A 72089-nucleotide genomic window follows, 5' to 3' on the forward strand; every position below is an offset into this window, starting at 1 on the left:
AGGAAACCCCAGATGTCAGCACTTTGCTGGGCAAGATTTAAAGTGGCCCACACCATTAACCCTCATCAGGAGCAGTAGCAGTGGGCTAAGTTATAAGCGCACGCCCATCCATTACATTCACCCAGGATACTGTGAGTGAGAATCAAAGGGCAGTCAGACAGAGACCTCTATGCTCAGATTCCACTGCCAAGAAATGGCCTAAGTCAGCTCTTGTTGTTGAAGAAAATAACCCTTTAGGAATCAGACTGAATCCTATTTTAAGTTTTAGAGGAGGAAGGATACTATTTAAACATTGATGAAATGTGCCTCTCTTTTTTTATCAGCATAGAAATTTAGTTGAATTCAAAATAATATGGTTATATTTAGCATAGTGTAATAATTATCTAAAGCACATATCATCGCTGGCTCTGAAACAGTTCTAAAGATGTCATTCTTTTGAAGTAAAAAATGTGCAGTAAAAATGTACAAGGAAGCAAAAATATGAAAAAAACAGTTTGCTGAGTATGGGAAGTTGTTACAAGATGGGCACACCAAGATAATTGTAACAGAGTCCAAATTACATAACATGCAGCAAGGAGTTCTCTTGCTTTAACAACTCCTAGAAAATAAACCAGTAATCTCAATGCAAGAATATCACCACTGGGATAACAGGACACATTTTCTGAGGCACACAGGTAGTAATTCACTATACTTCCCCTTTCTCTAATACCTTTTCTCACACCAATTTCTTTTCTTTCCTCGAGGATAGATTTTATCCTGTTGAAAACAATTTTAGTTTTATTTGTAAAGTGGAGTAAATAATATCCTGAGTGAAGTAGGCAGTGTTTTAGCTGAAGATGCTCAGGAATCAAACTTTTGAAAAAGGCCAATCAGCTAGCTAGCTAGCAGTTACCATCAGTGGCTTGCAGAAAAAAAAAATTACAGATGATATGTTTGTTAAACAGATAAAAAGAATAAGCAGTTTAAAATGGGTGAAAAATCCCAGGATCTATTGTGACCTAGACCAGAGGTCCCTAACCTTTTTGGAACTAGGGACCGGTTTCCTGGAAGCAAACTTTTCCAGGGAGGGGGGGGCGGGGTGTGTGGGGTTCAGGCGGTAATGTGAGCCATAGGGAGCGGCAGATGAAGCTTATAGCTGGCTTGCTTGCGACTCACCTCCTGCTGTGCAGCCCAGTTCCTAAGAGGCTGCGGACTGGTACCCATCCGAGGCCAAGGGGTTGGGGACCCCTGACCTAGACACTCAAAAGCAGACAGTTGACCTTTGATTAAGCCCATTTTCCTGTGGAGTGAGCCATAAGGGGCTCCAAGACACAGTTTGGTTTCAATGTTTCAGTGTTCACAGCCAGAGGACAAACTCAGAATGTCTGCTCCTCTTGCAAAAACTGGACCACGAATGAGAAGTCTTTTTTTGAGTAGCCCTTCACGCACAACATCCCTGCGGATCTGATGGGCTTGACTGCCCAGAAGGATTGGGCTCTTCGTGCTGCTAGCAGAGCCTCATGCTAATCCCAGATCCTTAGCCATGAGTGTTGCTCCAAATCCGCCCTGATAGTAATTAGCCAGGTGAACTCCATCCATCACCCCAGGTACAGGATTGTAAGTGTCACTTGACCAACATCGTCCTAAGCTCGTATTTAGGATTTTAGCCAAGAGTTTTGGGTCAAGCCCTAACCTGAGTCCCAGATTCATAGCTTCAGCAGTTCCAATCCTACTAACAGCTAACAGCAAGTGTTTGCAGATCTTCGAAGCCTGGCCAGTCCCAACAGCTCCACGATGCACCACATGGGAGCCCATGCACCACAGCAGCTCAACCCCTCCCATCCTAAATGTGAGGTTGCCAGACCGAGCCGTTCCCACACCACCAGAAACAGGGGCATCCGAGAAAACTGCTCCCATTTTCTCAACTTCTTTGGCCAATTCTCTCAAAACCATAGGATCAACAGTACTGGAATCTATTAATAGTCTTTCTTCACTGTTTTTTGAATTCCATTTGCTAGAGTATAAGCTTCTAGCGCATTGGTGCACTGTAATAATTCTGTCACCTTTTTTGGCTACATCCCTGCAGAAGACACTACCGGGTTCACTTGCATCTAGAAGCTCTTTGCATGCATCAGGGAACACATCAGCAATAGTGAGTGGCTAGCCATGTTTCAAAAGCTCTTTTGCCATTGGATTCCCCACGTTGCCTACTCCAGTGAATCCAACTGGAGTCTTGGAAGCTACTGACCTAGAACACAGCGCTGCAAGGCTGGCCACCGACGGCTGCTGCAGACGACTCCCTGTACCAGAGGCCGGAGGTGGCTCCATGGAGACGGAAGGAGGCTGACACGTTGCCCGCGCCCCTCCTTCCCACGGTGACCTCCTCGACTCCCGGCTCACCCACTGGCTGCTATAGGGTGCATGGTGCGGAGGGCCGGCTTGGCTGTGGCGATTCTTAATACCTCTTTGTTACTAGGTTACACATACAATTTCACCTAGTGAGCAATTTAACAGAAGGAATTTTTTTCTACGGCATTTTTGTGGCACAGCAGATAGAAGTGAGGTCACTATTTCTTTGAAAAACTGAACTAAAAATTTATAGAAAGTCATGATTCATTCTACAAATATGCTGAGTCAAAGAAATGTGGAAATTGATGCGATGGAGGAAGAGCGCTAGACTTCCCTGATGCTCAACTGGGACCTTTCTTCTGGTGTCAGAACATGGTTGTGTAACTCCTTTAATCCCAGTGGATTTTCCAAAAATTCCAGAATCTTCAGATTTTGGTAGCCCCTGTTTACTGCCTTTGCCCCCCATGCCAAACCCCCACCCCACCCCGCACGCATTTATTTTTTACCAGTTGTCCTCTGGGGTGCTTTTCTTTATATAGCTATTGCAGCAGTTTGTTAGACTACTGACCCCCAGTGCAAATGCCCCTCCCCCCCGTTTTCTCACCCTGTGTAGTTTTGTTCCACCTTGACCTGGGTTTGGTCACATGACTTGCTTTGGCCCAATGGCATATCAAGAGCTGAAGCTTGGAGAGCACTCGTGCTTTAGGGCTCGTCCTCATGGAAACCTGACATGTTAGGAAGCCTGGCTAACCTAGTGGAGAATAGGTCCAGGCCACAGTCAGCACCAATGGCCAGACATGTGAAAGCAACCAGCCCCAGTCCAGCAACCAGATGATGGCAGCCTCAGTAGTCACCTCAGGTGAAAGCAAGATAGATCCACCCAGGGGATCCCAGCCCATTCTGCTGATTCACAAATTGTGAGGAGATAAAGTGCCTGCTGTTTTAAACCACCAAGCTTAGGAGTAGTTCATCACACAGGAAGAGATATAACTATCTTCACTGTTAGATTCTCTTCCCATTTTATACCATGTTTCCCCTCAAACGACTGTTCCTTTTTCCAAGATTCTAGAAAAGAAATAACAACCGATGAGGCTGATAGAGCCTTAACATTTTTAAAAAGCTTTATAAACTTTTAAAATAACTATGTTAATAAAATCAATATTTATTTGATCACAAAATTATTTTCTTCAGTTGCCTTAAGAAGTAATGCAGAATTGTACTAAGTTTATAAATCTGGAGGCTCTAAAAATGTGTTATTCCTTGGATTCAAGTCCTAGTGTACTTTATGTGGGCATTCACGTTTGCAAAATGATTCCAGGAAATTTGCGATTTCATTTTACAACTTTGGCCTAAGGAGTCTTATGATATTTTACCTGAGAAAAATAATATATTAATTCCACTTTCAGCTATTAAACCCATGGCTTCCTGTATTTTCTAAATTCCCTATCAGTAAAGAAGACTACGTATAGCGTACAAGACTGTCATGATTAGGAGGAAGGTAGTACAGAAAGAACCTGTCAAATTAGGCCTTGCCCAGTCATGTCAGTATACTAATGTGGGGAGTCACAGGCAGCTTGAAGCCTGGAAAAAAGACAGATACAATGTAATGATTATCCTAAGGATCTGGATAATGATTCCTATGATTTTGTTTTAAATATTAATGACAGAGGATTCTGGGGAAATGATGGTGGCTACAGAGAAGATTTTTATCCCTGAATATGCCACCCCTCCCCTAAATACTCAAGCCCCCACCCCCACAAGGAAGAAAGAAAAGCATCTAGGATAGCAAGATCAAAAACCCACAGACAACATCTACAACAAGGTGTCCACATTAACTGCAACATACAGCCAGGTAGGAACAAATCAACAAAAGGAAAAAGACCTACATATGTGTATCCCAAGGTGTGTGGGAGGAAGAGGAGGGAAGGACTCTCTCTCTCTTTCAGGAGAGCCAAAGGTTACTATGGTTCACGAACTCACTGAGATTGAAAAACTCACTGAGAACAGCGGCAGAAACCGGGAGTGAACGTTGCAGGCTCCACTTTGCAGCTGAGTGCAAGAACTTTGAAATGTTCTGAGGATGCCAAGTGTTCTGGGGTCTGTGAAACCTTGACACCTATCAAACCAAAGCACCATTCCAGAACAAATCCCCATACTCAACAAGGACAAGAAAGAGGAGCCCTGGGTAAATGGGCAGAGGAGGGCCGAGGAGGAAGATTTTAGAAATTTTAAGGTCATTTTTTAAAATTATGTTGTGAAAATAATAGAAGATAGTGAGCCCTGGAGTTCTGAAGCTAGAAATTATATTCTGATCTATGACTCTCTCCTAAAGTGGAAACTTATTTCATTTAAAAATGAGTGACAGAAGAGTATTCCACTCACATCCTGTAGAAAATCAGTGAGAAAAAAAAAAGAAAAAAGAAGGGTGAAAAGAAAGTTCCAGCAAATCCTGAAAACGTGACAGAAAGACACGTCCACAGAACAAATGAAATTTATTGCCTGATATTGCGGAAAAAGTAAAAGAAATGTTAAAAGGAATAGAAACTGGTTTTAAGAAAAACATAAAAGAAATCAGAAAAATTCAGAAATGAAGTGATTGGAGAATAGCAAGATTTGAAAAGGTGAAAAAATTCAGTAAGTAATTTGTTTTAAAAAAATCATGTCCCGAGAGAAGGTTAAACTAGAAGGAACACAAGTTTGAATAAACACAGTGGATAATGCCTCCTTGGAGAAATAGCTGATTTCAAATCCAGCATAAGAAACAAACAAGATGTTCCTGTTACACCTTGTCATACAAGAGAGCTGGGAAGACTTCAAAGACTACTGTGGTTGTGTGGAAAGGACTCAGGAGCCAACTTGAACAGGATCCATGAACCTAAGAGGGGACAATCTCTGCATCGATATTTATAACCACCTCACTGAAAACAACAACAAAGAAAGAAAATACCTCATTAGTCATCTTCGGAAGCTACTTTGGAGTCAACCTTTCTCTCTCCTGTTTTTTCTTTTTTTGTAAAACTGGTAAATAAAATAAAAGAAACATTTATTCTTCCTTTCCTAATTAAACTGTAACTCAGGGCAACCAAGTAGTTGATGAAATCATCTTCTAGCTAGTAAATGAATAATAATCTAATTAGTAGAATATCACCATTTGGTACCCTTAAGAAATTAATGGATCTAGACATTGATCATTAATGGCTGCAACGTCACAGTAAGACTGACACTTTATAGTTCCTTTTGGAATTCATCAATATTATCTATGAAGTAAACTTGACAAAAAAATCACACCTGAATTATGTCAGTGCTCTAGATCTATCTACCAACTGACAGTAAATACATGGGCCAAAGGAGCATGATAAATATATAAGCATAAAGGGGATGCAATCCACATAATCCAGACAGTTGGGAACCCTACTGGATGAATACTTTGAATTCAATGACAAATACTTGCAAGAAAAATGAGCAAATTGAGTTCTTTTAAACCTATACTTTAAAAGAAATTGTGTTTGGATCAGCAATCAAATAAATAATGGTTATTAAAATGAAAATACATTTATAGGACAATCAAGGAAACATGAACTGACTGGCTATTTGTTGATATTAAGGAATTATTATTATTTGCGGATGTGTGATAATGACATAGTTGAGCTTAAAAAGGGCAGTTCTTGCATTTTAGAAATATGTATACTGACGTTTTCACTGAGAAAAAGAAACCTGGGATTTGCTTTAAAATTGCTGGGGATTATGGTGGTAGTAGATAGAGAGGGGACAGAGAAAATATATTGGCCTGAAATGGACATTTGATGAGAACAATTGAGGAACGTTTCTACTTCTTTCTTTTTACTTCTGTAGATGTTTGAAATTTCCCATACTAAAACATGTTTTATAAATGTAGATGGCTTGCAATTTGCTCTTCTGAGCTCTCAGGAGGCAAAAAGCCATTCTTAAATTAGGAGCTTTCTTCTCTAGCCAAGAATTCTAATGATAATTGTGTCCCAACTGGCCAGTGCACTCAGATTGCTCTGAGATCTGTTGGTGGAAAAAAATAAAGAGGCTCTTTAGTCTTAGAAGAAAACAACAAAGAGTAAAGGCTGCTGCTAGGTCTAGGGCAATAGTGTAGTATAAGACAAAATATTAGTTTCTTCCAAAATCCACTTGTTACTACTGTGTATACTTTTGCAGCAAAATATCTTTTCTACATTGTCAGCATTAAAGTAAGTTTACTATTTAGGTAGCATTTAAATTATCATATACTCAAAGCCTAGAAAGAATCCCCTAGGCTGAAATGACATTAAATCTTATTTTGGCCATTGTAGTGTATTCTCCAGTCCTACCTGCTTTGTCTATAACTGTCCTAAAAAGGTGTGAGGAGATCTGCCAATATTAATGCCAGGATTCAAAATGAGTTCTTTGCAGCTTGCTTCCTTCAGGATCTTCTGCCCTCAGACCCATGTATTTACTTAATGCCTCAGATTATTGTATATGTCACATCTTTCCAACTAGAAGACAAGCTCCTTTAAGGGCAGTGACTAGTCTCATCAACATAGAATTTACTCCAACACCAGTGCTTTCAAAATGTGTGTTGCTTAGTATATGTCTGACCGTAAGAAGTTATAGAGACAATTCTACTCTAACTAAATAATAATGATACTACTACTACTATTTCTACTACTACTGCTAATAAAATGTATGAAATAGAGTATAAATGGGAAAATAAAGATAACAATGGAAATCCCAGACTATAAAATGAATGATCCCAAAGCCACTTGCCAATCCATTGACTGTAAACAGTTACTTGTGAATTGGTCAACATTTAAATGCATAATTGAGAGAAGGGTTAAAACAAATTTTATTACCAAAAAACACAATTTTTATACCTACAATTTTTGAGCTCAACTAACCTGTAGTTTTAACAGAAATAGATGAGATTCCAAGTATTCATTCAGGTTCCTAAATGATCCATTCCCTATCTTTCCTTATGAAACAATCAGTTATAACTCTAATCATTTGTCAAGGATTCACCAATCTCTACTTCCTTTATTTTCCAAGGTTTGGTATCATTACAAAATTAAGTCCTTTGGCGGAATTTAATAGTTTCAAAATCCTTCATCAATATTATTCACGGGGATAAAATCATATGAAAATTTTAAAAACACTGACTATGTGCTGAGAAATGATCCTTCAGTGATTCACTCCAGGTGGAGACTAGCATTCAGGCTGCACCTGAGGTAGAACTTGAATTCCAAAGTGGACCTTTAAACCACAGCTCATCTTCTCTTTTTAAAACCATTAGAAATAAGCCTGTTACCTGACCTTTGAGATTCTGCAAAGAGACCATATTTACATCTTTTGTCTCTTTTAACTTCCCTAGTCCCCTTCTCTACTTTTAGAATAGTGATTCCCAGGTAAGTACAATGAGTTCAAACAGTGTGGTTAAAGGGGTAATTAGTCTGCTCTGCAGCCAAGTTACTCACAGAATAAATAAGTTGGCTTTCACAGTTGTTAGTTTCTTCCTGGGCTTTGTTTAGAGGGGTCTCAGCTCAAGCAAGCAGCCTCTCAGCAGCCTGAAATAACTCTGTGGAAATCTAATGGCATATATGTAAAATATGTCTATGAAACCTTTTATTCAATCTTAGATGCATAATTTTACTACTTCTTTAGGCCTGGAAAAGGATATTCAGCTACAAAAGGACAGAAAAGAAAATGTGTATAATGCCTCATGCCTGCCTCACACCCTAGAACCTTATTTTACCCGTTTCATCAGAAAATGATGTATACTGTAAGAAACATTTTTTAAATTATTTGATCAAATATTTAAGTGCACTAAGTCTCTGTATTTCTTAAAGCAAATATAGTTACCTTTCTGTCCCTTTCTAAAAGAAAGCAAAAGATACAGTTCTTTTTTCTTAAGACTCAGGGTTTATGGATATTAATTATTACACTATATTGACACCCAGACATGTTTATAGGAGGCTTTTGAGACATACAGAGCTATTTATGCCCATACCAAATGGCACTTCTTTTTCCTCTGCCTTCTGCTTGTATTTTTTCTGTTGTGATTATATCCTACTGAGGCTGCTACATGTCTTTGTTTGATTTGAGGTTCTAAAGGTAAGACTGTATAGTCTCCTTTTTACAGAATAATAATGGGTTTTATGACTGTTTGCCTTCAGAAGCCTCCTTTTCCACTCATTCTCATTTCATATCTATGGTGAGGTGTCTAAAACAGATGAGTTAGTTCTGAACTGGTGACATATAAATCAATTATTATTTGATTCATATTCAAAGCAGCTCCTCCTAAAATAGTGGCCTTCCTGTCCGTGGGATGTAGTCTAACCTACTGCCTGGATCTACACCCACCAACATCCATATTTTGTCTACTGTTACCTTGGACACTTGTAGGAACTGAGTGGGTTTCTGTTTCTATAGTGTCCATTGACAGACAAATGAATAAAGAAAATATGGCACATATGTAGAAAGGAATGTTATTCAGCCTTAAAAAATAAGGGAATCTTGCCATTTGCAACAACTTGGATGAACCTTGAGGGCATTATGCTAAGTGAAATACATCAGAGAGAGAAAGACAAACACTGCATAATCTCACTTTTACGTGTAATCTAAAAAAGCTGCTCTCACAGAAACCGAGTAGAATGGTGGCCGTCAAGGGCTGGGGAGTGGAGGAAATGGGGAGTTGTTGGTCAAAGGGTATAACCTTCCAGTTATAAGATGAATAAATCCTGGGAGTCTGATGTACAGCATGGTGACTATAGTTAACAACACTCTATTGCATACTCAAAAGTTTCTGAGACAGTAGATCTTACATGTTCTCATCACACACACACATACACACACACACACACACACACAAAACGTAATTAATTGTGTAAGGCCATGGATGTGTTAACTAACCTTATTGTGGTAATCATTTTGCAATATATACATGTATCAAATTATGATGCTGTACACCTTAAACTTATACAGTGTTATATGTCAATTACATCTCAATAAAACTGGAAAGAAGAAAAAGATTCAAATGGAGAAGGGTGAGGCTGGTAGAAAAAAGCCACTGCCTTGAGCAGTACCGAGGTGGGCGGAAAGCCATGGGGCTCTATTAGCACTGCTGGGGAGGCTCTGTTCCCACGCGTGGGGAGGGGGTAGGACAGCACAGCTGTGATCCTTATTGCAGACCCTAGGCAGCCTCAGGCAACTTTCCAAAGTTAGATGCTGAAAACCAATAAATGAAATTATAAGGAACAATTACATAAATGTCTTTATTCTACTTCTGGTCCTCTTGGCAACTTTTTCCATCTAAAAGCTGCGCCCTGCAGTTCTCAAAGCAGGAACATTAACATGGACCAGAAGTTTCCAAACTTTTCATCATCAACCCCTACACCAAAAGAAAAGTTGAAATTTTATGACCCCTAGTATATGAAGTATCTTGTGTGTTTTTAATATTTATCAAGAGAACATTTAACGGTTAGCTACTATGTGCCAAGAGAAAATAAAAATAAGACACAGACTTTAAATGCAGACTTTGTTCCGGTATTCTTCTTCCTTTTAACTTCAGTATAAGAACTATTGAGCTATTTGCTGTCCCAGTAAGGGGATAAGCAGACGATTACAGAATCCTGTGATCTCTTCCCAAGTTTGCAACTATAGGGTTGGTCCTAGAATTGCTCAATAACTTTGTATTTTGATTTAAGGGGAAACTAAAAGAACTTCCTGTCCCAAAGTAACTCTGCTTTGCGGAGACTGGAGGTGCCGTGAAACTGACTTAAGATACTGTTTATTTGTTTAAACAGTTAAATAAGTAGTTTCTATTTAACAAGTGAGCACAAATTTTCACAACAGTACCTACCCCATGACATAACTCAGACGAAAACTCTGAGGGAAAGGAAAACTAGATGGGCAAAAAGTCCAGGTTCCATCCACTGTACATGGGATATTGATAGGCTTGTAAAACTTACAGAGGTACCTGGGGGTACCCAGGAACCCTGGGTATTTAGTATACAGATCAGCAAAGGATCGTGGAAAATAAGATGACACCAGGTCAGGGGACAAATTAAGCAGGTGAAGCTGGTCCTTTATATTCTTTTCCCTTCTGATACACCACTGCTCGTTCATGTCCAGAATATGTTCTGTATCCTCAGTAGACCTAAAAACACTCACACACAGAGAGAGACACGTGTGTAGCACACAAACATGCACACATACATGCATGTACACATACATGGAGTCCCCAGTCTTCTCAGTTAAAATTCAGCTTGTAGTAACTAAAGAAAACTTATAATGCCCTATATTTCATAGATTTTTAAAATACTTGCATTTAATAGAAAACTTTTAATGTCTGAAAATCCCTTCTGTCGAAGGAAGTTATTTCTGATATTGGAGGTTGACAGTTTCACAGAGAAAACTTCAGGAGCACAGAGACATGCCTGACCCTCTCCCCACGCACCATCTGGGGAGAATTCACCAACACAGAGGCTCAATCCCTCTGCTAAGTCAAAATCAAGTATACCAACATCATTATTTCACAGAGAATACCCTACCTCATGTTAGGCATTCATATGTATTTTATTTGTTGAAGAGAGGAAGAAGATATAAAGGAGGGAATCATCCGAAATTACAGAGTACACCATTTAAGTCAATATAGATATTTAAATTTAAGGTAAAATTAAATGATAATTTGAAATTATATGTGGAGTTTTATTTACTAAAGAATATTTTGCAAAGTTCAACTCCTATTTTAACTTATATTTTCAGAGAAGGTATTTGGTCCAAATGAAGAATACCTTCAATTATTGTTCTTTTATTGCAAGCAAAAAAGGATTTATACTTCTTTTCATAAAATATGGTTGTTTGACAACAGAAGGATAAATATTTTATATTTTTAGAAACAACATTCAGGCTACTGATATTCTTAATTAGTTTTAATAAATCTGAATGCTTCTTATCATCTACTCTTTAGCTTGTACCTGAGGAGTCGAATACCTCCGGGAAGATATGTGCTCCAGACCCGTAAATATGCAGTTCACAGAGCCCACCACCAGAGGGCAATAAAGAAGTCAAATCTTGAAACCATGGAGTGAAAATAGTGGGAGTTTAAATAAAAGCAACATTTCACAGTATGCTTTTCTGACCAACGTTATATCTAATAACTTAATGGATTGTATGTACATGGATTCTGAAAAGTCAGCAGCACACTTCACTGGTCAATTTCTATGATAAGGGGAACGTAATTGGAGTGTAGAAAAACAGTATACTTACATCTTAAAATTCCACCCCTACAGAATCTACTACTCACTATTGAAAAATGGTAAGAAGAAAAGCTTTCTGTGTCTCAGTCACCAGTTAACATTTTCAAGAGTAGAATTTATCTTCCTATGATGCTCAAATACACAGGAAAAATGCATATCTAGGACAATGGATAAACTCTATATGACATGTGAAAATAATTCTTCAAATGGAAAAAGTAAAAGATCTACAAGGAACAGTTTTATATGCATTAGTGTGGATATATACATAAAGAGGCTCTAAGAAACATAAAAATCACTTCCAGGAAGTAATTTTAGGTAGAAGAGAATTAACATGGATGAGGAAGAAAAGAGAGCTGGTTTTAAGATAGTTTCATTTACTTGTTTTTTTGTGTGTGTTTATTTATTTGTTTTATTTATTTGGTCTTTGGAATATAAGGAAACACTGGCTTTCACATCCGTATCCCAGTGGAACAAAGGGACTGAGGTCTATACTGGAGCCCAGCCATTGTTTGACTATCTTGTAATAATACTGGTGAAATACAGCCAAATCATTTGAACTACAAGCATCGTCTCTGACAATAATCTTAAGACATCAACATTATAAATTAAAGAAAGGAGAGAATACTGTTTTCTTTACAGAGAAAATACAGATTCTGGATCAAATCAATAATGTTAGCAAACCTCATGGGTATAAAATATTCTGCTGCCTATCATTTAGATCATGCCTCTAGAAGAGGGAAACTGGGTGATAATTTCCCCAGATTTTATATTTAATTCAAATATTTTAGGTAAGAGGCATCTCTAGTAAAACAATGTATCATTGATTTTTTCCAATAGGATAGCTCACAGGAGTTCCTCTTTCCTTCTCAAATACATATGGGGAAATGGAGGTGGGTGTGGGTTAGAGGAACTATCTAAATAGAGCATAGTAATCAACAGTTTGTTTTTTAAAAATAGAAATTTCTATTTAAATTGTTTCCAGAGACAGGAACACACAGAGACAATTCCATGTGACAACAGTGGAAGAGACCAGAGTGATGCAGCTGCAAATCAAAAAACGCCAACACCAGTGATTGATGGCCACCACCAGAATCTGGTTAAGACAAAGAAGGATCCTCCCCTTGAGGCGTCAGAAAGAACATGGCCCTCTCAACACTCTGAGTTTGATCTTCTGGCCTCTAGAGCTGTGATAAAATACATTTCTGTTCTTTTAAGTTAACAAGTTTGTGGTATCTTGTTATGTATGGTAGCCCTAGAGATAACAGTATTTGATTCCTGAGATGGCAACTGTATTCTGACTATGTAATGACTATTCCAAGATGATCGACAGACACAAAGATAAAGAAAGGCAAAACTGAGACTAAGCCCAGTTCTTTTTATTCCCAGAATAATAAACGATTTTTTAATTAATTTAGATCTCTTTGTCTAACCCCTCTGCTTTTCAAAAGACTATGTGTGACCAATCAAGTATTAATATGTTATACTTTCATTTTAATTCATCTCAAATTATTTCTAATTCCCCTTATGAGTTCTTACTTGACCCATGAATTATTTAGGAATATATTGTTTAATTTCCATTTGTGATTTTCAACAAATTTCTTTCTGTTAACGATTCCTTATTGCATTCTGTTGTCATCTGAGAGCACACTTTGTATTGTTTATATCCTTTAAAATGTACTGAAATTTGTTTTATGGCCTAGCATATAGTATATCCATGTGCATTTGAAAAGAATGTATATTCTGATGCTGTTGGGTGGGATGTTTTATAGATGGCTGTTAGGTCTAGTTGACTGATAATGTTGTGCAAGTTTTTTTATTTTCTTGTTGATTTTCTGTCTGTTCTGCTATTGAAAGAAAGGTATTAAAGTATCCAACTATTATTGTAGAACTGTCTGTTTCTCTTTTCCATTGTGTCGATTTTGCTTCATTGTATTTTGAAGTTCTGTTGTTAGGCGCATATAAGTTTATAATTATTATACATTCTAGATGGTATAATCATTTTATGAGTTTAAAATATCTTTGTCTCTAGTAAAAATTTTCGTCTTAAAATATATTTTTTTCTGATATTTTCTTAGCCACTCCAGTTTTGTTGTTGTTGTCTTGGTTTGTTTTGTTGTTACTGTTATGGTATATCTATTCCAACCCTTTTACACTTCACCTATATATTTTCTTGACTCTAAAGTGGGTCACCTTCTTGTTGATGTTACATACATATGTAACTGTATATTACATTCAAAAATTACATATATAATAACAAATTATGGCATACTTTGAACTGGACCTTTTTTTTTTTCGGTACGCGGGCCTCTCACTGTTGTGGCCTCTCCCGTTGCGGAGCACAGGCTCCAGACGCGCAGGCTCAGCGGCCATGGCTCACGGGCCTAGCTGCTCCGTGGCATGTGGGATCTTCCCAAACCGGGGCACGAACCTGTGTCCTCTGCATCGGCAGGCGGACTCTCAGCCACTGCACCACCAGGGAAGCCCTGAACTTCACCTTTAAATGAGTATCATTTAGACAGTAGAGCTTCCCTACCAAATGCAAATAACTCACTTGAACTCTCTTTTTTGTAAAAGACAGACCAATTCTTCCAAGGGGAATTCTTGAACTCATTAGATACGTGATATTCATTATAATTAGTTGCATTGAACACCACAGAAACGACTTGGTCAAAGGCTATTTTACTCTTTTCTTCCTCACTGGATGATTAGCTAGGTTCATTTTTAAATGGAAGATATACTCTAGATATTTAAATGTAGGGGATCTCTTCCTTTCAAATCTCAGAAAGAAAGGTGTGCTTCAGCTTCCCTGCAGAAAGCTCTAGTATCTTGCCCCCCTTTTGGAAGAGGAACGAATTCTTCTTTCTCTATTCTTCTGTCTTCTTCCCTTCATCAGCAATGAGCCTCTTTATCATTTTTGTCAGCCCAAATACTAATTTTTCTCTTTCCAGGCCATTCAAAAATGGTACACTAAAAAGTAAACGGAAAGAGCTTTATTTATAAAAATAAAACAGCTATGGCATTAGTTCTTAAAGAGTATAAAACTTTGATCCCTCATTCCAACAAAAAGTCTTGTTAGCATTTAGGGTTCAATGAGAGGCAATACACAAAAATGTTTTGGTGACTCATTTGACATCTTTACTCATAGGTTTGAATTCATAATGGTGAATATCAGACATATTTGTGTTAGGCAATTAAAATTAAATTATATCTAGACGTATTTTAAATTACCACATTAACATTAGCAAGTAATCTTAGAACTCATCTTGAAAGTAAAAGGTACTTTTATACTTTATAATGAAAAAATCAATAAAATGTGCCTTTATGCAGAGAAAATGTAATTATAATACCAATTAATGTTAAATGGTCACTTTTTTATTGAAGTATAGTTGACATACAATATTATGTTAGTTTCAAGTGTTCAACATAGTGATCCAACATCTAAATACATTTGAATTGGTCACCATGATAAGTCTAGTAACCATATATCACCATACAAAATTATTACAGTATTATTGACCATATTCCTTATGCGGTAGATTGCATCCCCAAGACATTTATTTTATAACTGGAAATTTGTACCACTTAATCCCCTTCACCTATTTCTCTCAGTCCCCTATCCCCCTTCCCCTCTAGTAATCACCAGTTTGCTCTCTGTATCTACAAGTTTGTTTCTCTTTGGTTTTCTTTGTTTTATTTTTTAGATTTCACATATAAGTGAAATCATACAGTATTTGTTCTTATCTGTCTGACTTATTTCACTTAGCACACCTAGTACTCTAGGTCAATCCATGTTGTTGCAAGTGAAGATATTTCATTCTTTTTTAGGACTAAGTAATATTTCATTATATATATGTGTATATATACACCACATCTTCTTTATCCATTCATCTATTTATGGACACTAGTTTCTTCCATATCTTGGCTATTATAAGTAATGCTCAAATGAACAGAGGGGTGCATACATCCTTTCTTATTAGTGTTTTTGTTTTCTTTGGATAGATACTCAGAAGTTGAATTGTTGGATCATATGGTAATTCTATTTTTAACATTTGGGGGAACCTCTGTACTGTTTTCCATAGTGGCTGCACCAATTTACATTCCCACGAACAGTGCACAAGGGTTCCCTTTTTCATCAAGGCCATTCTGACAGGTGTAAGGTGATATCTCACTGTGGTTTTGATTTGCATTTCCCAGATGATTAGTGATATTGAGCATCTTTTCATGTGTCTTTTGGTCATTTGTATGTATTCCCAAAGCAATGTAACCCCTATCAAAATACCAATGGCATTTTTCACAGAATTAGAACAAATAATCCTAAAATTTGTATAGAATCATCCAAACAAACAAACAAACAACCTCCAATAACCAAAGCTATATTGAGAAAGGAAAACAAAGCTGGTGGTATGACATGCACTGATCTCAGACTATACTACAAAGCTATAGTAATCAAAACGTTATGGTATTAGCATAACAACAGACACATAGGTCAGTGGAATAGAATAGGGAGCCCAGAAATGAACCCACAGTTATGTGATCAATTAATCTACAACAAAGGAGGCAAGTACATACAATGAAATAAAGACAATAAATGGTGTTAGGAAAATTGGACAACTACTTGTAAAAGAGTGAAACTGAATTATTTCCTTATACCATACATAAAAATAAATTTAAAATGGATTAAAGACTCACATTTAAGACCTGAAACCATAAAACCCCTAGGAAAAATATATTGACATCGATCTTAGCAATATTTTTGGGGGGTCTATCTCCTCAGGCATAGCCAACAGAAGTAAAATTAAACAAGTGTCATTATATCAAACTGAAAAGCTTTTGCAGAGAGGAGAAAACCATCACAAAATGAAAAAGTAACTTACTGAATGGAAGATTTTTTCAAATGATATATCTGATAAGGAGTTAATATCCAAATTATCTAAAGAAATCATACAATTTAATATCAAAAACCCCCAGATATTCCAATTTAAAAATGGGCAGAGAACCTGAACTGGTTACTTTTTAAAGTGTTTGATGCAGTACTTAGATGCATTCTTTTTTCATTAGCCTTGAATATCAATACTCTTAACATCTCTGTTTATAAATGAAGAAATTAAGGAATGGAGAGATAAATGACTTGTCTAAGGTACAAAGCTTATTACAAAAAAGATTATACTAAACCAGACCTCTGATTCAGATTCCTATACTTTAATCATTATGGCTTACTGCAGAAGAATAGAGACAGAATTTGACATTGAAAGCTGAGATTCCAGTTTTTAATGAGACTTCTTCACCATGCCTTTATGTCTAAGGGAAAAAATTCTGGTCTGTACTGCCATTAATGGTAATACTGCTTTAGAGAATTGTTCTGGAGGGAAAGGATACTATTCAAATTTATTTTTAAAGTTTTTTTTTGGTTTGACTTTGTTTCTTAATTTTCTCATGCTAGGATGGGAGGGCAAACAAAACCTAAACTAACAATACCAACTATACGTGTGTGTGTGAGTGTGCCTGTACTTGTAAGTATGAAAATACAACTTACAAGAAAAGGCAAGGCCAGAATCTATAAGGCTAAGGATTTTGACTTTATCTTAGATGAAAGAGAAAGCAATTAAATGAAAAGATAGTTGTGTAGATACAAGGCTGTTCAAGTAGAGCAAAGGAGAAATGGTAGTGGCTAAGATGGTGGCAATGAAGATGAAGAGAAACATTACATATGTGATGAGAGAGAGAGAGATGAGATTCCAGAGGACCTAATGATGCAGTCTATGCAGAAAGTGAAGAAAAGGAAGGAATTGAGGACCATTCCCAGGTTTTTGCATTGAGTTACTTTTTTTTTTTTTTTTTTGCTATATGCGGGCCTCTCACTGTTGTGGCCTCTCCCGCTGCAGAGCACAGGCTCCGGATGCGCAGGCCCAGCGGCCATGGCTCACAGGCCCAACCGCTCCGTGGCATGTGGGATCTTCCTGGACCGGGGCACGAACCCGTGTCCCCTGCATCAGCAGGCGGACTCTCAACCACTGCGCCACCAGGGAAGCCCTGAGTTACTTTTTGTGTGAGTCATGGCACCATTCACTGAGGAAGAACAGATTTGCAGGATGGGACAGTTTGGAAGAAGGAATAATTGAAGTTTCATTTTAGACATCTTAGCTGTAGAGATGTCAAGCAGTGTTCCTCATATTTCTCCAATGAAAAGAATCACCTGGGGATCTTAGTGCACATATGGATTATCACCTTTTCTGCTTGAACTTCTGGTTTGGTAGTCTGAGTTGAACACAAAGTACTGGATTTTCTCACACTGCAGAAGAAAAAAAAACACACTGAAGGAGGTGGGAAAGAGCTAACCTAAGTAACTTTGGAAAATAGTATTTTAATATACTGTAATTAACCATGCACAATATATACTGAAAAGCTAAAGACAAAAAGAAATGTACACAAATATTGAACTTGTTAGTAAATTTATTTTTCACACGTGTACAGGTTAATGATTTTTAAATATTTTATGTGTATTCCAGAATTGAGCAAATGAATAAATAGACTGCAAATAATGAGAATCAGGTTTCTAATTGTTAAAGAAAAGAGCTACAAACAAGGAAAGGGTAAGGGAGGCTAGAATAAACCCTGTGGTGTTGGATTGGAATCAAGGTATCAATGTGAATTCATATATCAATTTGAAGTTATATATATATATATGTAGATAGACACATGATAGATAATGTGTGTATATACACACACACCCAGATAGATAATATGAAAATAGAGATACTTGTATATTTTTATGTATTCGTATATATATTTTTAGCTCTCTCTGCTGAAAACACAATGAGGTAGCTTGGATAGCGATAAATCCACCTCATACCAAGATTCTGGTTTCTGAATACCATTATTAATGCAAGAAACAAGAACTCCATGGAGAAATGACTGATTCAAGGCTGAGACAGAGGAAAGTACAAGATGGGTCTGGAGCATTTTATGGTGTCAGAAAGTAAGATATTACTCCAAAAATTGTATGGCCATGTAGGAAAAATATAGGAGACAGCTGGAAGGAGTACCAGTGACCAAATATGGAACACTTAGAGAAACAAAACTATTAATGATAGTAATAAATTTTAACCCGTAGAATAAAATAAATATCCACAAGTTCACACTGATGTATGTATATATATAAACAAATAACCACATAAATACATAAATGAAGAAGAACAGCTCTTTCTTATACTCAAATTATAGTTAATAAATGTAGAGGGAATGATGGGAATAGAAAATGAACAATCATCAAACACCACAGTAATGGGTGGAGTCAAAAATTGACGGATGCTAAAATTAGTATGGGAAAATTAAACAAGAAGCAGAATATTTGAACAATCTCAAATAATTACAAAGGGAAAAATAATGATTTTGCAGCTATCATTATAACTAAGTCATCAACGTTAGCATCCCCAGTAGTGAGACATACAGATTTGTTTGCACCTCTAATATGTACTGAAAATGGCATATCTCTCCTGAAGTGTTCCTGTCAAGAAATACATATCCTCAGTCTAACCATGAGAAAATATCAAACAAACCCTATTTGAGAAAAATTCTACAAAATGACTGGCTAGGATTTTCCATTAGTTCAAGGTCATAACAGACAAAAAAAGACTGAGGAACTATCCTAGATTAGAGAAGAATGGGGAGATATGACAAGCAAATGCAATAAGGGATCCTAGATTTGAATCTGGACCACAAGACAATAGGCAATATCTGAATACGAGTCTATAAATCGTTAGTAGCATTGTGACAATGTAAACTTCCTGCTTTCAATAATTATACTCTAGTAATAGAAAATGTTAACATTTGGGGAAGCTGAGTAAAGGGTATATGGGAACTCATACTGCTATGTTTGAAGTTTTTTGATAAATAAGATTTGATAACACAGTTTTATAAAACCTTAGTTTGGACATTTCTGAACATTTTTTGTTTCCTTATGGAAGAAAGCTGCTTGTTTAGGGTTAATACTAATTCAGTGGGGCTAAGATTTACACAGGACCAACCCTAACAATAATAGTGTGTGGCACAGGAAACAACTTTGAATGGCCATTTCAAGGAACAATATACTTAAGTGTATACAATGAGTAAAATGGATGAACTACACAAATTAATGAGTTGAAAAACCATAGAATCATAGAATTTTCTCACTGTAAAGGCTCTTACTTTCATAACTTTTCAGAACTTTTCCGTTCCTATGGGTAAATACCAAAGAGCAGGATTACTAGATCACTGTATGGTAAAAGTTCGTTTATTTTGTAAGAAACTGCCAAGTATCCCACTAGCCACAAATGAGAATTCCAATTGTTCTGCATCATCACCAACTTCGGTATTTCAGTTTTGGGATTTTAGCCATTTAAATAGGTGTGTAGTGGTATCTCATTATTGTTCTAATTCAAAATTCACTGATGATATGGAATGTGTAGCATCTTTTCATATGCTTATTTGCCATGTGTCTATTTTCTTTGTTTAACCATAGTAGTTTTGTTGGTTTTTTTTTAACCAAGGCCTGATAACTCTTGTCCTGCTGTGTCTATTTATGTTGTCGTTTTTCTTTCTTTCTTCTTTTTTTGAACTTTTGATCATTTAGTCTTTTTCCTGGTTATGTCCAATTATTTTTTATACTAAAATTGGGCTTAACTTATTTTAGGAAACTATAAAGATACCTCCACATTCTGGATGTTGTTATCTTTCTCTTGAAAAGATTTACTTTGGCCCATGGCAGACAGTTACTATAGGGACTGGTAACCTTAGTCCATTCTCAGTTTGAGCTCATTCAAAGCCATTTTTCAGTCTGTGTGAAGGTTGGTCTATTTCTGTCTTGTCCTTCCCTACGGGTGTTGCCCTTTGGGATTACCATGTGAAAGTTTGGATTCTCCCTATTCCCAACTACCCTTGTATTTGTTACGCTTTAAATGTAATGGTTCCCACAGCCCTGTGAGACTAAAGATACACTTAGCTTGTCATTCCATTAGTTGTTGCCTTTAGCTTGAGCTGTTGCCCTTTGGCTTCTGTGGTTAGAGTCTTTTGAACTCCTTGGCTTTTCAGTTCCTAGGCTGTAAGATTTGAATCAGCAAATGTCCAAAGGAGAAAAGCTGCACCAAATGTTAAGCTTGCATTTGTGTTTCCCTTCTCTCCACAACTTGGCCCACATGTCTTGGTGTCTCTCTAACATTCAGATGCCAGTGAACAGATGTTTTCTTACTTTGTCCAGCTTTTCTAAAATTTCTGTAGACTTCACCTGATCTTATGTTATTATTGAACTATCATCTCAATTACCCCTAGGAAGAAAATTTACAATTTTATATTTTTTATTTTCTATATTACCTCAGTTTCTGTAGAGACCTTTTTTACCTCACTGTTCGGTCTAGTTCCTGTGTTAGCAGTAAGATGGAGATAAGGTGGAGGCTAAGAATACTGGGGGGAAATCACTGATTAATGATATGTCTCATTCTTTTTTGTTTTTCCTCTCCTTATTTATTACTCTGGCAGCCTACACCTGCCTTTCTTCATTTGACCCAGCTGCCCAAATAAGAAACCCACTCTGGTAAAGACCTGACTTTACTCTCATAAATGTCTGCATGTTAGGATTAGCTAGATGATGAACACCATGCCAGAGTTCTTTGTGTGAGACTTTTGCAGACTTTTGTTAGCCCTTTAGTTTGCCTCTTGCCAACGCTGCTCAGATTGTTGAGGTTTTCTAAGATTCTGTAGGTCAAACCTCTCTACCTGCATACCAGATGAGCCCTTCTCTCTTTCCTGACCTCACTTGTGGGAGGTTAGCCCTCGGTTCTTCTTTTTCCCCATCCAATCATAATTGTTCATGAATTCCAAAAGGCCCTCAAAGTATCTGTCGTCCCTTTCTCTCTTCTCTTTTCTATCAACACTGGTAAATATTAACCATATATTTGCATACCTCTTTCTTACTTACAGTGGAATATTGGAAGGCTCGATCATTAAGTGTGAGTCCCACCAAACTAGGACTCATACAACACTCTCCTCCAGACCAAAACTTTTCATATCCACTGGGTTTTTCTTATACTATCTTATGTGGAGCTAAATTTGTAATGATTTAGTTAATTCCTGAGTTATGTGACAATAAGAAATCAGTCAAATTAGCACTACAGAAGTGCAGCTTAGACCTAGGGACCAGAAACAAGGACCACAAAAACCTGTTAACCAATGAGTTTCACTTGTACTTCATGTTTAACAACTGCTGAGGGTGAATGGGAAGTGAGGGAAAAAGAGTTTAACTTCATATCACAGAAACTTGCGCTAAAATGAAGAGGAAAATGACCCAGTTCCTGGTTCAAGTCACTGTAATCTGCTTCAATAAATAATAACAGCACACAAGGAAAACAAACACTATATGATAGGAACAATGGATAATTAAATACCAGATCAGGGAGGACAGATTACACTTGCTATGGGATTTCATTAAAGAAGGATTCCAAAAAGTACTGGCTTCTTCTGAGAAGACTTCTCAGAACAGGTAGCATTTAAACTGAGTCTTGAACAAGTATATAGAGGGTAGGGAACAGGCCTTCCGGGCAGGGAACAGGCACAGTGTCAGGAATGGCACAAAGGGCTTATGGAATAGGGGACAAAACTGGCTGAACACAGGAGTGCTACGTGTTGGGGAATATGGAGGAAGGCTGGCTGAGGTTGGTTAAATGAAACATAATTAGACGGAAAAGAAAGTAGGTGGAAAGACACATGGAAGACTGTGGAAAGCCCCTGAAGATGGAGGTCAACATAATAATATGAAGAACTCAGTGGTACTTTGACACTGTATGAATGTCTAGGTTTAAAAAATAAGGAAAACACAATAAAACAATAAACTACTGATATAATGATATGTACCCAGAGGCCAGATACCAAAGAATACACACTGTGTCTTTCCATGTATGTCATATATGGTGATAGAGGTCAGCTTAGGTGTTGCCCTGGGAGAGTATGGAACACAAAGAAGTAACAGAGAACCGTGTAGGGTGTTAGAAATATTTTATAATATCTTGATCTGGTGTTGCATACATGGGTGCATAGAGATGTAAAAATTCAGTTATTAGCAATGAAGTTAAGCTACTAGATTTTTTTTAATGTATGCGTACATTAAAAAAAAATCTAGTAGGTTAATTAGGCTGTCAGTTGTGGGAAGTAAATTTTGGTCAAGGAATAGCCAAGGTAGTAATGCAGTAATAAGTTATAAATGTACTCACTGTGCTCTAGAATGTCACAATTGGAATACAAGAAATATGTGTAAGAAAAAAGACAAATATTCAACATTGATGGTTGGATGAGCTGAATAAGTTAGATCACTCTACTTTCAATTTAAGAACTTGGCCAGTGTTTGGATACCTCTGAACAAAGAAAAAAAAGAAATACAATTTTTATTATGCATATGCTATGTATCAATCCCTGACGTATATTTTGACACATATAAACATGGGAAATATTACACCTTGTAACTGAGACAATGAAGATGAGTGAGGTAGCTGGTTTTGACACTAGAGGCGGAGAAAACCATCAGCTCATAATCGTAAGAAGTCTGAAGCCGGAGGAAAAGAATCAAGAGAAAATAGTGGTAAGTGCCAGGAGCGTCTGGAAACTACAGCAGAGATGAAGACTCCAGGACTGTTGAGCTTTCTAAGAGTCCCAATAACTCAGGTAAAAACAGAGGGCTTAAAACTGAATCCTGGGGATATATGTATGCATATAGCTGATTCACTTTGTTATACAGCAGAAACTAACACAACACTGTAAAGCAATTAAACTCCAATAAAGATGTAAAAAAAAACCTGACTCCTGCAAAGTAACAATTGTTACGACAAACAGTAAAGAATTATAAGAAAAATAATCACATGCCTGTCCCAATAGAGAAATATCCTAAGCTCCATCTCACCATTTCTCCGATTGGCCTTTCACAAAATACAGTCCCATCAGCTGAATATAGGTTTGTCAAGTAACTGTGAGTAAGACTGAATTAAACAAAAATAAATCAATTCCTTCCTCCAAAACTTTTCAGAGTATGTAATGTAACAAAGTGAAACTTGAATTTCATGTCGGGATGTAGAGTACAGCTCTTCCCAAATGCTTCTGTCTTGTAACTACATTAACATCATCTAAAACCAGTGTTCTGCAGGACAGAGATTGTGAAACGCTGCTCTCATCATGTAAGATATCAAGTATTTCTGAAAGTCCATTCTTCCTTCTGCCCTTTCTCGTGTTGTCCCTGTCACCTGGAATGTCTGTCCTAAGCTCCATCTGCCAAAACCCTACCCATTTTTAGGATCCAAGAGATAATAAAAGGCTTACATTACTGAAAGGCAGAGAAAGAAATCCCTTCCTAGGGATCTACATTTCCTTACTAGGGAAAAGAAAAATTGTAAAGTATACCACAGTGACCTTAAGTCTATGAATGTAACTATGTTGTGTTACTTTGAGTTCTGTAAAAGTCAATGTGCTACAATATACATGGATATGAATGTTTGATCTCTTACAAGTAGAACTTGCTGATAACTTTCATCATGAGCAAGGTTAATGATTAAGGGAGCCATTGTATTCGGCTCAGCCCTTATAACTAGGGAATATTAAAATTGGAAAGGTCACTAGATATTAGCAAATCTATCCACCTCATATTCTAAGTAAGGAAACTGAGACCTTCATAGATTGGATATTTATATTAACAAAGGAAAAGGATATAAGATTGGCAGAACTACCTTTTAGATTAAGAATTTTGAGATTTTTATAGACTACTAGGACATAATGTCCACTGATATTGAGACAATGTGTTTCTTAGTCATCATTTCCTATTGCACTGACCAAGCGAGGTGGCAGTCAGTAGTTGTACAAAGGGAAAACGAAAACTTGAGAAACTCCCAATTTATACACACAGGGAAATTTATCATTCATGTTACTTAAGCTAACTGGATGCAGTTTATCAGCTACATTGAGGAATGGTGAAGTGAAGTGTCTATACAATTAACATGTTAGTTTGAGTCATGACCCCCCTGTTGTTCAAGTGAGTTAACGGTTAGCACTCAACTAGGCACTTAAGAGTCCATTATAAATCTGGACTAAACGTTTATTTGTGGCGTTTTTATTCTTCTTTGGTGCCCTTAGGCAGAATTAGCCCTCTTATGTTTTGATAAATTCAAGTATTAAACAGGGCTAAGGTTTCACAAGTTCTTTGGCCTAAACATGGGGGTAAGGGAGACCAATGAGCTGAAGTACTTCTAGATTTAAGAATGGTCAGATTGAGGAAGAAGAGTCTTATGCCAGAGGTGAAAGAAGACTGATTATAATTACCTATTTTTAAAAATTCCAACACTTTTCAATGTTCTAAAGTGACCAAGAAGTACATGGGTATGCTAGGAAGTAACGGAGTCAAGCAAGAATATTCTGTAAGAGTTTGTGGATGGCAAAGAAGAGGAAAGGAAGATAGAGACAATCCTAGAAAAGGTTTTGGTTGGCCATAATAATGAAGTCAGAAGGAGAAGAAGAAGAAGAAGAAGAATGACACATGCAATGGGAAAGAGAAAGCAAGAATAGAGAAGCAAAAGGGAGAGTAGAAAAATGAGACAAATTTGGAGAAAGAAATGAGGAAGAAAACTGGGTGAAAGAAGGAAGCATTGATGGTAGACCACTTGACACTCAAACATTAACACGATGCACATTTAAGATGTGCCATCAATGGCCATGGTCATTACCCTCAAATAGTTTACAGTATGTGTTTCAGAGACATTTATAAATTGAAAATGCCATTAAAATAAGTGCCAGGGTATAAGTATTCATGGAATTGTATGGGAGAATAAAAAGTGCCCCATCAAAGAGCCTTCTGAAACATCAGAATAAAAGGAAAAACCTAAAAAGCATAAGACTCTTCCTATTTTCATTTCCAATGATACATCCCAATCTTGATGATCAATCAGCGATTTAAATATCAACTATAAACCCAGTATTTTATGAGCTGCTATGCAGTACACTATACTAGAGCAATAGAACAGAGAGGACCTCAAACCCTCTGTTCCCTCAAATTGAAAGGCACGCTTCCTGACCTATCCAGACCACTACTGGACACAGGGAACACACACTAATGTTTCAGGACCCCAACCAGCAGTCACCTGCTTTGTGATTACTTCCATGACACACCCCCACTAACACCACTGACTTTCCTGCTCCTACGGGACATGACACATATTTCCTATTTTAACACATACCACAGTGCATTATGATTGCAGGTAGATGTTCTAACAACTTAAAAGAGAACGATGACTTTTTTCTCTTTACATCTTGTTATTTCCCTACTCATAATATTTCTTGAAGAGAAACCATAAAAATATAAACAAACACAAAAAACAGATAATATACAAAACGTGTGCTTTGCACCTTAACACAAACTTAAGTAAAATTAGTTCTGACAGTATCCGGCATGACAAACTTCCATGGTACAAATGAGAATGGACCAAGGTTTGAGCAGGTACAGGAGACAATCCAGGCATGAACACCACCAAGGAAAGGTAGACAGGAAGTAACATGGTGTCTAGGAAATCACGAGACCAGTCTGATGGGAAGAGACTTAAACAAGACTAAAATTCACTTTCTAAACCTCCATCTCCAATTGGACAATTCACAAGACACAGGTGCACCAAAGGGGCCAAATATTCAATCCCTTTAAAGGGGAGGAACAGTTTAAAATTTTATAAATTTAGTTTGCCCAAAAGCAACTGTCAAATGTTGGCAGGACACAATGAAGGCTTACCTTTGTTAACATAGTTAAATCTCTCTCTCTCACAACTAGACCACTTGGCTCCACGTTCCTTAGCGCACCTGATGCACTTACACAGCATTGATGAGCTTTACACAACTGGAAGGTCACATCTTTCTTTCTTATTGCAGGAACACAACATCTGGAAACTTTATTTCTATCAGAAGCTAAAGCAAAATTATTGTAAAATGAGTCATTTAAACCATACATTTTATCACCTTTAAAAAGCATCTGCTCTGTGCTAAGGATTAGAAATGACTCCTGTCCTTAAAGCCTCATTAAGGAGGAAGATCTATAAAGTCAAAATTTCAATCACATGACATAAAGCACAGAAGTGCCTATGGAGGCCAAAAGTTATATCTAAGTGACGGCTTCATGATAACCCTGGAGTACCATCTAGAAAGATGAGGCTATGCAGAGTTGGAGTAGGAGGTCCATTAACTGCACAGGGAGCACCTGTGCAAATACACTCAAGCCTGACACCTGCTGGGCACTGTAAATACTGCAGGTGGGGATGACTAAAGACCAGCGGTCCAAGTGTGAGAAGAGACAGAAATAAAAATAGAGATGTTGGCCCAAGCAAGCCTGGGAGAGAGCATGGCTTGTATCCCACAAGTGATGAGGCCTGGGGCTACCACTGGCTGAGTAAGGGTGCCTCCGCTGATTAGAGAAAGGCGCCCCGCAGCTGAAGGACCAATTAGATAAAGAGAGTGATCACAAAAAGCTCCCCTTCCTCAGGGCCAAAGAGCCCCAGGAGGCTTGGCAAAGCACAGTTCAGACTACAGGCCTCTGTGCAGAGCACACACTGGGCGGCTAGTATGCACTAACTCTGTGTGGGCAAGCCATTAGCAGCATTATTTTAGGCATATCTTGTCATGTTAGAAGATCACTCAATCCGAGTAGGCAGATGAACTCAGAGGAACTGAGACCAGGGGCCGAGAAACCACCCAGGAGTTTCTACCATAGTCAGGGCAAAATGTAATGTGGATGAAGAAGCAAATTTAGGAGGAGGCCAAAATTTACAAGCTAGACCCACTGGATGAAAGTCATAAAGAAAGTTCAGTGAAGGAATTCTGAAGAGAATGGGCTCTGCATTTTTCTTACAATCAATGTAAAATATTAGGCAAAATTAAGTACAGTGGCTTTTAAGGTCCCTTCCAGCTCTAATTTCTTTTGATTTCTAACTTATTACTCTCGTTAAGTAAAGTCCCTTCAGAGGTACAGAACAGTGCCTACCCCTGAATGGGATGCAAAGAATAATCTGACTTCTCTTCACCAGGGAATGAGTTGAACTGTCCTTGCAGAAGAGGTAACACATGGTGAGAACCCCAGATCCTAGAAAAGGGCCAGGCACACGATAAGTATTCAGCTTTTTGAAAACAAATGAACAATCATTTCCTCTCCTAGATCTTCACACCCTTTCTCTGCTGGCTGCTTTCTTTCAGCTTATAAACTTCCTCAGTATACCCACTTAAAAAGCCCTCAGACCTATGATTCTTTGGATCTTCTTGTGGGTAACCTAAGTCTCTCCCATGCCTTCAAACACCTCTCCTCCCCCAAAGCCCAGATCTGAACCTTGGGCCCAGACCTGTCTACCAGGCCCCTCTAAAGCACTGAAGATGAAGTAAGATCCCCTCGCCACCCCCAATACCTTCCTACTGTGCTCTGTATCTCTCAAAAAGATGCAGCTGTAAACTGTCACCCACGCTGGCTGCCCTCCCTTTTCTAACTGGTCACCAGGCCCCACTCATTCTCTCTCAGATCTGCAAAATCCAGTCCAACCTTTTATAACTTAAGTGGAAACCTTAGATTACAATTCACCCTGCACCCAATCAAGTGCCTTGCACATGGAGGTCCAAGTGAGTCTCTAAACCAGAAGTCCATCTCACTGTTCTTTAGGGTTTCCCACAGCCTTCAGGATAAACATCTAAACTTCTGACAGGACAAACAAGGCCCCGTTCTGTTGGGCCCCACTAGGTTTCCAGTATCAACTCTCATTTCTTTCCCAAACCCTGAGTTCTAGTCCTATACCTTAGTTTTGCCATATTTTCTTATATTTCTCAAACTTTGACACACACGGCTCCCTCCTGCCACCCCAGGAGCTTCTACATATCCTTAGAAAGGATGGCACCTCCTCCAAGAAGCCTACCCTGAACTTTCCCTTCCAAGATTCTGTGCTCTGCAAAGGGGAAAGGTGGGGGGGTGGGGTGGGTAGGGATACATTAGGAGTTTGGGATTAACATAGACACACGACTCTGTATAAAACAGATAATCCACAAGGACCTACTGCACAGAACAGGGAACTCTACTCCATAGCCTGGAACAAACTGTACGGGAAAAGGATCTGAAAAGGAATGGATATATGAACAACTAAACCACTTTGCTGTACACCTGAAACTAACACAACATGGTACATCAACTAACCTCCAATATAAAATAATAATTAAATTTTAAAAAGATTCTGTGCTCTGTAGCACCAGAACTCACTTCTTCCAGAGCACTGACTACTGTGCTTGTGTCTACCTGCCGCCCAGTAGAAGGGGAGATTACCTAGGGCGGAAGCATCGTCTCCAGCAGCCCTTGGTTCTGACAACTCATTCAAGTGCCAGGATACTTTACACACATAGCCTGCTTAATTAATTCTAAGAACCCACAGAAAGAGTGGTTTTTAATGTCATTTTACAAGTGTGGGGATTGCAGTTCAAAAGTAACCTGCCCAGGCCACAGACAGCATAAGCCCTGGAATTCAAATCCTAAGCTGCCTTCACACCAGTGCCCTTTCCACTATATGATACGACTACTGAAAAACAGAATTTTTTTTCCTGAGCCCTGTTTTAATGGAAAGGAAATGAAGCTGGGATATACCAATATCCTAATCGCTTTGGCGTGTACCAGGCAAAGTCATTCAACAGACCAGGTAATATCTGTGGAACAATTAACGATGCTCCAAACTGTCCTAAGTGTCCTACATTGTAGGGTCTACAAGCATTAACACAGTGCAACCTTGTAACCTCCAGAGAGAGTGAGTCCTGTTCAGCCCATGCTACAGATGAGAACACTGAGACCTAGAAGCCTTAGAGCACTCGGCCGGGGTCACCGAGCCGGCAGGAGTCCTAGGCCGCACGCCCCATCTAGCACACGTACACCCGGGCACTGGGCACTGGTTCTAGTGCCCAGCCTCCACCTTGCACCATCTAAAACCCCGCTTCGCAGCGCCCACACGAGAGCCCCTGGAAGCGGGAAGTACAAAGCTGTCTCAAACAGATGAACCAGTTTGCAGGGCAGAAGTTGAGACACAGATGTAGAGAACAAACGTATGGACACCAAGGGAGGAAAGCCGCAGCGGGGTGGGGATGGTGGTGTGCTGAACTGGGCGACTCGGATTGACGTGTATACACTGATGTGTATAAAATTGATGACTAATAAGAACATGCTGTATAAAAAAATAAAATAAAATTCAAAAATCAAAAAAAAAAAAAAGAATACTGTCTACTGTCCTCCGCGCCCCCTGGAACACTCACTGTAAATATCCAGGAGGTGCTTGCAGAATGAATGAATCAATGAACAAACAAGCTCACTCATTTCAAACGTGCAGTCACATGCGAAATCTGACCTTCTGAGAAGTTAAGCTTCTGGAAGGAGCCCATTTTCTTAATGTATTCAGCATCGAGTCATCACAAAATATGAACTCTTATAAAGTACTGGCCCCTCACTTCCCATGAGAAAGCAAAATTCCTCAGCAGGGAAATGGGAGGGTAGCAGACATTACCCGCAAAGCTTTAGGAAGGCTGCGGCTCGCTGAGCACGTCACTAGGGCCCCTGACCTCCTGCCTGGTAGTAGGACAGACACACCAGGAACGGCTGCTGACCGGCAGAAAGAGCGCCCGGCCAGGCAGGCAGCACACCCCGCACCCTGCCAAGCGAGGTCCGGCCAGCAAGGGAAAGACGCTCTCCACTTCAGAACCGCCCACCACCAGAAAGCCAGGTCCTGCCAGGGCCTGGACACACGAGGCCTTCCTTACAAGGGTTACACATCTGTGGCCTCGCTCTGCCTCGAATAAAAGACAGTGACGGGGACAACGTAACCATCTCCAGAGGAACTTTCAACTTCGTTTCAAGTGCCCGGGTGCTGGGTCACAGTGGATTTCTAAACTCTTCCAATATTCAAAAATACCAATTTCTAAGATGCAGAAGGGTTGTTAAACATACACTTAGCACAGACCCCAGTCCCACTCCTGAGTATTTTCTCAAGTGAGGTAAAAACCCAAGTTCACATGGAAACCTTCCCTGGGATGTTTACAGCAGCTTTATTCCTGATCCCCTCAAAACTGGAAACATCCCACAAGTCCTGCCACCCGCAGGTGAATGGACAAACGGAAAATGGAATACAACACAGCCAGAAAAAGGAGTGGCTTCTCGTACCCACAACAACAGGGATGACGGACTTCCCTGGTGGTCCAGTGGCTAAGACTCCACACTCCCAATGCAGGGGGCCCAGGGTCCATCCCTGCTCAGGGAACTAGATCCCCCACGCCGCAACTAAAACATACTGCACACGGCAATGAAGATCCCATGTGCCGCAACTAAGACCCAGCACAGCCAAGTAAATAACTAACTAAATAAATATTTAAAACAACAACAACAACAAAACAAACCCGGGAGGAATCTCGCATAGCTTTTGCTGAGCCAAAGCGGCCAGAATCAAAAAGCTACATGCTGTTGTTCCGTTTATCTGACTTTCTGGAAAAGCCAAAACCTTAGGGACGGAGAGGAGATTAGTGGCCAAGAGGCTAGAGGCACCCTGGCGCCAAAGGGCAGCAAATGGGATGACAGGATTGCTCTGCCGCCTGATGGCGATCAAAACTCCTACAACTGTGCACTACAAGTGAACTATGCTTCACGGCTACTAAGGATACACAAATTATTACAGTTTGAAAGATGTGCCGGCCAGCCATCCCCTGCATGACAAATGCAGTAAGAGGGGCGGGGAGGCGAGGCAAGTGGATCAGCTGGAGTTCTGAAGGTTCTCCCCACTTTCAGTTTCCCTCCCCTGGCATGTCTCCCCGCCCGGCCCACTGCTGCTCAGGCCGCCCACCCGGGCCGCCTGGAGTTACCCAACTGGAAAAGCCAGAGCCCAGGCTCAGCCGCGCCTCCAGGCACAGGAAGGGCAAAATTAGAAAGCGCCAGTGCGCAGTGGAGGGCTGGAAACCCTCGGACCTCAGATAACTGTGGAGAACCTGGGCTCGGAGTCAACATCGGCTCCCGGCGGTCCCAGCGTCCCGACCCCGGCCGCGACACACTTTCCACAAAACTGACACACACGCGCGGCTCGCGCGGGCTTCCCCGCCGGGTTGCCTGGAGGCCGGTCCCCCGCAAGCTGAGCGCATGAAAGGGCGCCCCAAAGGCGCCGGCCCAAGGCGCCCGCTGCGCTTTCCCTCCGGAAGGTGGGCTGCGGGGCCCAAGCGTAAACCCTGAGACAAGGTACACGCGCACCACGCCGCCACACGGGACGAGAGGCCGGACGCCCACCTGGCCGGACACCCTGCATTTCTGGAATCACCGGATTGTGTGTAAATTTCCCTTTGGCGTGTCATTTTCCAAAGGCCACTCAAGATCAGGGGACAGCACGCCTCCTCTCCAAGTGTCCTGCCAGCCCACCCACTCAAGATCAGAGGGACAAAATGCCTAACTAAAACAAAACAAAACAGAAACACAAAAAACTTGAGAGAGGGAGGAAAGGGTGCCCTCAAAAATAAAAAAAAAAATTAAAAAAAAAACCTAAGCACGTTGACAGCGCTAAGAATAAACTACCAGGCAAAAGAAACCCTACATGTCAAATCCTAAAGTACAGAAGGGCAAGCCCGCCGGCAGTCCAGGCCCGGGGAGACCGGGGTCCCCAGCCCTGCAGAGCCAACCGCAGACCGGCTCGGGCGCCCCTCAGAAGCGCGGGGTCCCCGCGGCCGAGTCTGCGCCCCCGGCCGGCGCCGGCTCCCCTCTGCCCACTTTGCGCGCGGGGGCTGGAAACGGCCGCGGAGAACCACGGCGGGGCGGGAAGCGGGGCTCCAAAGAAGGTCTGGCGACTCGAGTCGCTCCATTTCTCGGTGGGCTCAGCGCGCGCCGTGGGGGAAGAGAGGCGGGGGTCCGGGAGGAGGGGACGGGTGGCACTTACGTAGACTGGCAGCGACCACGGGCAGACAGCGGGCTCGGCCCCCACGAGCGATTCCAGCCTCAGCTCCAGCTTCTCCCCCATGTCTTCGCGCGCCGCCCCCGCACCGTGCTAGTCTGGCGGTTGGGGGAGGGGAGCGGCGCCGCCGGCGGGGGCGGGGCAAACAGGCAGGCGGGCGGTGAGGGGAGGGGGCCTGGCCTGGGCCTCAGCCGCCGCCGCCGCGCTCCCGTCCGGCCCCCAGCTCCCTCTTTGTGGTCACAGGCCCCGGGCCTCCAGCGCTGCTGCGAACTCAGGGCTGCGTGAGGCGAGCACAATGAGACGGGAACCGGGCCGAACCACTCCCGGCGCGCGCGGCCCACCCTGTGGACACGCCCGCTCTCACACACGCACACACGCACGCACGCACGTCTTCGGCTGCCCCCAGCCACACCCACCGGCCCGAAGTGGGGACCCGAGGAGACCCCTCGGGGCCTGGGGTGGCGGGTTCGACTCCCGCCCTTGACGTACCATGAAACCCCCCCTCCCCCCCCAATAAGAAGACTATAATTCCTCATTAAATATGACAGCTGGAATCCCAGCTTCTGTTCACAAAAATGCCGTGTATTTAGCCTATGCTAGGCACCAGACCGCGGACGCTCAGTACTGGCAAAAAAGGAAATGCCCTGCCCTCATGGCACTGCCATTTTAATTGGAATAGTAGGGACCATGTTCAAGGGAGAAAATAAAGTGTCATCATCGCCACGGGGATGGTTAATCTCATGTGCGCACTGCGTGGGGCACCGGCAGCCACAAACATTATTCCAGATGTGGCCAGGAAGGTATTTTTCAGAAGAGATTAACACTGAAATTGGTCCACTTTGCGTAAAGGAGACTGTCAATGCCGCGGCGTGGCTGGGCCTCGTCCATCAGTTGAAGGACTGGAGAGAAAAATGAGGTTCCCTAGAAAGAGGGAACTGTTCCTCCAATGGCCTTGGGACATCAGCTCTTCCCTGTGTCTCCAGCCCAGAGTCCTGCCGGGACTTGCCTGCCTCACAGTCACATGAGTCAACTCCTTAAAACAAAACTATATATGTAAAAATACTGAATATATACAAGCCTATTAATTTGTATATGTGTGTATACATATTATATATATGTATACACATGTTTATATGTGTGTGCGTTTGTATTATATGTGTAAGTACTATATACAGTATACATACAAGCCTATATATTTGTGTGTATATATTGTATACATGTATGTATGTGTATATATATAGTATACATATTATAAATGTGAACATGCTGTATATATACACACACCCATATATTGATATATGGGTGTGTGTATATATACAGTATATGTACACTGTATGTATGTATGTATACAGTGTATATTTATATATAGGTGTGTATATATGTTGTATACCTGTATGTGTATATGTTGCATAGGTATTATATGTATATATGTATATACTATATATAGACACACTTGCATATGTATATATATGTGTATGTACATGCACATATTTACATATAGGTGTGTATGTGTGTGTATACATTGTGTATATGTATGTGTATATATCTTATATATATGATATATATGTATATATATGATGAATTTATATGTACAGTACATATATATTTTTATGCTACATGCTTTTATATGTAGGTGTATATATGTGTCTATATGTATGTACGTGTATTGCATATATTATATATGTATGTATACTGTATATGTACACATCGAAATATCTTTGTATGTGTGTATATATGTATGATATATATGTACCTAGGTGTGTCTATTGCATATGTTATATGTATGTGTACATACTGTATATATACAAACTATGCATTTGATATGTATGTATAGTGTATATGTATATGTGTATTGTATGTGTGTATACATACTGTATATATACAAACGATGCATTTTATATACGTGTGTATATATGTATGTGTGTATTGCATATACTATATGTGTATGTCTGTATGCATACTGCATATATACACAGCTGTATATTTTTGTATGCGTGTACATATGTATGTGTGTGTGTGTGTATACACACACACACCCTATAGATTCTGTTTGTCTGGAGAAGCCTCACTGATACGGACACTTAATACAATTGAGCACCTGCTCTTTGCCAGCCAGGGAGCCAAACGCTTGGCTTTTCGGTGTCTCCCTTAAGTGTCACAAGTCCCGGGAGGGAAGGTGATGCCGCTCCTACCAGTTGAGGTGCCTCAGGGTCAGAGAGGTGCACAGGGCGGGGCCTGGAGCCTGGTGGAGCCCAGGTGGAGTTCTAGCAGCAGTACAGCCTAGCAGTGCCACTTCCCCAGGTGCTTCTCACAAAGACGCCCGAGGGAGAGACGGGGTCTGAAGGAGGGGATGAGGAAGCTTCCATGGGTCCGCAAGCCCAGACCAAGGCTGACTCGTCAAGGGTGTTAGAGGTCAGGACTGTGGTTACCCTGGGGGTGGGGTTACACAGAGCCATTCCCATTCTGAAAAAGTATGCATTCTTCTCTTGTTTGTATGTTTACCCCCCACCCCCAAATCTTTTAAAAACAGATTCTCTTGGCTGCTGGGAGCACACACGGGGAAGTTGTGTGTGAGGGGGTGTTATCCAGTGGACAGGGAGGATAAGCCCCCCACTTGTAGGGCCAGGAGTGGCTCAGCTTTGTGAGCTAAGGATGGCCCGTGAGGTCCCAGAGAGAAGGGTCCCTACTCCGTCCCTGCTCCGTGCACCCCATTCCCAGCCTGAGAAGCCCAGAGCTACCCACACACACACACACCAGGGAGGAGAGCCAGTCACCCTGGCTCACAGGCTGCGGCTCCAAGGCTCCGGGCACTAGGAGCTATTTTCAGCTTTCATGCCCTAGGACATGGCCAGAGCTATTGTCTCCGGAAACTCTCTGTCTGTCTCTCGCCCGCCCACCCTCCCTCCCTCCTCCGCCTCTTCCCCTCCCGCTCCAGCTGTCCTGCTCTCCACCCTGCATTTCTACACAGGATGGCTCACAGACAGCTGCTCCCCGTGTCCACCCGCCACCATTCGATGGATGTCAAAGCAAGCCCTGGGGACTTCCTTGGAGGTCCAGCGATTAAGACTCCGAGATTCCACTGCAGGGGGCGCGGGTTCGATCCCTGGTCAGGGAAATAAAATCCCACATGCCGCATGGCATGGCCAAAAAGATAAATGAATAAAAAATAATGTTAGAGTGATGAAACAGCCCTAGTGGTGCAAGAATGGGACGTAAAGCTCTATGGTATAGAATAAAGATCCAAAAAGAGATATATGATAACTTGATATGACAGAAAGTGGGGAAATTAAGGAGTTTTCAATAAATGGCATTTGGACAATTGCATACCCATGTGGGAAAAAGTAAACTAGAAAAAAAAAAAAGCAAGCCCTGGTCAGGTGTGACCTTGGGCCCAGGACCATTGGCACACATTGTCGTGTGGGATGTTCTTCCTTAAGACTCCTCCCTCCCTCCTGTGTCACTTTCCCTGCCAGGTAAAGAACTCTGCCTGGTCAGTAAGACCCTAGAGGTCCTTGGCCATTGCTATTGCAGTTGGAATTGTTACTGTTTACATAGGGTGACCAACACCCGCCCCCAGTTTGCCCAGGACCGCTCAGGTTTGAGCGCTGGAACTGTGGGGAAACCCTCATTCCTGGGGAACCCAAGAAGGCTGGTCAGCCTATTTAGGATGGATCTTTCACTTGATCTCCCAACCCCCGAGAGCCAGAAAGGGAATCTCCCCCCTCCTTCCATGGTAACCTTCATTCATTCATCCACTCATCCCTTATTCAACTCCTTTATTCAGCAAGTATTTATGAAGCATCTACTACACATCAGACACTCCTCTAGGTGCTGGGGACAGTAAACTGAGAAGGTGTGATTGATTACATGGGGATGATGTCTCGGAGACCATTGCAGGGCAGGGGAGGTGGGAGAGGGAAGGGGCAGTTCTAAATGCAGGTTCTGACGGGATTGGGGCAGACCTTGCCCTGGGCCAGGCTGGTTGCTTCAACACAGCTGTCCTCACCCAGGGCCATCCTGCCCCCACCTCCCCCAGTTTTTTGGAGATGTCTGGGAAAATCTGTGGTGGTCACAACTGGGGTGGAGAGGACCCTGGAATCAAATGGGTGGGGCCAGGGATGCTGCTGAACCCCACACAGTGCCCAGGAGGGGCCCCCAGCAGAGGATGACCCGCCCCAAATAACCCCAGTGCCGTGGGGGAGACCCTGCACTAATATTATTCAGACCCGCTGGTGCCCCTAGATTCCTGCACAGGCAGGGACTCTAACCGGGTCACCTCTGTATCCCGAGGTGACCTAGAGTGGGGCAGCCAGGAGGGCTGAGTATCAGGGGTGAAATGACAAATCTCTGTGCCCACTCTCCCCGCCACACCCCAGGGTCGATGGCCTCTATCTCCTCCCTGTGCAGGTAGCTTTTCCCTGAGCCATTTCTTCTTGTCAAGGTCCCTGTCACAGGTTGGGTTCCCCGAAGATGACATTGAGAGCAAGGATTGCAGTGCAGGTGGTTGATGTGAAACGTGCAGAGAACAGATACAGCTGCCATAGGGTCCCGCACTTCCACTCCTGGTCATAGACCCGGAGAAAACTCTAATTCAAAAATATACATACAACCCTGGGATTTCCCTAGTGGTCCAGTGGTTAAGACTCCGTGCTTCCAGTGCAGGGAGCATGGGTTCCATCTCTGGCCAGGGAACTAAGATCCCACATGCCGTGTGACAAAAAAAAAAAAAGAAAGAAAGAGAGAAAGAAAGAAAGAAAGAAAGAAAGAAAGAAAGAAAAGATACATGCACCCCAATGTTCATTGCAGCACTATTTACAATAGCCAAGATGTGCAAACTACCTAAATGTCCACTGATGGATGAATGGATAAAGAAGATGTGGTACATATATACAATGGAATATTATTCAGCCATAAAAAGAATGAAATAATGCTATTTGCAGCAACGTCGTGGATGGACCTAGAGATTATCAGACTAAGTGAAGTAAGTCAGAAGAGAAAGACAAATATATGATCTCACTTATATGTGAAATCTAAAATACGGCACAAATGAACTTGTCTATGAAACAAAAACAGACTCACAGACACAGAGAACAGACTGATACGGGTTTGGGTCTCTCAGGGCCTTGGCTGTTTTATCAGTTTGTCAAGCCTCTCATGAACCATGCTGAGTCTGAAGAGTTACTACGATACAATTTGATTTTACAGCACTATCCCCAAAATTTAAAAACAATCTCAAAAGCAAGCCAATCCCCCACTCCTAGACGAGTGAAACTAGGCACATTTTTGTTCCCAGAATCCAGTACAGAATTTGACCAAAGAACATAGCAGAAACTCAATGGCATTTGAGAGAAAGAGAAAGTCTCTTTGGCTTTAGCCTCACTAGGATGTCCATTAGTCTAGGCCATTTCTTTGAAATTTCTGACCTGCGAACTTCGAACCAGGAGGAATCTTTTAGCCTGACGTTGATTTGTCACTGTGAATTTGCCATGTGCAGTGCACAGCCCTGAGCATCTATCACACGTGGACTCTTGAGCTATCCTTCCTGTTTGATGACATTGTGGTTCATACTGCAGTACTGAACTAATTATGGGTTCTGTCTAGTGACATTACAGCTCCAGTTCTGAGGCGTAGATTAGACAGTCCTATGCCGCCATGGCCATGTTCACTGCCTTCTGCTATGGAACTGCCTAGACCAAAAGCAGCTGCCTTTAAGAGAACATTTCTTTCACCAACATAATTGACAAATCCAGTGTCAGCTTGGGTCCACATGTAAGGGGAGCCACTTGAGCCTACGGTAGACCATATGTGTCAATGCCGACAAGTTCTATAAAACATGTTTTCCTTACAATTGAGTCTTTGTCTCAGTCAAGCCTGCTTGGGAAAAACTGTACCTGAAGGGTACAGTTGGCTGTGGCTGCTATTGCAGAAGCTGGCTGATGGACAGCTGCCTGAGACTTTTCTGCCCTGGAAACTCCTGCACACTCTCAAGTCAAGTGCCAGGTATACTAAAGACCCTCCAGGTGCCTTATTCATTCCACTCCAGGTATTGCTCAGTCACCTGCAACTCCCTAATGCCCCTTTTCTTTATGTCAGACCTTTACTTAAGTGGCTCTAAAGAAACAGCCACTTTCCCACACCATAAGCTGCAGCCATCAGCCAAAATCAAAGTATCTTACGGCTGGTATAGTGGGTTGGATGGTGGCCCCCAAAAGGATATATCCATGTCCTCATCCTTGACGGTTACCTCATTTGAAAAAAAAGGTTTTTGCAAATGTCTTTAAGGATCCTGAGATGGGATTTCCATCCTATATTATCTGGATGGGTCCTAAATACAATGACAATTGTCCTTATTATATAAGAAAGGCAGAGGGACATTTGAGACACACAAAAGAGAAGATACAGACACCGAAAGGGGGTGATGTGAAGACAGAGACAAAAACTGAGTGATGTGGCCTCAAGCCAAGGAAGCTGGCAACCACCAGAAGCTGAAAGAGGCAAGGGATAGAATCTCCCCTAAAGCATCTTTAGGAAGAGCAGCCTTGCTGACACCTTGATATCAGACTTCTGACCTCTACAACTGTGAGATAGTAAATTTCTATTGTGTTAAGCGTCCAAGTTTGTGGTAGTCTGTTACAATAAGCACGGGAGAATAATACAGCATGTCTTAAACCTTTTCTAGGTTTCAGCAGTTTACTGCACAAACATAAATATTTTCAAACAGTCAAAGGTCCCAACATCCCACCATACATTAAAGACCAAGGCACTCGGGCCTCCCTGGTGGCGCAGTGGTTGAGAGTCCGCCTGCCGATGCAGGGGATACGGGTTCGTGCCCCGGTCTGGGAGGATCCCATATGCCGCGGAGTGGCTGGGCCCGTGAGCCATGGCCGCTGAGCCTGCGCATCCGGAGCCTGTGCTCCGCAACGGGAGAGGCTACAACAGTGAGAGGCCCGCGTACCACAAAAAACAAAAAAACAAAACAAAACAAAAAAAAAAAGACCAAGGCACTGGAATACCTTCCTTGGCAGTACGAAAATATTTTCCACATGGACATTTTCCTCTCCAAAATGTCTGCTCCTTTCTTTTTATTTCTCAGTGTTCCCAGGTAATGCACCAAATGTTAGGGTCTTTTAATTACCTTTCAGCAGCTACAATGCCTTAATTCCATTTAGTTTGGCATAAATTAGAAAATAAGAGAAAAGATGGAGGGCCGAATATTCCTGTTACTGTTGATAACCCTGGCTTGAGAATCCAGTTAAAATGAAATGATCACATAACTGAACCCCAGAATGGGGCAGATTTACTAACTAGTAATACACAGAATGAGAGAAACAGAAGACACTTACTCACACTCTCAAGGGAGAGAACAGAATTAGCCAAGGCAAGCATGCACGCTTAATTCTTGTCAAGCTTTCAATATAAGTCACTTGATCACCCTGGGGCAGAGTCAGTAAAGAAGCAGCGCTAATATGGCCTTACGAGCTCTCTTGACAGGACTAAAACATCAGGAGCAGGAAAGGAACATTCCCTCACTCCCCACCACCACCACCCCCAGCAGTAAAATATGATCATCCACATTGACAATGTAAAAGAAATCAGAAGCTACGTTAACTCTGATTTACTCTCAGTATACCAAAACCTTATCAGGAGCCTTGTGCAAAAGCATCTTGATTGGGCTTCTCTGGTGGTGCAGTGGTCCGGGAAGATCCCACATGCCTCGGAGCGGCTGGGCCCGTGAGCCATGGTTGCTAAGCCTGCACGTCTGGAGCCTGTGCTCTGCAATGGGAGAGGCCACAACAGTGAGAGGTCCACGTACCACAAAAAAAAAACCAAAAACCCCATCTTGATTAGCTGCTAATAAAAGTCTTTAGAAGCAGAACCCTCCACATGCAGCAAAGGGAAGATGCAGACCTGTATGCTTCAGGATTTTCTCACCAAAACCCCACACAATTTGTTTACTATTCCAGCCAAGTATGGCCTAGCCCTACCCTTATCCCTGTTTTTCTTGGTGTAGTAATAAAGAAACATAGATGGAAATAAAGAAGGCATATCAGGTAGAAAGATATAAAATAGTGGGGAAAATAATATGTGAAGTCAAGTACCACCACCATTTACTAGCAGTGAACTTTCAGCACCAACATTAATATTTTTTCCTGTTATATCTGTAAATGATAATAACTAATATGTACATAACAATTTTCAATTTAATCAAATCTCATTTTTATAACTAACTACTTCACAACAAGTAACATGCTAAGGCAACATCAATAAATGAAAAAAAGGTAGTCCCTGGCCCCAAGGAATGTTGCCCAGGAGAAGACAGAGATATGTAAAAAATACAATTATAATACAGTGTAGCGAGTGCAGCAATCAGGCACGCAGAAGTGCAAGGGTAGCAAAAAGGAGCGTGTGATCACAACACTAAAAAGAAGACTGCACAAAAGACATAATATGTAAACTGAGGTTTGAAAACTGAAGTGGGTTTCCCAGGTGCCCCACAGGGAGAAAGGAATTCTTGGAGGAGGGAAAAGCATAAAAGAAGACAGTGAATTGTTCATATAATCCAGAAGTGAAGTAGGCAATGGCAGGAGAAATGATTGGACACAGGCGTCATGAAGACTTGCAGGTCTGCATTTTAGCAAGTCCATTCTAAAGGAAACTTTGAGGATCAACTCGGGGGCGGGGGACAGTGGGGGGACAGAGCTAGTCATTCCTGCCAGAAACGCTGGAACCAGTTTCTACCAACCCACCAATAGAACGACTTCAAAGGCAACATGGTATCACAGAAAGGGCTTGTTCTTTTGTTTGTTTGTTTTTAGTTCATTAGGCCTCACTTAAAATTCTGATTCCACAATGCCCTTGCTTTGGGATCTTGAACAACGCTCATAACCTCTGCAAGTTTCAGTATAGTAAGTTTATGTGATTACCTTCATCTGTAATATCCCTGCGTTGCAATCTTAATGGAAACTCAAGTTCAGGTCAAAGACAAGTTTCTCTGTGACTTCTCCTTTGAATTGATTCAAAAGCCGTCTCTCCCATCCTCATATGGCTTCTCTTATGGAATCTCATAAAAACTTCTAAGACCTCTTTGGTTTTTTGTTGTTGTTGTCTGTTTGTTTGTTTTTTATTTTAAGTATAGTTGAGTTACAATGTTGTGTTACTTTCACGTGTACAGCACAGTGATTCCTTTTTCACATTCTTTTCCCTTATAAGTTATTACAAAATATTGAGTAGAGTTCCCTGTGCCATAGAGGAGATCCTTGTTGTATCTATTCTATGCCTTCTTTGAATGACCGTAGCACTTGTTGTCTGTATCATTTTTATGTCTCTGGTTTCTTTGTGACTGAAAATGAAAACTTTCTATTTGTTCATGTCCTGGCCCTTCCTTAAAAATGTGTTCATTTATGTATTTCATATTTATTGACTACATCTTAGACACCTTGTTAACTACTGGTTCTAGATGTTAGTAAAATATAGACCTTCCTGCTCAAAAGGTCGCAGTATTTGTGGGAAAACAAAAAAATGAACAACCTATGTCTCAAAGAGCTTTGTACTTCCCAAAGAGAACACACCTAGTAGGTACAATAAATACATGTATCATACATAAATGTATAAATAGTTAATGGGATTGAAAACTAGAGATAACTGCTTTTCGATTCTGAGGAAATGATGATTATATTTCACCAGGAGCTCAATACCACTCTGAGAATGAGGGCTTAACCCCCGTCCTGACTCACTGCATCGCTTTTCTGTATAAAAATACACAAGTCTGTATATACGCTCTAGAAAAAGGCTTATCTGGCATGAATTTCAGATAGTAAGAAGAAAACTTCAAGAGGTTCATAGAAGCATCCAGAAGCTCAGAAGATTGGCACTAATACAACTTGCTTGACAGGAAAATAGAGCTGTAAATCTCACAAAATTAGATGATCTTTGAAGAATTTCAAAACCTCCTGCTATTAATTGGAAATCCTAGAAGAACCACTTCTTTTAAAGCATACTGATAATATGCTTTACAGCTTAATATTCAGAAGCCTATGTTTTGGCTAAGTGAGCTTCAGGAAAGAAGGAAACTTGTGTTTCAGTTCCATCTACTCTGGAACCTCTGGTCAAAACATTTACTTCTGTGCTCAGCCATCTTATCATCTCTAAAATGGAGGCAACTCTAAGAACACATAGTTACACAGATGTTGCACAGTTTCATGTGTCATTGTCTTCATTTGTTTCAGAAAACCAATAACATCTAAGCTACTACTGCAAAGAGTGCAATGTTACTTGGGGTCATCTAGTGCAGCTCTGTCAAAGGAAAGAAAAGGAAAAGGGCCTAGAATAACGATAATTTTCCCAAGAGGACACTATTATTTTATGGTAAATCTGAGTCAAGAACCCTGATCTCTTTGATGGCATTCCATTGTTCTTTCGTTGGGTTCTGAACAACCCAGAGAAAGAAAGAGAAATAAAACTTGTATGTACTGTCACTGGTACAGGATGTGGCAAGATTGGAATTGGAGAACTACATATTAACAGGTATTTGGGAAATTCTTCAAACTAATTAAGATATATACCAGGTCCATAAAAAACAGTATGTTTTCTCAAGATGATTCTGTGGAATGAACAGAACTGGTAACTGAAGGTGTCTGTGTGCTGCAGTTCCAAACAGGATGGGTGAATGCTTGTTTTCTGGCACCTTGAAGACTCCACCCCAACATACACATTAAAATAAAATTAACATTTCAACTGGGTCATAGTTAATTCTGCATGCTCTTGTAAGTCAGCAAAATATTCCATATATCATTTAAGTTGTCACTCACTTTTTTTTTTTTGTTTTTTGCGGTACACGGGCCTCTCACTGTTGTGGCCTCTCCCGTTGCGGATCACAGGCTCCGGACGTGCAGGCTCAGCAGCCATGGCTCACGGGCCTAGCCACTCCACGGCATGTGGGATCTTCCCGGACCGGGGCACGAACCCGTGTCCCCTACATCGGAAGGCGGACTCTCAACCACTGTGCCACCAGGGAAGCCCCATATCTGATTTTTGTATTAGGACTCTTCTAATTTTTTATATACATTGGAAAATAACTCATGTCTTTCTAAGGTGTATATCTTTGATTATATTTTCTATTTTCATAAAGCTTCTTGTATTCTCTACTCAAAACAGTTGTAAATAATGGCTGCATGTAACTAATCAATAATCAGCCATTTTGTCCAGATTTTCAAATGTGTTGGTATAAAGCTACCATAGTATTCTTTTGTAATTAAAAAGACATTCACACTGTTTTTTTTTTTTTTTTTTTTTTTTGCGGTACGTGGGCCTCTCACTGTTGTGGCCTCTCCCGTTGTGGAGCACAGGCTCCGGATGCGCAGGCCCAGCGGCCATGGCTCACGGGCCCAGCCGCTCCGCGGCACGTGGGATCTTCCCGGACCGGGGCACGAACCCGTGTCCCCTGCATCAGCAGGCAGACTCTCAACCACTGCGCCACCAGGGAAGCCCCTCCACTCTGTTTTATAGCTAGTCCCATCTCTATCATATTTGCCAAATATTGCTTATTTTATTGGTCTTTCTAAAGAACAAGCTTTTGGTTTTATTTGTCAAGTTTACTGCTTTTCTTCTCTATTTTTGACTTTTCTCTTGACTAATTTTGTCCTTCCACTCTTCGGGATTTACCTTGTTCCTTTTCTATGTCTACTGTCCATTTCCTGTAGCTTCAAGAGCCATTTTCAACAACTCAACGAGCTCTGCCGGCTGTGTCATGGCCACTTCATCATATGCCATTAAAACTTAATCTCATACACCGGGTGAAGACTCAGCAGTCTTATTTTGCTTTCAAAATTGTTCTATAGCCTTGGATCCTTCTTCTTCTCCTAAATTAGCACTATCATCAGGGAAAATTCTAGTGGGCCTAGAATTCTAGGCTTGACTCTCCTGTAGTTTCATAATCAAAGAAAAAACATTTCCACCCTTTTTTTGATGTTGATCGAAAATTTAGCAACACTTCTTTGCACTGTATTCAAATCCCAAAATATAAGCAAGCCTTCATGCACACAGGCTCAGTGAAATGTCATAATTTTAAACTTTATATGACCTGGAACAATGACCTTTCCAAATACTCCACACTCTTCCTAGGTGTTCAGACTTTTTCATTCCTACAACATCTTTTATACATGGTCGTTTTGTGTCATAAGTTCTTCCTCACTCCCACTTCTGAGTATATATCCAAAGGAAACATCATCATGATTTGAAGAGATATCTGTACTCCCATGTTCATTGTAGCATTATGCACAAGAGCCAAGGTATGGAAACAACCTAAGTGTCCATAGTAGATTAATGGATAAAGGAAATATGGTATATATATACAATAGAATATTATTCAACCTTAGAAAAGGAGAAAATCCTATCATTTAAGTCAACATGGATAAAACTGGAGGACACTATGCTAAGTGAAATAAGACAAAGACAAATAGTGCATGATGTCACTTATATGTGGACTCTAAAAAAAATAATGAAATAAATCAACTCTTCCCTCCCTGGACATTTTCCTCAGCAGAATCTAGCAGCCTCTACTATGAGTCTTATCTTTTTTTTATTGTTGTACCAGATCACAACCCCAGGAAACCTATGTATTTACTGATGTATATCTACATTATAGTTTACCATTGTTATATTTCTTTGTAATTCATTCCTTCCACTTCTGGCATCAGAACCTCATTTTTACTTTGGAGAAGTCCTTGTGATTCAGGTAGGCTGTGTGTCTCCTCCCTAGGCTGTGTGACTTGGGGCTGGCTAGACACAGTGTTTTACATATACTCTATATGTCTTAAGTACGTATTTCTCTGTTTTCCATCATTTTCCCTCCAAATTTTTGTGTAGTTATTCTTTAATTGACATTTGTAATCCTTTCTTTTGTTTGACTAAGGTACTGTTCAACCAATCTTCTGAGTGCTTAATTTCAGCTTTTTTAATTCTAGAAGTTTCTTTTGGTTGCATTTCACAGATAATTTTTGCTTAAATTGTACATGTTGTCCTTTTCTTAATACATTAATCATAATTTTAAATAATAGTTTCATTGAGATATAATTTACTTTCCATATTATTTAAAGTGTACAATTTAATGTGTTCTGCATCTACCACCACAATCAATTTTAGAACTTTCATCCACCCCCCAAAAGAAAAAGAATCTATTATAGGTCACTCACTCCCCCATTTCTCCAAACCCTAGTCAGCCACTAATATACTTTGTCTCTACAGATTTGTCTAGACTGGACATTGCATACAAATGGAATCATACAATTACTTAGCATGTTTTCAAGGTTCATCCATGTTGTAGCATGCATCAGTACTTGATGTCTTTTTATGGCTGAATAATATTCCATGGTGTGGATATTACTATGTTTCATTTACCCATTCACAGTAAATGGCCATTTGGGTTATTTCCACTTTGGGGCTCTTATGAATAATGCTGCTGTGGTTGGATTTACGTGCAAGTTTTGTATGCAGGTCTAGATTTGTTTTTTCAATTAACAGACTATTTCAGAGCAGTTTCTGGTTTACAGAAAAATTAAACAGAAAGGACAGAGTTCTCATACCTCCTGACCTCTCTACCCAGTTTCTCCTATTATTAACATCTTACACTAGCATAAGACATTTGTTATAGTTAATTAACCCATATTGATACATTATTACTAACTAATGTCCATGGTTTACTTTAAACTTCATTCTTTGTTTTGTACATTATATGATTTTTTGACAAATGTGCAATAACCTGTATCCACCATTACAGAACCATACACAGGAGTTTCTTTGCCTTTAAAATTCCGTGCTTCACCCATCCTTTTCTCCCTCCCCACAACCTCTGGCAACCACTGATCTTTTGACTGTCTCCACACTTTGGCCTTTTCCTAAAAGCTCATATAGCTGCAATCATATAATATGCATGTAGCCTTTGCAGATTGGCTTTTTTTCACTTAGCAATATGCATTTAAGATTCTTCCATGTCTTTTCATGGCTTCATAGCCTTTTCTCTTTATTGCTCGATGCTATTCCTTTGTACCGATATACCATAGTTTGTTTATCCATTCCCCTATTGAAAAACATTTGGATGATTTCAAGTTTTGGCAATTATGAAAGAAACTGTTATAAATATCCATGTGCAGGTTTTATGCAGACATAACTTTTCAGTTCCTATGGGTAAATACCAAAGAGCAGGATTACTAGATCACTGTATGGTAAAAGTATGTTTAGTTTTGTAAGAAACTGCCAAGTATCCTGCTAGCAGCAAATGAGAATTTCAGTTGTTCTGCATCATCAACAACTTTGGTATTTCAGTATTTGGATTTTAGCCATTTGAATAGGTGTGTAGTGGTATCCCATTATTGTTCTAATTTAAAATTCCCTGATGACATGGAATGTGTAGCATCTTTTCATATGCATATTTGCCGTGTGTCTATTTTCTTTGTTTATTCATAGTTTTTTGTTTTTTAACCAAAGCCTACTAACTCTTGTCCTCCTTGTCTATTTATATTGTCTTTTTTCTTTCTTTTATTTTTTTTTTGAGCTTTTGATCATTTAGTCTTTTTCCTGGTATGTCCAATTATTTTGTATATTAAAATTGGGCTTAACTTATTTTAGGAAACTATAAAGATACCTCCACATTCTGGATGTTGTTATTGTTCTCTTGAAAAGATTTCCTTTTGTCCATGGCAGACAGTTACTATAGGGACTGGAAACCTTAGTCCATTCTCAGTTTGAGCTCATTCAAAGCTGTTTTTCAGTCTGTGTGAAGGGTGCTCTATTTCTGTCTTGTCCTTCCTCTACGGGTGTTGCCCTTTGGGATTACCATGTGAAAGTTTGGATTCTTCCTATTCCCAACTACCCTTGTGTTTGTTAGGCTTTAAATGTAATGGTTCCCCCAGCCCCATGAGACTAAGGATACGTGTAGCTTGTCATTCCATTAGTTGTTGCTTTTAGCTTGAGCTCTTGCCGTTTGGCTTCTGTGGTTACAGTCTTTTGAACTCCTTGGCTTTTCAGCTCCTAGGCTGTATGAGTTGAATCAGCAAATGCCCCAAGGAGAAAAGCTGCACCAAATGTCAAGCTTGCATCTGTGTTTCCCTTCTCTCCAGAACTTGGCCCACATGTCTTGGTGTCTCTCAAACATTCGGATGCTGGTGAACAGATGTTTTCTTACTTTATCCAAGTTTTCTAAAATTTCTTGAGACTTCCCCTGATCTTATGTTATTATTGAAGTATCATCTCAATTATCCTTAGGAAGAAAATTTACAATTTTATATTTTATTTTCTATATTACCTCAGTTTCTGTAGAGACCTTTTACCTGATAGTTCAGTCTAGTTCCTGTGTTACCAGTAAGATGGAGATAGGTGGAGGCTAAGGATATTGGGGGGAAAATCACTGATGAATGATATGTCTCGTTCTTTTTGTTTTTCATCTCCTTATTTACTCTGGCAGCCTACATTTGTCCTTCTTGATTGGACCCAGTTGCCCAAATAAGCAACCCACTCTGGCAAAGACCTGACTTTACTCTCATAAATGTCTGCATGTTAGGATAAGTTAGATGATGAACACCATGCCAAAGTTCTTTGTGTGACCAGTCAGAATGGCCATCATCAAAAAATCTACAAACAATAAATGCTGGAGAGGCTGTGGAGAAAAGGGAACCCTCTTGCACTGTTGGTGGGAATGTACATTGATACAGCCACTATGGAGTACAGTATGGAGGTTCCCTAAAAAACTAAAAATAGAACTACGGTATGACCCAGCAATCCCACTACTGGGCATATTCCCTTAAAAAAACGTAATTAGAAGAGACATGTACCACCATGTTCATTGCAGCAGTATTTACAATCGCCAGGACATGGAAACAACCTAAGTGTCCATCGACAGATGAACGATAAAGATGTGGCACATATATACAATGGAATATTACTCAGCCATAAAAAGAAATGAAATTGAGTTATTTGCAGTGAGGTGGATGGGCCTAGAGACTGTTATACAGAATGAAGTAAGTCAGAAAGAGAAAAACAAATATCGTATGCTAACACAGATATATAGAATCTAAAAAAAAAATTGTTCTGAAGAACCTAGGGGCAGGACCGGAATAAATATGCAGACGTAGAGAATGGACTTGAGGACACGGGGAGGGGAAAGGGTAAGCTGAGATGAAGTAACAGAGTGGCTTGGACATATATGTAAATGTAAAATAGATACCAGTGGGAAGCAGCCACATAGCACAGGGGGATCACTTCGGTGCTTTGTGACCACCTAGAGGGGTGGGGTACGGAGGGTGGGAGGGAGACACAAGAGGGAGGAGATATGGGGATATATGTATATGTATAGCTGATTCACTTTGTTACAAAGCAGAAACTAACACAGCATTGTAAAGCAATTATACTCCAATAAAGATGTTAAAAAAACAATAAGTTAGAGAGTAAAAAAATTCAAAAGAATTGGCCACACTCCTCCAACAGATTCTCTAACCTTTAGCAGAACAGAATTCACACTGAATCTGGTTTATGAGTAAAAGACAAATCAACTTTAAAGTGGATCAGAGATGACAACATTTCTTTCCATGTGCCTGCTTTGGAGCCATATTTATGCTGACCACTCAAAACCTTCCTCTTGAGTATTCTGTGATATATTAGAACCAGGAATAAGGGGTGTTAGTGCTGGAAGGGTCAGCCAGTGGTCTGCGATTTAATTCACATATCCTTTCTGCACCAGACTCTTTAAGATCATTGAGTTAGCCTAAGAATTTTGAAGCTGTAGAATTCAAGACAGTACATTACAATAGGCCAATATTACTCTTCTCCTGTTCTGACATTCTCCACTGATGGACAGATGAAGGAGAAGGAAGGGCAGTCACCAGTAACTGAGAGTAAATGAAATTGGAATATTATAATTCAGTATCATTTGAGTGACTGAATTGGCTGGCAGAGTGTTCTCCAGTTAAGGGTGAGGGAAGATTAATTCTGCACATGACACCACTACTGTATTTATACAAGTCTACTGGGACAGTTGTTTGCCTTGAATTGGTTTCTTCATTCATTTCAGTCAGACAGTTGTGTTGACTGATTTTCCTTTTTGATGTATGAAATGACTATTTGACTGAATTTACCATTTAATTTACACTAATGCACTGTAAAAACGATACATTAGTCAAATGGGATTGGCAGGTATGAAAATGTTTACCCCAGAACTAGACAGAAATATCATATTGCCTTCTACAGAAATGTAAGTCATATGCCCTGGATTCTGGGGAAATGTTCCAATTTTAAGGATTTTACCACGTTTCAAAAATGTAGGGTCACTGATCCCATAGTAAGAATAAGAAGATCTGTGAAGTCCAGAAAAACACAGTTTTGTGTGACTCTGACAATCACATAACACAAAAGAAAAAACTATGATGAGATAAATTTTACTGAGTTTCATACTTATCAAGAGGTGTTTCTATGTTAAACTTCTGAGTCTTATTCTAGAAGTTCTTTAGGAACAAATACTTCAAATATATTCATAGAAAACCCTCTTTATTTGTAATTTCATTCTTCCAATATTTATAGTTACTATGACAGGCCATTTCTCCACGTCCCATCCCATGATTCTCTGCTCCTATTGAACATTTGGAAATTCGTGGCATGAGCAGGAAAGTGAAGCAGTTTTTGAGATTATTGAATAATGCTGATTTTATAAAGACTGCTTTATTCCATAGTTGACAAACTTATAATGGTACCGATGGTTGGATACTACTCTTAGAGATGAGAAAGCTCTTAAGGAACCTTCTGTATTCCATTCACCAATCTGTGTTCTTGTTCAAAGCAAAATTAATTCCTTTCAAAATTATCATATTACCTTAATTTTTAATCTTAAAATAAGATTAAAAATTAAAATAATTAATAATTAAAAATCTTAATTTTTAATCTTAAAATAATCTATCTGTGAGAATGGGAAGTTTGGGTAGGAAAAAGTGACAGAAGATGGGACAAAAAGAGAATTCATAGAAAGACAAAACAGAATTGTTTAAATGGTGGGTATAAACTTCTGTTTCCAACTATATCAGTTTACCTTAGGAAAACGTACTAGAAAGGCCAAATAAATCATAAGCAACATTGGACTGTGAGCATTAGAAAGCTACTGAGGTAGCCATGACCTAGAAAAGTAAAATAGAGAAAGAAACTCACTGAAGTGAGAACAATATTCTGCACATGCTTTTCTAGCCCAGTCATTTAGAAACTACTGATGAAGAGCAAAAGTCTGAGAAACCAAATGTGGCTCCTAAGAGGTAGAAAAGCCAGTAGATCTTAGGACAATGTCATAGGACTAAGGAAACCAGAGTTGGAATTGAGAAATAACAAGGCAGCTAGAATTTTAAGGACCAAAATCACAGAGAGAGTAAAGATTCAGAGAACAGAGCTGGATTCAGCAACAGTGTTCCCTTGCAGTATTTTCCATGGATAATAGGTAGATAAGGCAAGATGCTAAGAAGTCAAACAAAAGCTAACTGAAGTCAAAGCAAAGACTTAGTTGGCTCATAATGCTGAAGAGACAAAATTGGGGTTCAGAACCAATGAAAGATTTGTGGCCCAATGGAAAACGAATGATATGAATTAGGACATTGAAAGTCTCTACATATGTGAGTGTGTGTGTGTGTGTGTGTCTGTGTGTCTGTGTGTGTGTGTGTGTGTCTGTGTGTCTGTGTGTTAGGAAGGTTGATGCAACATCTACACTGAACCTTATAAAGAAGGAAAATGAGTATGAAGTTGGTCCAGTGACTGAGGTGATCTTCCCCTCTGCTCCCTACCTAAGAATAGGAAATTCTCTCCTCAAGAAAATATAGTTGACCCGTGAACAAGGTAAGGGTTAGAGACACTGACTCCCTGTACAGTCAAAAATCCACATATAACTTTATGGTCGGCCCTTCTTATCTGTGGTTCTGAATCTGAGGATTCAACCAACCACAGATCATGTAGTACTGTATTACTTATTGATAAAAAATCCATGTATAAGTGGATCTGTGCAGTTCAAACCCAGGTTGTTCAAAGGGTAACTGTAACGTCATTCAGGTTCCCTACAACTTGTCATATCCCAAGTCTGATATTCACTGAAGAACCACCAAGACTACCAAGAAAAGGAGAATTAGAATAAAAAACAAAACAGAATCAGAATCATAGATGACCTAAACATTAAAGTTCATACATATTTTGGTAAATATTATCAAGTTCAAGAAAATAGATGACAAGGTGGAGAACTTAACTTGACAACTAGAAACTATAAACTGATTGAAGTTGAACTGATAGAATTAAAAATTATACAAAATTTAAAACTCGGTAGTGGATTGGACACAGGTAAAGAGAGGTAACTGAACTGGAAGATAGCGTAGTAACAATATTAAGACTAAAACATGGGAAACGTAAAGAATAAAAAGTACACAAAAGCGCATTTGAGACATATGGGCCACAGTAAACGTTTTTATCATATGTGTAAACTGGAGTCCAAAGAAAAAAGGAGAGAGAGATTGGGATGAAAACAATATTTCAGAAATATTAACAGCTGAGAGTTCTCTAAAACTAAAAAGATTATGTGGAGCCATAAATTCTATAAGCACTAAAGAATGCAACAAGAACAAATACAAAGAAAAGCACACCTAAGATCACCACAGTACAATTCATGAATAATAAAGAAAATCATGACATCTTAAAAGCAGCCCGAGGAAAAAGAGAGAGATTACTTTCAAAGGAACAATAGGATTAAGATTACAGCTTTCTTCTCAATGAAACTGGATACTAGAAAATAATGGAATAACATTTTTAAGTGCTAAAGAAAAGAACTGCCCATTGGGAATTCTAGAGGCAGAGAAAATGTTGTTTGGAAGGAAAGATGAAATAAGAAATTTGCAGACAAACAAAATTTAGAAAATATGTTCTCATCAGAACTGACTGAATTAAATTATAAAGGGAGACCCGCAGGTAGAAGGAAGATTATCACAGACGAAAATAAGGAATTTATAAAGAATTATGTATAACAGAAAGGATAAATAAGTGGATAAACCTAAATAAAATCTAACAGCACAAAAGAGTAATAATAAAATATATCAAAAATTAGAATGCATTAAAACAAATGGAAGAGGAAAAGTAGTAAAAGAAATTTAAGATCTCAGCATTGCTTGAGAAGCAGTAAAAGAGCTAATAAGTCATGGTACATCTGTCACTGCTACTTATGTAAAAATAACAAGCTAATACAAGGGAAAATGGAATTTGAAGAAATCTCAAAGGAAGAAAGAAGAGCAAAAAGAACATAACAAGGTGGGACAACTAGTAAATGAGGTGTAAATGGTCTATAAGAAAATACATTAACTGTAAACACTCAAATTAAAGGACAAGGATTATTGAAACAAACAAAAAACCTAATTCTATGCCACCTACAAGAGACAAGAGTCAGATTGAAAATTAAAGGATTCAAAACTTATGTCCTAACAACAATAAGTAAAATTGAAGAAGATTTTTTAATGTTAACATAGATTTGAAAGCAAAAAGTATCACTGGTGATAAGGCAGGATAATAAAACCCACTGTTACTTTACAAGGAATATATTATAAATCTAAACTTCAATGCAATAGATGAAGGGAAATTCCAAAAATCTAAGTAGAAATAGAAAAATCTAAATTACCTAGATCAGTAATGTAGAACCACAAGAACAAATCAGCAGATTAGAGAAGATCTGAATACCATCATTAAAAACTTTGGCCTACATTTACCTAAAACACTGCACCAACAATGATGGAATATATATATTACGCAGAAATTTTTAGGTGCACATGGCACATTTATAAAATTGACTATATTCCAGTTATAAAACAAGACTCCAAATAAGCAAGAAATTTTAAAATATATAACCAATATTTTACCAAATAGTTGGATATTAAAAACATACTTCTGATCATTATGTAAGTCAAAGATAAAGTCGCAATGGGAGTTAGAATTTTATTAATTGAATGATAATGAAAATATGCCATAACAAAACCTGTGGGTTGCAAATAAAGCTGTGGTCACAGAGAAGTTTATGTATTCAAATTAGATTCTCTAAATGTAAAAGGGACAGGAATAAAGCAACTAGAAGATAACCTATCACCCTGAGGTAGGCAGCTCCTGAACTGTACCTGGTGGGGAAGGCAGGGCAGAACTTCAGGAGGCCAGCTGAGAGCATGGTGAACGCCACGAAAGGAGCAGTCTCTAAGAAAGAGCACTTAATGTACAAAGGGATGACTAAAATATATTTAAGAGCTAGCACCTGACTCCTCTTAAGGATGATTTAACGTTGCTGGGGAAAACATAAGAAGTGCTCGGTGTAGAAGGTGAATAGCTTTATAATTCCCAGGAGATTCTTGGTACCAGGACCACAAAATGAAGAACTTGGAGTCCCCGTGGCTAATCCAGCAGAGAGAAAAGGAGAAACAGAGATGCGAGAGAAACTAAAGGGAACTCTTGGTGCAATTGGGTGCTGCTGCAGGCCCAAGTCCAGGTATGTGCTCTCTAGCTCCCCATCTTAAATAAAAGCCACCATGTTCCTTAGTCTTTCAGGTACTTAGAATTTCTCTTTAGAACCTGAAAATGGGGTCAGGTTTCCTGTCTGCATTGCTACAGTCCAAAATAGAGGGAGGATGGTTGAAATAGTTCTCTATCTGGCAGAGGAGGCCTTGAAGCTGTGAGCCACTCACTGCAAACCAGCAGGACATGAAGGATTCTTGAGCAGATCTGAAGCTACTGGGAGGCCTTTCAGGAGTTAAATCCCATAGTAAATACTGTACCTTCATTGGCCCCTTCTCCCTCTCTGTACAGTCTTCCTCCACTCCCATGGGGGCCCTTTGGGGTTAAATGAGCACTCTTTGACTTGTACTTGGTGGTCCCAGAACTTGACTTGGGCTTGGAGACTTCCATGAAAAGTCTGCCTTCCACCTACTGGCTTGGGTTTCTTGGTCTCTGTGCTCCAGGCTAATCCCTTCAATCTGCTTTTTCCATTTCTGCCAATAATCCCCCTCTCCAGACCTTCCTAATGCTCTTCTGGGGTGGGAGGAGACTTACTCAGGGCAATGTTTATTTCTAGATGGAGAGGTGACCACATGACTTCACAGTGGTTGTCCCCTTGATTATTCAGTTTCTGTCTAGATTAGTCGTGGGTGTCTGTGCACCCCAGCTTCACCCCAGGAGGCTGTAGAACACTGTCCTTATCTCAGCCCTGAGCTGCTCTCTACCCTCCTTCCCTCTCTCTCTTTACCCATCTTTACCCACAGACTTGCAGGCTTTCTGGACCTCTGAGGAAGATAAGCGGCTTCACAGAACCTCTGCTACAGAACCAAACATACTGAAATGACTCTTTACAAAGCTATTGAAACAACAGAAAAAGAATACATGAGGATTGTTTCTCCTGAGCGTTCAATTACCTAGGGGGCCTTTAGCAAACTTTGATTGATAAATCTAACCTTTCTTTCCTTGGCAATAGTTGATCACACTGTGAGGAAAACAAGTTAGGGAATGGAAAAATACTATTTGGATTTCAAGGAAATAATAAAGATGCAGGGACTATCTTTGACTTTTGCAAGGTGAGAAGAGAGTTTACATTTTGATTATTTGATGGCAGGAATCCCTTTTAAAACAGGGCCAGTCTGCATGATGCATTTAAAAATCAACCTTTTCAAATATAGCCATAGCCCCCACAAGATTTCTTGATTTCTCTGGGGTCAGATAAACCATCACATTTCACAGTGGTGCCCTGTATATGAGAGTGATAAACATAATCTGGAAGCACAGCAGTGGCTAAAAATATGGAGCTGGCAGCCACACGTTGAAATGATTTTTTGCTTTTAATTCATTACATAAAATGCTAATGTCCAAATTCAGGCAGGTAGATCTTACCAACCATCAAGAGCTTCAACCCTGCTAACAGCTAAGTATGCACTTTTAAACCCTACTTTGACTGCTCCAGAAACTTACTGGGTTTCTTTAATGCCTCTGTTACTATTTCCTTTGTGTCATTTTGTTTTTCTTTAAAAACATAGCTGTGTGACCTTGGGGAAGTTAGATTATTTCCTTGAGACTTGGTTGCCTTCTCTGTGAATATCTGGGTATAATTTTAGTATTGCTCAATAGAATTTTTAGTGATAATGAAAATATTCTATACCTGGACTATGCAAAGCAGTATGCAATAGCTACATGGAGCTAATAAACATCTTTGAAATATGGCAAATGCAACTGAGGAATTGAATTTTTAATCTTATTCTAAAATTTGTTTACATATAAATAATGCCACGTAGCTAGCATCTGTTGACAGTGCAGATCTACATAATATTTTAAGGACACTCTCCACTCAAAAACTCTACCATTCATTTACTCAATCTAAATATTTTTGCCCTCTGACAAACAGAAAATAATTTAGGCTTCCCTTGAAATTATCTGTCAAGACTTTTATCAGTTTGGGGACATTATATTCTTAAAATTGACTTTGCTTTATGATACTTTAATAATGTTGGAGTTCCCTGCCCTTGGAATCACCTTTGTGATGATGGGAAATATTGTGGATGATCAAGGACCATTTCAAGAGATCATGGAGAGAAACCTCCTTCTGGATTTAATTTCATTATGCGGATGTCAAAATGCTTAATTACTTAAAATAAAACCCATACCGTTTTTATGCTGTTATATTCTATATGTAGCTGGGAAAATGTTAAAAATATTTTTAAAGAACTGCACAACTATTTTTGAAGCTGATTTGGCTGTTCAAGGCTTGCTAGCACTTTATCCATCTTAGTACTATTTCACTTAGTAAACAAATGCAGTTGCCATAATTGCTGCATATGTGCCTATGTTCCTTTCTAGGTTATATGTTTTTGAAGTTAGAAACTGTATTTATATCACAGCCCCTATGTATAGCACAATATCCGTTGCTAATTCAGATTGTGTTTTAAGATATGAGACAAAATTTTAGACTTTTATTATAGTCATAAATATCTAGCAAACCAACCAGAAAATAAAAGCTAATTTTCAATTGGTTGGCCAAGAACAAAAAAGAGAGGAATACCTAGTGCAAAACCATATCTCTAATAACTACTGTTGGATTTAGAGCATACACATGGTAAACTTATTTTAAAATATCTTATCAAAGATTTGAGGTTGGACTTGAAAAAATTATATCAGAAGTGAAAATAATCATGTGGTCTGACCAGCCTGGATTACACAAAGTAAGTGTATACTATATATAAAGTAGATAAACTATGAGGTCCTACTGTATAGCACAGGCAACTATATTCAATACCTTGTAATAACCTATAATGGAAAAGGATCTGAAAAAGAAATATATACATCTGAATCACTTGGCTGTGCACCTGAAACACAACATTGTCAATCAACTATACTTCAAGTAAAACAAAACAAAACAAAACAAAGTAAGTGTAAAGGGAAGTATAGTTTTAAAAATTCACCTCTGATATCCAATGGACCAACTTAAAGACAACAGAAACTACAACTTTCTAGGAGACAGGACATGGCCAGCAAACCAGGCCGTTACCCTTGGTAACGGCCATACCTGCCAAAAAATATACAGACTAGCCTGCATTCATGAATACATAGGAATTCTTCATTTATCTGGCATTATTAGGCAATGAGGTATTGTATGTTAGGAGAAGTTTTTTTAAAATAACAAATTTAAGAGGAGTTATTTTAACCTTCACTCGGCATTTTTTTTCTAAAATTAAGAAATGTATCCACTGGTGTATCTAATGTTTCCGTGATAACTCGGGGTCATCAGTTCAATCAACGTTTGCATGAATAATGCAAATGGAAAATGATTACTGAAACTGAAAATGACATAGCACTGGCTGGAATAACTGATGAGAGAGCAAGAAAAAAACAAAAATGAAAACAAACCGTGATCAAGAAAGAATCAGTCAAGTTCTGATTTTCTGTACTTAGTTTCAATAAGAGATACCACAAATCCCAGCGAGAGACTCCAGCAGCATTAGCTGTCTTTCTCCTTTGTTTCCACCTTCCTTTCCTTTTCCTTCTACCCTAGATTGTTCCAGGAAATGTTTATAGCTGTTTCCAAGACAAATTCTAATACTTTCTCTCACACAAACTTCACAATATTTCCATGTGATAAGTAGTGTGGAGGTAAAACACAATTCATCACAGGGACATCTCCTATGAAAGTAAAATTAGAAACTAGCTTCTAAACATGCAGAGAGAAGGGCGTGATGTCAGGCACTAATTTCCTTGAGAATTCCTCTCCACTTCTAATAGACCTTCTTATTTACCAAGATCCCTTTTTATTGGTGTCCTATTCCAGACTGTTCCACTCTGCCCATCCTCATCCTGTAAAATACATTCACACTCTTTTGTGACCCTACTTATTTGCCCATTAAATAATCAATCATAGAACTGTCAGAATTAAATATAGAGTGAAATTAAAATACTGGAGTCACTTGGAGGGTTTAAGCAGCTCCACCAGAAAATACTGGGCATGGATTTAAAGAGGCTGTGCGGGACTTGCTCTTGTCCAAGTTCTTTCTCAAGAAGTATCTGAAATAAGCCTAAATTCGGAGTTAATCACATTGGCCTGCTTTCTCAGGTGGACTGGAATTCACTGCTCTTTCCCCTCAACTCCCTGATGTCAGTGGCACTTTCCAGAGATGAGGTGGACTTCTCTGCCTACTGCAGAAGCCCAGTTCCCCCCGGGCCCACTCCCTGTCTGAATCCCACACTTGAGGCCAGATGCCAGCCTTCCCAGAACATTCGTGGTCTCATTTCAGTTTTTGACCTGCTCAGATTGAGTCCCTGTAGACTCTTTCTCAGCTTGAAACCTGATCTTCAACCCCTTTCCCTGACCTCGATGGTTACCTTCCTACATTAGGCCTCAGGTGCTTTAGCTATAAAATGATATAGTTGCCCTTAATTCTAAAGTCTTCTTCCTAAAGCTCTACAATGTGCTGGCTCCTTGAAAATGTTTCTCTTTGCTGGTTTTAATTTTGTAGAGAATTAAAACCACAGCTACTCTAAAAGACAGTAAGTTACACTGGGTAAGGAAAGTGTGCTTTTGTAGTTAGATTAACAGGGATGGAAGACGACTTAGTATGTTTTAAGATACTCATGATCCATTCTCGTGAGAGTCAGGGGAAGAAGGGGAAGAGAGTTAATAAAATACCAAACCATTGTGACAAATTAAGTTAACCAAGATGTAGCTGATTAGTTACTACTTGAATAAGCCACACATATCCAATTCAAGTTTTCCATTATTTTTCTAAGAAGGGGTCCCAGTGAACTGAGTCCCATGTTCAGGAACTCCACATTCAATGGCTTAGTCTTTAAAAACTGTTATGTTTCTGGAAGGTGAAATATTGCCCATCAGCCCTAATTGATGTTTAGCTATCACGCACATTTGAAATAAATTTATTACTTTGCCTGATCTCAGTGTAATACATTCCAAAGGGGCAAAGGGTGCACGAAAATTTATGGAGTCTCCATCTTCTACAATAAAGTGTGCAATAAATTACATATTATTTGGCCATGAAATTCACAAGCCATAGAAACCACACCATTAGCAATGTATACAGTGGTAAACAGCAAGTAATGATAATGATATAAAACAAAATAGACTGTGTATGTTGGCACTGCTGCCAATAAAGCAATCATTAAATACATTCATATGCATCTATGCTAGGTAAGCACTTTGAGGGCAATTGCTATGAATTCTACATACCTGTCAGGATATTATATATAGCTCAGTTTCTATGGCCCTTATTCAGAGACACTGAGAAACGGTTACTGTGGGTAAATTCAGACCTTTTCTCAATATAGAATTTGGTCAACATGCATTCTGAACAGCAAAATTTCACACTGCTTTCAATTTTCCTACAGTAATTGCCACCTCAACAAATGCAGGATTAAGTATAATGGATTATAAGAAGTTAGAAAGGAAAGATGGAAGAAAAGAAGTAAGGTAGAAAAAAGGTGGGTATGGAGTACTTCAACATTTACATAAAGAGTGGACCTACAACTAACCTGAGGTTACCCTAAACTATTAGTATATGCTATAGAAACTTAAATGAAAAAAAAAACCCAGCAAGGGAAACTCAAAGATGCTTTGTTTTTTTCACTCTATTGCATATACACGTCCAACTTAAACAATCCATATGCTCATGTCCAATAAGAGAGCATTGTTTTGCAAGGCTATTTGGGTTCTATCAGCATGTAAAGGTCGGACAACTCAACTTTAACAGAGCTAGCCTTCAGGTGAATAACTGCTTCTTTCAGGTTGTGAGCATCTGAATTTTCCGGAAATATTTCCCAAAAAATGAAAACTAAAAGAGTCCTAGGACAGCATCCTTTAGAAGTTTTATAGTATCAAAGTTTTTGGAGGAAGAGTATCTTTGTCAATTATCAACACGATGATTCCAAGCAGGTCAATTTATGCTGAGAATATTATATAACAGAACCCACTTCACCTCCATTATACTGACAGTGGTCTTCCTTACTTCAACCTTGTGCTTCTTAGTAAAGTTGAAAATACTAAGCCAAGAACAGACAGTGACAATGCCAGAGACTCAGATGTACCTATAGGTGCCTTCAGACAACATCGCCACCCAGGCTAAAGTCCTGGTTTAAAACATCCCAACATGAATGACTCTCAAACACCATATGCTGAGCAAGTGAAGCCAGATCAAAAGGGCACCTACTGTATTATTCAACTTACACGAAATTCTAAACTGGGCAAAATTCATCTCTAATGATAAAAAACAGATCTGTGGTTGCCTTGGGTTGGGAGATGGGGATACTTTTGCAAAAGCCTAGGAGGAAACTTTCTAGGGTTTTAGAATTGTTATCGATCTTTATGGGGGTGGTAGTTATACAAATGTATACATTAATTAAAAGTCACTGAACCGTTGACTAAAAAGTCTGCATTTTATTGTATGTAAATGATACCTTAATAAGGTTGATTACAAAATGAACCAAAACCAAAACAAAGCAGAAGAAAAACCTCTCAAGACCTCAAAGGAAATACACTGTTTTCTTCCAGGGTACCAGATTGGAAATGAGGCATTGGTCTGTTCGATCTCAGATTATCCCTAGGATTATCTAGTCTATTTTAAAGCACTAGAGTCCCGTATCAGAAAAACTCACCCCATGTTTTATTACTTTGATTTCTTCTCTGCCTCTTCTCCCAACATGGTGAAGTCATTTACGGAAGAAAAACCAGCTTTTTCCAACTTTGCATCATCACATATTCTTTCCAAAGCTATTATTTATGGAATAAAATTTGGCTACACTTTGTAAAAATCTAGCTTTTTGAGCCTTACAAATCTTAACAGTTAACCTATTGCCACCATTGGAATTTGGAAAAAAAATATTTTGCAAATGAATAGCTGAGATTTGACATTTTTGGTTTTTGTGATTTTCTCTTCCCCTAAGTGACAAGTGAGTAGGAATGAGAAACACATACATAAAGAAAAAAAATTATCTTGCTGCCTTTGCATGGTTATAATTTATAGGAGGCCCTTTTCAACAATAATCTGTTATCAGAATCAATAAAATATAATCTCCATGAAGCCCAGGCCAGGATATTTGTCTCTTTTTCAGCATATTGCAATACAAACCACATTCATGGATTCGCTTCTTGATGATCTTTGTAATACTGTAACAGCTGACCATTTCCTCATGCCTCTTCACCTTAACTTAAACCTGGTTTTTCACTAATGACCTCACATTTCCTTCTCTATCACTTGGTTGTCGGCCTCTTTTCCAACTCCAACTCCAACTCACATTTCACTCTGGAACCAAAGGAAGACTTCCACCTTCCTGCTTTTTAGTGATACCTCAAGGTCATTACCATATTGTGATCACCCTGAAGAATAGCCAGACAATTGCTATTGCCGAGCCATCTGACAGTTTGTAGCTCTAAAAATTAACTAAGGACCACATTTGTCCAAAATATCCTAGTTTAAGATTTTGGTAATACAGCAACAGTAATTCCGAAGTCATTTATGACAATCAGTGTGGGAAGCACCCTCCTTCAGGAAGATCCTTTGCCATACAATACTCTTTCCCTGTCAGGTAATAAGGAAGCATGGCCGTGGAAAGTAACCTCCCGTGGAAAGAAATACTTGGCTTCGAGACGGCTTGAAGTTCATACATTTTTCTTGAATTAGATTCCCCATTAATTACTTTATCCACAAAGAGGTAATTATCAGAATTCTGTAAGCAGTTAAGGAGATGCTACTGCACATTCTTTCGGCTTGTTGACCTTTCTCACTTTATTTCATGTGGCTATCTGAAACATCAGTGATTTACATGTCTTTCTTTTTTTTTGAGCAGATTTCTGTGTGTGTGTGTCCCCATGATGAAAACATCATTAAAATAAGATATCATGAATAGACTCTTAAGAAGTAGAGTCTACTTAAAGTCCCGGAAAATGTGAAAGCACTAACATTCATGGACAACTCTACATTCTGAAAGTTACTCCAAATTTTATTGATCTCTATTTTGTCTAGGAGTTTTTCAAATTCTCTACCATGATCATTTGTTAGTTTTATAATTACATAATAAAGGCATTACATCATACAATCTTTTGTAATCCATTGCCGTTTTAAAACTATTTGTTTCCTTGTCCTCGGCAGATATGTCATAGATTATTAGTACACAAGCAAAGACTTTCAACATAACAGTACTTTATAGTGAGAAGAACTATACTGAGCTATCTCTATCCTAAGACAATGCACTAGGAAAGCACTAGGAATTCTGAAGCACTAGGAATACAGACACGATCAAGGGGCAAGTTCCTTGCCTTCGAGTATACATAATCATTATAGCAAATGCTTAAATAGCACTTAGCATATAACTCACCACAGCAGTCTTATTATACTCCTTTTTAATAGGTGAGCTGAGGAAGCCACAGGGAAGTCATAGGGTAAAGCCAGAATTTGAACCTAGGTAGACTATAGTACGCTCTCCACTGCTTTAACTACTATGTTAAAATATGTATATATAAATGTTATATATATATATATAACTCCAAGTATTTGAAAGTTACAAAACACTTATCTACCAAAACTCAAAAAGGAGCACACAAACTTACATAGAAAATAAACATGTAAAAGTTCATGAATAAACCACAATATAACCTGCTCCACAGAATATACTGACTGCAGTGTCCTGGGCCTCTCCCATCCTTAGGTAGCCGGAAATTACAACAAAATAATACTTTTCATCTTTGGAAGCCACAACATCTCTCATACCAACCAACCAATTACTTCCTTAGACAGAATAGGAAATTAACCTGAATATCATATATATATATATATATATATATATATATATATATATATATATATATATATATATATATATAGCATTACTGATGTAGAATCTTTGTTTAAAGACAATAACTTCAATAGCAGAGGGAACTTTACCATTGCAGGCTTCAGATAACCTCTATATTTCTCAGGTTTTATGCTAAATCATAAAATGCCATATTGTGTCTGAAGCTATTTTTTTCAATAGTCCATTTTCTTAAATGGACTAGCAAAGCAGTAAATACTGAGGAACATTTTGGCTCCCAAATCCTAACAAACAATAGAGCAGGGGTCAGTAAATTATGGCTAGTGGACCAAATCTAGTCCTCTACCAGCTTTTATAAATGAAGCTTTATTGGAACACAGCCATGTTCCTCAGTATATGTATTGTTTGTGTCTGTTTTCACATCACAGCAGCAGAGCTAAGTAGTTGCAAAAACGATTGTATGGCTTGTAAAGCCTAAAATATTGACTGTCTGACACTTTATGGAAAAAGGTCTCCAACGCCTGCAATAGTATACAATGAAAGTGATGCTATGTAACATCTAAGACTAGGTCATAAAAGGTAATGCAGCTTTTGCATGATTCTCATGGAATGCTTGAACCCTGGACACTCATTCTTGGGATACTCTATCTTGAATCCTAACTACCACATTATGAGAAGTCCAAGCCAAATAGGCAGCCATCTATAGGCACTCCAGTCAACAGTCCTTGTTGGGCTCAGTCTTCAAGTCATCCCATCTCAAGGGCCAGAAATGGGAATTAAAATTATCTAGATGATTCCAGCCCCAGCCATTTCAATCCTCATGAGCTGAGGTTTCAGACATCAGTCATGGAGTAGAGACAAGCCATCTCCTCTGTGTACTGTTTGAATTGCTGACCCACAGAATCTGGGCGCATATTAACATTTTTTTTTTGTTTCCACACTAAGTTTGGACTTTTTAATTATGTAGCAGTACATAACTGTGTTATCTATTAGATAACACAGTTAGATATCTATTATCTAATAGATAATATAGCACTGTGTCTGTACACAGGAGATCTACATTTCACAGAGCACATGCTTTTAGATGTGAATGTTGACTGCTCAATTTCTAAGAAGAACGTATACACACATCTAGGTACAAAATGTTTATGTATATGTAAATATTAGACCTATATAAACTAATCTATATTATCCATAAAATGAGGGGCCCTTGATAATGGCTAACATTTCTTTCTGGTATTTATTGTGTTCCAAGAACTGATAAATCCTTTCATTGTATGAATTTTCTCTTTTAACCCTCATAGTAACACGCTGAAAGAAGTAATGTTATCTCTATTTTATAGATGAGAAAACTGAGGCAAAAACAGATAACATGCTCAAGAGTACTCAACAAGTAAATTTGAGAGTCAAGATTTGAACCCAAGTTCTCAAGTTTTAGATCCCTTACTCATAGTCACTAAGCTATATCCTGAGGAAGGGGATGAAAGCTGAAGCCATTACCTCATGCTCAAGAAGTTAGACAGAAACTTAGCAGGTATGGTTGAAAGAAGACAGGACTTGGAGTCGTAAGTCCAGAGCCTGAGTGATGAAATGATTTCTCCTCTCATCTAGATCTAGGTTTGTGTTTAGAAAATGAAGAAGAGCACTGCCCATTTTGACTGTTGATTTCTGGACTTAATGATGACCAGAGAATGGAAGTTTACCAGGGAGCTATTTTGCAATGACATAAATTATTGATTCAAAATCAAACCTTTATTATAAATTACTGATTCAAAATCAAATCTTTATCATGTCTCCCTTGCATCAGAAGTCTTTCCCACTCTTCATTTCTTTTTAAACCCTTTCCTAGCTACTCTTGGTCAAAGCTTGAAGCCTGATTTAACATTTGGAAATAAAATAATGAAATAGTCATAACACAGCAATTCCAATGCCTACTGAAACAGTAGCTCTAAATAATTTTTCAGATAATTTAGGAAATTAAAAATATTTACATCATAGATGCAAAGACAGAAGTTACTTGTGTAATAAAATAAATGGTGAGACAAAAGGTTTCTGGTCGAGTAGATTTGTTTAAATAGGAACACTAATCTGAGTTCTACCCCTGTGCTAAAACCCAATGACAGGTTGCATACAGCTTCTAAAGGGATAGTTCAGTGCATTGGGTCAAATTCATGCCCTAAAATGTGGTATTATTAGTAGTACTAGAAGACAGAGTGTGACTGTCTTCTTTGGGACATAGATGAAGACCCCAAGATAGACAATATCAAGGACAAGTTATGTAGAATAAGATATTATCTCAGTCCTTGGGACATGTCATCCAGGATAGAACAAGAAGTAGATTTATTATCAAGTATATGAAGCCAGAGACAGTAAGCAATGAGTGGTAGTTGGTTAAAATAGACAGGTTTTAGAAGTAGAGGCATGGATGTAGAAAACAAACTTAGGGTTACCAGGGGATTGTGGAGGGGAGGTTAAAATGGTAGATTGGGACTGAAATATACACACTACTCTACATAAAATAGATAACTAATAAGAACCTGCTCTTCTTATTAGCACAGGGAACTCCACTCAATACTCTGTAATGGGCTATTTGGAAACGACTCTACAAAAAATACAAGTGGGGCTTCCCTGGTGGCGCAGTGGTTGAGAGTCCACCTGCCAATGCAGGGGACACGGGTTTGTGACCCAGTCCAGGAAGATCTCACATGCCGCGGAGCGGCTGGGCCCGTGAGCCATGGCCACCGAGCCTGCACGTCCGGAGCCTGTGCTCCACAGCAGGAGAGGCCACAACAGTGAGAGGCCCACGTGCCGCAAAAAAATAAATAAATAAATTGGGTATATGTATAACTGTTTCACTTTTCTGTACACCTGAAACTAACACAACACTGTAAATCAACTATACTCCAATAAAGTTGTTTTCAAAAATAGGTTTTAAGAACCATAGTCAGGGAGCAGTGTGGATTGGAAAGACCTGACAAGAAATATTTCTGCATCCTCAGGCAGTGCTCCCCAAGCTGGCTATTGCAAGGGGGAGCATTTAAGAGATCTTTGACATAAGGAGGACATGAGATTAACAATCTATCCCAATGTGCATGAATTATTCTCCTCGGGGCTATCAGAAATCAGATGGCATCCTAGAGCAAGGGTCAGCAGATCTTTTCTGTAAAGGGTCAGATAGTAAATATTTTGGATTTTGTGTACCATACGTATCCGTTGCAATTGCCTATCTGCTGCTGTAGCACAGAAACAGCCATGCACAATACCTTAAGGAATGGGTGTGGCTGTGTTCAAGCAAAACGTTATGCACAAAACCAGGAGTCAAGCGAGATCTGATCAGTGGGCCAGAGTTTGTGGACCCCAGTTCTGGGTCAGTGTTCACAGCTGAATGAGTCACGAGGCCTTAAGTTCCAGTTCTCATTGTACTACTTTCTACCTGGGTGAACTTGGGTTCATCCTTTTATTTATATGGGCCACTATGTTAGTCAAGTTTCTCCAGAAAAACAGAACCAACAGCAGGTGTATACAATGTGCCCATATATATTGATAGATATAGATCTAGATATCAATATTGATACCTAGATCTATATCCATATCTATATAAAGATAGAGAAAGAGAGAGAGAGAGATTTTAAACAATTGGTTCACACAATAATAGAGGCTTGGTAAATTCATAATCTGCAGGTTAGGCTGTCTAGAGACTCTAGGAAGAGTTGCAGTGCAATTTCTGTAAGTCTTCTGGCAGAATTCCTTTTTGCCACAGGGAAGTCAGTCTTTGTTTTATTAGAACTTTAACTGATTGGATGAGGCCCACCCATATTACGGAGGATAATCTGCTTTACTCAAAGTCCACCACCAATTTAAATATGAATTTCATCCAAAAACACCATCACAGGGACTGCCCTGGTGGCACAGTGGTTAAGGATCTGCCTGCAAATGCAGGGGACACGGGTTTGAGCCCTGGTCTGGGAAGATCCCACATGCCGTGGACCAACTAAGCCCATGCACCACAGCTACTGAGCCCGTGCACCTAGAGCCCATGCTCTGAAACAAGAGAAGGCACTGCAATGAGAAGACCGTGCACCACAACGAAGAGTAGCCCTCGCTTGCTGCAAATAGAGAAAGCCCACGGGCAGCAACGAAGACTCAACGCAGCCAAATAAATAAATAAATAAATAAATAAATAAATAAATAAATAATTTAGAAAACACAAAAACGCCATCACAGAAATATCCAGAATAATATTTGACCAAATAACTGCCCATGGTGGCCCAGACAAATTGACATGGAAAATTTACCACCTAAGCCATAGTTTTGTCATCTTTTACTGAGAAATTTGACTTATCTGAACTATTTTCATACCTAGAAGATACTTTCTACAGGTGACATGATTTGGCACCCAAAGCCATAAGCTAGAGCATTTCATTCCAGGTCCCTCCTCAAATATCCATGATAGGTAGAAATTTGACATCAGTAGTTCTTGAAATCTCCCCAGTGAATATAATATGCAACCAGGGCTGAGAATCTGGAGATGTAGAGAGAACTTAAATTGAACTTTAGTTAAACAGTAAAACAAGCTCTGACTCTACTGGCTGGAGCTAGACAAGGGATATGCATTTAGTGGGATGAGAAGATAAAGAACACTAGGGAGTAAACCAAATGCTTTACACCTGTGCTTAGCTAATTGTTACTCAGATAATTCAGACAATCTTACAGCATCTGAACCCTGAAATTCCTTAGTTCTGTTTAAAAAAAGTAACTCTTCAAGTAACTGAACTCTGAGAATCATGTAAATCATAAAGAAAAAGAAGAAATCTTATTTTCTGAATTAGTTGATTTCATATATACTGTTTCACTTTCATGATATTAACTAGTTATCTTTCTTTCCATTTTATGTTTGAGGAAAGTAAGGCTTTAAAAATCTCAGTCATTTTCTCAAGGTCACTTGTTAAGGGTGTGGTAGGCAGCATAATGGCTCCTAAAAATGCCCTCACCCTAATCCCTGGAACCTATTAATATGTTACCTTACATGGTGAAGAGGACTTTGCAGATATGACTGAAGTTATAGACCTTGAGATAGAAAGATTATCCTGGACTACCTCATGGAACAAATCTAATTGCATGAGTCCTTAAAAGCAGAAAACCATTCCCAACTGTAGAAAGAGAAAGATAGAGATGACTTAATAGAAGCAGAATCACAACGATGCAACATTTTGGGTTTTGTAGGTGGAGAAAGGGGACTCTGAGTCAAAGACTATGTGACCACTGGCAGCAGATAAAGTCCAGGGAACAGAAACACCCCTAAGAGCCTCCAGAAAACAATGTAGCTCTGCAAACACTTTTTTTTTCTTTTTTAACCATCTATATTGGAGTATAATAGCTTTACAATGGTGTGTTAGTTTCTGCTTCATAACAAAGTCAATCAGCTATACATATACATATATCTCCACATCCTCTCCCTCTTGCATCTCCCTACCACCCTCCCTTCCCTATCCCACCCCTCTAGGTGGACACAAAGCATAGAGCTGATCTCCCTGTGCTTTGTGGCTGCTTCCCACTAGCTATCTATTTTACATTTGGTAGTGTATATATGTCCATGCCACTCTCTCACTTCATCCCAGATAACCCTTCCCCCTCCCTGTGTCCTCAAGTCCACTCTCTATGGCTGCATCTTTATTCCTGCCCTGCCCCTAGGTTCTTCATAACCATTTTTTCTTTTTTTTATATTCCATATATATGTGTTAGCATATGGTATTTGTTTTTCCCTTTCTGACTTACTTCACTCTGTATGACAGTCTCTAGGTCAATCCACCTCACTACAAAAAACTCAATTTCATTTTTTTTATGGCTGAGTAATATTCCATTGTATATATGGCCACATTTTTTTTGTGGTATGTGGGCTTCTCACTGTTGCGGCCTCTCCCGTTGCAGAGCACAGGCTCCGGATGTGCCGGCTCAGCAGCCGTGTATTATGGGCTCAGCCACTCCGCAGCATGTGGTATCTTCCTGGAGCGGGGCATGACCCATGCCCCCTGCATCAGCAGGCGGACTCCCAACCACTGCGCCACCAGGGAATCCCTGTGCCACATCTTTATCCATTCATCTGTTGATCCTGCTGACACTTTTACTTTACTCAATTGAGACCAATGTCAGACTTGTAATAAATTTACCTTGTTTTGAGTCACTAAGTTTTTGGTAATTTGTATGAAAGCAATAAAAAACAAATACAGAGGTTCTACAAGAGCCAGGCTATATATTTATACTTAAGTATTTCTGAAATGAATTTAACATTGTGATTGACAGCAACAGCAGCAGCTTCCATGGGATCCCATCACACACCTGAGGAAAAGCAGCCTAATACAAAGCAGTGGCAGCAGCAGTTCATTGCCCCACATTTGGAGTACAGGGGGACTTGTTCTACTGTAGCAGCAGCATAGCCTGAATGGGAACCCATCCTCCTGTGGCACTAGTCCCATCAACATTAGTGTAACCGGCTAGCATGTGCTGAGCCAACAGGCCCCAGATATACAAACCCTCCAACTCAGCAGCATTAAGTGAGCCAGTTTCCTGAAACTCATATCCAATGGCACTGGAAAGACCAGATATCACCTACAGTTATGAAAACATAAAAAAAAACAAAAACAGAACACTGGGAACTTCAGAAAGAAAAGGGGAACAATGGAATGGGTGAAAACAAATGGGGTAAATAAAAGAGACTATCATTAGTCTCATGAGTTTCTTAAATACTATATGATGGTCAAAGCAAAAATTATGACACCATCTGATATGGTTCTCAATGTAGAGAAAGGAAATACTACAGAAAATCATACTTTAAAACTGGGGAATATTAAGAGACCTAAATGGAAGTAAAATTTTGAAACTTCACTTGAAGTAATAAAACACTGATTCCAGTAGACTATGATAAGTTACATACGTATACTGTAATGCCAAAAGCAACCACTAAGAAAACTATACACACAGTATACACAAATGATTATAAATAAATAAATTTAAATGGGCTTATTAAAAAATGTTTAAGTAACCCACAAGAAGGCAAAATAAGAGAAGCACAAGATTGAGAAACTAAGGTAAAAGACAAAACAAGAAATAAAATGGTAGACCTAATCTTTAACATAGCAATAATTACATTAACTGTAAATGATCTAAGTAACCAAGTCAAAGACAGAGATTGCAAGAGTAGATTAAAAAATCACAAGCATGATCCAAGTATATACTGTCTATAAGAAGCTTACTTTAAACATCATGATATAAGCAGTTCAGAGTAAAAGGATGAAAATGATATATCATGTGAACATTAATCAGAAAAAGCAGGAATGGATAAATTAATATCAGATAAAGTAGATTTCAGAGCAAAGGAAGTTATTAGGGGCAAACAGGGTCATTACATAAAGATAACAGGAATAATCCACCTAGATGACCTAGTGATACTAAATGTGTGTGCACCAAACAACAGAACTTCAAAATACATGAAGCAAACACTGAAAAAGGTAGTAAAAGAAGAAAATTTTAAATCCACAATTATTATTTGAGACTTCAACACAACAATTTATAGTACTACCAGACAGAAAAATCAGCAAGGATATGGAAGAACTGAAAACATCATCAATCAACAGGACATAACTGACATTTAAAGAACACACTCAATAAGAGCAGAATACATATTCAAGTGTCCGTGGAACATTCACTCATATACCATATACTGGGTGATAAAAAAAAAAAACATTAGCAGATTTAAAAGAATTAAAATCATAGAGAGTATGTTCTCTAGCCATAATGGAATCAGACTAGAAATCAATAACAGAAAGACAACAGGAGAATCTTCAATCACATGAAAACTAAACATCACAATTCCAAATAACTCATGGGTAAAAAAGACAGCGTCAAGGAAAACATTTTTAATGCATAGAATAAAAGAAAATGGAGATATAACAGATCAAAGTTTGTGGAATGAAGTGAAAGTAATGCTAAAAGGGAAGTTTATAGAACTAAATAGGGAAATAAAATATTTCAAAGCAATAATCTAATTTTCTATATTACAATAGTAAAAAAAGAAGATGAAAAAACACTAAACAAGCAGAAAGAAGCAAATAATAAAGATGAAACAGAAATCCATGAAACTGAAAACAGGAAAATCAGGGGGGAAATCAATGAAACAAAAGGCTGGTTCTTGGAAATAAACGATTTAATCAATAAAGATCTAGCAAGACTGATAAAAATAAAAACAGAGATGGCACAAATCACAGATATCAGATATGCAACCAGGGATACCATGACATATCCTGCAGGTTAATAAGGGACAAGTTATTATGAACAAGTCTACACTATAAATTCAAAAATGTAGATGAAATGGGCCAATTCTTCTACACCCAAAACTACCAAAACTCAGCCAAGATGAAATAGATAATCTCAATTTTCCTGTAACCATTAGAAACACTGATTTTTCACATAAAAACTCCCAAAAGAAATATTCAGGCTTAGATGTTTCACTTTTACCCAAGACTTAAAGTATTAAAACCAATTTTAAATGATTTGATAAGAAATAGAAGTAGAGGGAACCATTCCTAATTAATTTTATGAAGCCAGTATTACCTTGATACCAAAACCAGACAGGAATAGTATAAAAAGAAGACTATAGACCAATATGTTTTATGAAATTGCCTGTAAAAATCTTCAGCCAGATATAGGCAAATTAAATCCAGAAATATATAAAAAGAATAATATATCATGACCAAGTGGTATTTATTCCAGTTATGCAAAGTTGGTTAAATATTTGAAAATCAAACACTGTAATCTACCATATCCAATAGATTAAGGGGGAAAAGTCATGTGATCCTATCCATTAATGCAGAGAAAGCATTTGACAAAATCCAATCCCATTCATGATTTGGCACATATATACAATGAATATTACTCAGCCATAAAAAGAAACAAAATTGAGCTATTTGTAATGAGGTGGATAGACCTAGAGTCTGTCATACAGAGTGAAGTAAGTCAGAAAGAGAAAGACAAATACCGTATGCTAACACATATATATGGAATCTAAGAAAAAATATGTCATGAAGAACCTAGGGGTAAAACAGGAATAAAGACACAGACCTACTTGAGAATGGACTTGAGAATATGGGGAGGGGAAAGGGTAAGCTGTGACAAAGCGAGAGAGAGGCATGGACATATATACACTACCAAACGTAAGGTA

General features: G+C 39.3%; 1 pseudogene; it reads right to left on the bottom strand.

The window, feature by feature from the left end:
- Positions 1-1355: 1355 nt before the first annotated feature.
- LOC132491661 (3-hydroxyisobutyrate dehydrogenase, mitochondrial-like) lies at positions 1356-31918 on the bottom strand (annotated as a pseudogene).
- Positions 31919-72089: the final 40171 nt, after the last annotated feature.

The sequence above is a fragment of the Mesoplodon densirostris genome, chromosome 6, assembly GCF_025265405.1.
Source record: "Mesoplodon densirostris isolate mMesDen1 chromosome 6, mMesDen1 primary haplotype, whole genome shotgun sequence".
Lineage (NCBI taxonomy): Eukaryota > Metazoa > Chordata > Mammalia > Artiodactyla > Ziphiidae > Mesoplodon > Mesoplodon densirostris.